This window comes from Phallusia mammillata, chromosome 3, assembly GCF_965637545.1.
Source record: "Phallusia mammillata chromosome 3, kaPhaMamm4.hap1.1, whole genome shotgun sequence".
Taxonomy (NCBI): domain Eukaryota; kingdom Metazoa; phylum Chordata; class Ascidiacea; order Phlebobranchia; family Ascidiidae; genus Phallusia; species Phallusia mammillata.
The window spans coordinates 10,284,030-10,356,118 of NC_137254.1; the positions used below are offsets into that span (position 1 = coordinate 10,284,030).

General features: G+C 38.1%; 5 protein-coding genes, 1 long non-coding RNA gene and 1 pseudogene across 7 annotated transcripts; 3 read left to right on the forward strand and 4 right to left on the reverse strand.

Annotated features, from left to right (window-relative positions):
* Positions 1 to 6,018: 6,018 nt before the first annotated feature.
* On the forward strand, positions 6,019 to 7,326 carry LOC145219467 (uncharacterized protein F54H12.2-like). Its single transcript, XM_080086833.1, has one exon. The coding sequence runs from the start codon at positions 6,019 to 6,021 to the stop codon at positions 7,324 to 7,326; it is 1,308 nt and encodes a 435-aa protein (XP_079942959.1).
* Positions 7,327 to 8,996: 1,670 nt separating this feature from the next.
* On the reverse strand, positions 8,997 to 12,755 carry LOC145219468 (uncharacterized). The gene is made up of 2 exons (XM_080086834.1): positions 10,151 to 12,755; positions 8,997 to 9,886 (listed from the first exon to the last, which is right to left on the reverse strand). The coding sequence occupies exons 1-2, from the start codon at positions 12,753 to 12,755 to the stop codon at positions 8,997 to 8,999; spliced, it is 3,495 nt and encodes a 1,164-aa protein (XP_079942960.1).
* A 9,651-nt stretch (positions 12,756 to 22,406) lies between these two features.
* LOC145218312 (uncharacterized) lies at positions 22,407 to 26,836 on the forward strand. Its single transcript, XM_080085721.1, has 6 exons — positions 22,407 to 22,640; positions 23,086 to 23,174; positions 23,782 to 23,838; positions 24,915 to 24,959; positions 25,148 to 25,202; positions 25,281 to 26,836. Exons 1-6 carry the CDS (start codon positions 22,568 to 22,570, stop codon positions 25,409 to 25,411), a joined length of 450 nt encoding a protein of 149 aa, XP_079941847.1. The 5' UTR covers positions 22,407 to 22,567; the 3' UTR covers positions 25,412 to 26,836.
* A 23,740-nt stretch (positions 26,837 to 50,576) lies between these two features.
* LOC145218305 (uncharacterized) lies at positions 50,577 to 52,739 on the reverse strand. The gene is made up of 2 exons (XM_080085717.1): positions 52,421 to 52,739; positions 50,577 to 52,245 (listed from the first exon to the last, which is right to left on the reverse strand). Exons 1-2 carry the CDS (start codon positions 52,475 to 52,477, stop codon positions 51,184 to 51,186), a joined length of 1,119 nt encoding a protein of 372 aa, XP_079941843.1. The 5' UTR covers positions 52,478 to 52,739; the 3' UTR covers positions 50,577 to 51,183.
* Positions 52,740 to 56,695: 3,956 nt separating this feature from the next.
* LOC145218310 (uncharacterized) lies at positions 56,696 to 57,335 on the reverse strand. The gene has a single exon (XM_080085720.1). The coding sequence runs from the start codon at positions 57,333 to 57,335 to the stop codon at positions 56,715 to 56,717; it is 621 nt and encodes a 206-aa protein (XP_079941846.1). The 3' UTR covers positions 56,696 to 56,714.
* Positions 57,336 to 61,114: 3,779 nt separating this feature from the next.
* Positions 61,115 to 63,001, reverse strand: LOC145218308 (uncharacterized; annotated as a pseudogene). The gene is made up of 2 exons (XR_013857565.1): positions 62,778 to 63,001; positions 61,115 to 62,602 (listed from the first exon to the last, which is right to left on the reverse strand). The product of XR_013857565.1 is annotated as an uncharacterized LOC145218308 (transcript).
* A 5,818-nt stretch (positions 63,002 to 68,819) lies between these two features.
* Positions 68,820 to 69,835, forward strand: LOC145218314 (uncharacterized). Its single transcript, XR_013857567.1, has 2 exons — positions 68,820 to 69,095; positions 69,336 to 69,835. It is a non-coding gene; the product is annotated as an uncharacterized LOC145218314 (long non-coding RNA).
* The last annotated feature ends 2,254 nt before the right edge of the window (positions 69,836 to 72,089 follow it).

Sequence of the window (72,089 nt, forward strand, 5' to 3'; positions counted from 1 at the left end):
CCCCTAAGCTGACATGTGTAGCATACGAGGCAGGTAACGGCGCTTGTGATTCAACTGTCGGCGGATTCTCCAATGAGCCCGTGTAGCTCATTTGGCAGAGCGCGAGTCCCGGTAAGACTACTGTTCGAATCCCACCGCAGGCTGGATTTTTCTAGCCTACGTCTTGCCATATGGTTGTGAATGCATGGTGACCGGTTGATTCGGTTTAACGCCTTCAATGATCTGACGTATTATGATTTCAGATACTAAATATTTTTCTTTTCATGATTGTTTTCGGTAACAACTGTACAACGGATTAAAAAGTCTTTCGTAACAATCACCAAAGCAATGCCCTTTTTAGTTTCTAGTTTTATGGGAGCTAGCTAATCTGGCCATGCGTCGAATTGCTTCCTGTAGTACGAGAACGTGGAAAAGTTGTAAGTCGCAGCTGCACAACCGAATAATGTCTAAGTTATGGATGTTTGTAGTCCAGTTAAGGTTTGCAGTAGCGAGGGAAAGCTAGTGTGTACATAAGTTAGATTTGGAAGGACGTATTCGTTTGTCTGTCACGCTAACAACACACCGTCAAATCATTTTACCAGTGGTCGGTTGTGTTGTGTTAAATTTGGCTATTATGGGCGTTACGTATTTGCAGTTTGAAACAAACAAGCTACGAGGAAGTATTACCTGGTTCGAGTTTCCACAAAGTGGACTGAGTGCTCGGAAACACCGATATATAGCATTTATTGCCCATAACGATTGTTTTGACTAGAAGGATGACTTTAGTTTACTTTTACTACCAGCTAAATCGCTTTAACAGTTGCGTGTATTTAGTTTTAATTTATTGCACTTCGGATGTAATCTTGAGGGATTGAAAAGTTTAAGACCCATTTCCCTTAAGCGCAATGACCAGGGCCACTATGCCCAGTTTGTACCAATATAAATGAAAAGAAATCGTTGCACAGCTGACAGGCATATTGCGAAGCCAGTTAATTTCGGTTAGTTTAAATCCATACAAGAGTATTAGGATTGCAAATAGTCAAACTCATGATTTCATTAGAAAGTATTACAAAACCTAAAGTTGTAACTTTAATATTCTATTCACGTAGCATTCTTGTTGTTTCATTGTGTTGTTTGTGTAAAAATATTTGCAATAAGTGGACATTTAAAAACCCACACGTTGACACACACCAATGAGAAACCTCATCGATGTGATGTTTGTGAAAAAATGACACACAACAAAAAAAACATGTCAGTGTGTTGTTTGTGAAAAACGCTTCAGCGAAAGAGGACATTTGAAAAGACACATGTTCACACACACCAAAGAAAAGCCTCATTCATGTGATTATTATGACAAAGGATTTGCTCAACGTGAACATTTAAAAAGACACATGGCGACACACACCAAAGAAAAACCTCATCGACGTAATGTTTGTAAAAAACGATTTCGTCAAGTTGGGGCTTTAATAAGACACATGGCGACACACACCAAAGGAAAACCTCATCGATGTGATAGTAGTAGTGGGTCAAGTGGCCGCGGTGCGGCGTCTTTTTTGAGGCGGAATCAATGTGTTTTTGAGAAGAGGAGGCGGTAGCTTTTTTTGGGGGGTGTATAGAGGAGGTGGGTCTTTACACACGTACAAACACCCCCTCCTCATGTACTTTCCCTATGTTTTTAAGTAGGCGTAGCCTTCCTCTCAACGGTCGGGTGTTGGGGTATAAATTTCATTGAATGGGGTTGCTTTGTTTCATTTTTCTTGACTATGGAATTTCTTCATCCATTTACTTGCGTTGTGGCCGGTCCAACCAGTTGCGGTAAAACGTATTTTGTTGCTCGTTTGATAAAGGAAAAGCAAGTCTCTCCCCCACCCGATCGAGTTGTTTGGTGTTATGGAGAGTGGCAAGCAGCGTATGAGGGTATAAGTGGTGTGGATTTTGTAAAGGGCTTGGCCACGGATTTGAATCCCGACGAACGAACGCTGCTGGTCATTGATGATTTGATGAGCGAGTGTGACAAAAGTGTAACAAACCTATTTACCAAGGGAAGTCACCACAAAAATGTCAGTGTCATCTACATTGTCCAAAACCTTTTTGATAAAGGCAAAGAGCACCGCACAATAAGCTTGAACGCTCATTACTTGGTGGTATTTAAAAATCCGAGAGACTCTTCGCAAATCATTCACCTGGCAAAGCAAGTGTATCCCGGGCGCTCGCGTGTTGTGCAAGAAGCATATAGTGACGCTACATCCAAGCCACACGGTTATTTGTTACTTGACTTCAAGCAGTCAACCCCGGATAAGTTTCGGCTGCGGAGCAACGTCTTTCGCGGTGAGACACCGTTTATCTACTTCCCCAAGTGAAAATGTCCAAACGCCTCCGCAGACAAGCTTCTTTGCTGACAACTCTCTGCACCGCTAAGCCTAGACTTGTGCGGACGATTATAAAAGGAGCGGACCACGACTTAATAAATTCCATTTGTGAATGCTGTCACAATGTTTTAAAGGGGAACGTAAACCTCTCTCCGAGTGAGCGTGGAAAACTTAAGCGTTACAAAAACGGTCTTCGGGAACTTGGAAAGAAGTCTACCAGTCTAAAGAGAAAACGCAAAATAATTCAACGTGGTGGATTTTTGTCTGCGTTATTGGGGCCTTTGATCGGGACTGTGATTCCGGCAATTGCTGGACTGTTCACTGGAGGAAAGTGAAAATAAAATAAAAAACACATAACAAATTTCAATGGAAAACGTTCAAAAACTCGCTTTGGTTGATCCACGAGTATTAAAATCCCTTCAACAAAAAACTCCTACCCAATCCACGCCTATTGAAAATGCAATGAGTGATTTGGATAAAGTAATGAACGGAATAGTGAAAGAACCAGGGGATTTGGAAAGCAAAGTGAAGTTGTACAACCAAGCTCTGCAACGATACCGCTTTTACAACAGCGAACTTATCAACAAACCAATGGAAATTTCTATTGTCGAAAAGGAAAAACCCGGCAGTGAAGAATCAAATCTGGAGGAAAAGCGAAAACAGGAGATAGTTGCCCACATCATCGCCTCTACGCCCAAGACATTCAAACGGAAAGCCGAGCGTGTAATGGGATTGATACGAGATAATCCTAATATCGACTTTCAAGCGACTGGCCAGCTAGTATTGAAAGGTCAAACGATCGAAAATAGCAACATTGAAGACTTGGTGCACGATATTATACGCAAGAGAAAAAAGACGGGCGGCCCCATCGGGTGGGATCAGTTTATGTTGGCTTTGACAGAAGCCAATGCTCCTAAGACATTGGTCGGTGATAAAAGGGAGGGACAGGGCATCTTCCAGGTGCCAGTCGCTTCACCTCGCAAACGTAGCACACGTCTTGCAAAACGATGGGTCGCTCTGTAGACTTTGCGGGGGCATACTTTACTCCGTCCAGTGTAGGAAGCCTTGGTGGTGTAGATCGACTTCGGCGGGCAACTCATTGCAAGCAGTCAACAGCGCGGGAATGGTTGCAAAAACAGGACACCTACACCCTCCATAAACCCATTCGAAAAAACTTTCTACGTTCTCGGGTTGTGGTCGGTGGGATCGACAGCCAGTGGCAGGCCGATTTGGTCGAAGTTATTAAACTGAGTCGATTTAATCGTGGTTTTAAGTATCTGCTTACCGTCATTGATGTATTTTCAAAATTCGCTTGGGTTGTACCAATAAAAAACAAAACCGGAAAAAGCCTTGTTCAGGCCTTCGAACGTATACTCTCAGAAAGTGGGCGCTGCCCGCAAAAACTTCAAACAGACCGTGGAAAAGAATTTGTAAACACACTCTTTCAAAAATGTTTGTCCAAACATCACATACAGTTTTTTACAACTTTTAACGATGAAACGAAGGCGTCTATTGTGGAGCGGTTTAATCGAACTTTAAAGGAGCGAATTTGGCGATATCTTACTAAAACATCGGGGTCGTCGTACATTGACATTCTCGATGATGTTGTGGCCAGTTACAATAAGAGCTACCACCGCAGCATAGGAACTTCCCCAGCGTCTGTAACACAACTGAATCAAGAAGAAATTTGGCAAAGATTGTACGGTGACCTCCTCCCCCCGCAGGTGTGTAAGTTTACCGTAGGTGCGCCAGTTCGAATTGTCACCACCAGAACCAAATTCCAAAAGAGCTATCTCCCAAAATGGTCAGGCGAAGTGTTTTACGTGAAATCGCGAAGGTGCGGTTCGATTCCGACCTATACTTTGAGAGACTACAATGGTGAATCGATCAAGGGCACCTTCTATGAAGCAGAGATGCAGCTAGTTCAGAAATGCACCTATCAAATCGAAAAGGTGTTAAAAAGGCGAAAAAGGCGGGGTGTTAGCCAAGTGCTTATAAAGTGGTTAAATTATTCAGATGAGTTTAATTCGTGGATCAATGCAGGCGACATCGTCGCACACACCGGCTGATCAACCGGAGAGAAACGACTGGACTTGTTGTGGAAAGTTGTTGCCTCGTGCCGAGGTTGTTTTTCTGTCCCAGGTTTTTGTTATTCTCATCGTCGTGATCACCAGTCTTGTCAACTTGACAATAGGTCACCCGAATCCCAATCTCTGGACCGCCTTGCTTGCCAGTGGAGTTGGATACCTTTTGCCCGCTCCTCGCCTAAGACGCGAGCGACATGTTTTATATCACCCTGCCGAGCAAAAGCAGTGCTCGTTTTTTTCCAGAAAACACGGTCACTAATTACGTTACGCAGCTTCCCCAACTCATTACATTGGATCCGGGTCAGTGGGAAGTAGCTCTCACTGACTTCCACTTTCCCACAACATGGAAAAACGTTCAGCCAGGAGAGGGTTGGTGCAGAGTAACTAGGAATGGAGTTGAAAAAACCGTAACTTTGCCGAGCGGGTATTACGAGTCGGGGGAACATGTTGTGGACCCCCTAAACGACCTTCTCAGCAAAGAAACATGGATTCCTCCAAACATACCAACAAATACTCTTGGGGTAGTGGAGGCCCCGGTAAACAGTCCGAATGTGGCTACTATGCAGGAAGCTATACGCTCTAATCGAGTAAGAGCAAGTAGGGGGAAAAGGTCAAGGAGTCCACTCCCTCAAGGAACTAAACCTCTCCGAAGCAAAGCGTGGAAATTGAAGGAGATGACGGGAGGTAGTCAAAAGACAACGCCTAATGAGTTAAAAGCTTTCACCTTTGATCGGCTTACGCAACAGACCACGATCAGTCTCGACAAACGAGAGGAGATGGTCATTTCTGAGCGTTTGGGACGGGTTTTGGGGTTTGATCAGACACTGTTTGCTCCTGGATTTCACTTCAGTACAGGCGTGTGTGATGTAAATGACGGCTTTACGGCATTATACGTTTATACGGACATTATTCATCCAAGGGTTGTCGGAGATGTTTTAGTGCCTCTCTTGGACACGATTCCAACACCAAGCCGAAAGGGTAAAACACACTCTAAACGCTTTTCCCATCCCTCATATCATCCCGTCCGTCTGCGTTCCTTTGCTACAATAGAAATTGATATAAAGGATGATGTGGGGCGCTCTGTACCATTTGAGAGTGGACGCGTGATAGTGACACTTCACTTTCGCAAGCGACCTTTTCAAGTCTAAAATGCGACGCCACTGTACCGGACCTTATTGTGTTGAAGCGGACATAAAGGACTATGAGCAATACTACTTGGCGCAGGTTGGGAATGGGCTTCCTGTGTTTGCTGGATCTGTTTCACAGAGGGGACATGGTCTCGGCAGTATTTTTTCTAGCATCGGAAGGGCTGTTCTTCCTCTTTTAAAATCAGGAGCACGCCATGTAGGAAAACAAGCCCTAAAATCGGGGATGCAATTCGCCGGAGACGTTATCGGTGGACAAAGTCCTCGCGCCGCGGCTATAAAAAGATCAAGAGAAGCGGGACAGGCCTTATTACGTTCTGCGCATCAAGGGTTTGCACAGCCTCCAGGAGAACCTGCGGTTAAGCGTCGTCGGCAAACCAAGAAACGTGTTGCTAAAGGCCACAAAAAGAGAAAGAAACAGCGTGACATATTTGCATGATGGGAACCCTTATCAACCAGAACTCGGGAAAGTGTCTGAAGAGTGAACTTGATTTGTTTAGTCTGAAACCGACTCAAATTAGCATTGAACACTCGCAGTGGGTAGAGTATTTACCGTTATCGACATTGACAAATGCAGGACCTGTGGAATTTTCCATTTCGGGTACCGGCGATGACTACATTGACTTGGCCAACACGCTGCTTATGTGCACAGCACGCATAACAAACGCCGATGGGAGCGCCATCGCTAATGACGCCGTTGTGGCACCTGTTAATTACTGGCTTCATGCATTGTGGGGGCAGGTGGATTTGGCTTTAAACAACAAGACGATAACTCCCTCTTCCAACACCTACCCATACCGCGCTTACATGGAGACTCTCTTATCCTTTGGAAACTCTGCAAAAGAGTCTCAACTCACAGCTGGACTCTGGAAGCGGGATACTGGCGGTCAGCTCGACTCCATCACCAACGCCAATTCGGGTTTCTCTACACGCAAGCGACTAGCGAGAGAAAGTCGACGGATTGAGATGATGGGCAAACTTCATCTTGACATGATGTTTCAGCATCGCTACTTGTTAAATGGAGTTGATTTGAAAGTGCGACTTTCTCGCAGCAAAGATGCGTTTTGCATCATGGCAGCCCATGATTCCGAATACCGCGTTAATTTATGTGACGTGAGACTGTATGTTCGTAAGGTTCATCCTAGTGCACCGGTTTTAATGGGTCACATTAAAGCACTGGAACGCGGTACCGCCAAATACCCAATTACTCGTGGTGAGGTAAAGATTTTCTCTGTTCCCCAAGGTGATCTCTCAACCACACAGGAAACATTTATTCGTGGTCAAATCCCTAAGCGCGTCGTTATCGGCTTTGTCGACAATGACGCTTTCAATGGGGCCTACAACAAAAACCCATTTCATTTTAAGCATTTGAACGTAAACTATCTTGCATTGTACCACGATGGAAAAATGGTGCCAGGAAAAGCGCTCCAACCAGACTTTGAAAATAAACGCTACGTTCGAAGTTTTCTTTCCTTGTTTACTGGCACCGGAACTTACTTCGAAAATGAAGGAAACGGAATTAGTTTAAATGATTATGGAGGGGGTTTTACGCTTTATTGCTTCGACCTCACACCAGACCAGAGCGACTTGGCAAGTTTTGACCTCGTTCGTCATGGAAACATTCGTCTCGAGGCACATTTTGCTGAAGCTCTACCCAACTCTATAAATATCGTTTTGTACAGCGAATTTGACAATTTGCTTGAGATCGACAAACACAGAAACGTGCTCTTTGATTTTGCGGCGTGATGGATGAGAATGAAATCAGCGCCCTAATGCATAATGATGAAGTGGGGCGGTACGTTTTTCGCGGTGTGTACTCCCGTGATGAGCTCAGTGATCTGGATCACCCCTACCCAAAGGCCTATATTGTGAACACCGATCCTAGCTTCAGGGCGGGGGAACACTGGCTGGCTGTATATTTTGATAAAGAAGGACGGGGCGAATACTACGACTCTTTCGGAAGACAAGCTTTTCATGTCGAACTCATTAAGTTTTTAAGTAACAATTCTACAACATGGCGTTCGAATCGACTAATGGTGCAGAGCCCTTTCTCTTCTGCATGTGGCGCACATTGCATTTTTTACCTGCTACACCGGATGCGTGGCATTGCCATGTCGGACATTGTACGTGTGTTTTCTGACGATTGGCTATTTAACGATCATCTTGTTAAAAATTTTGTCGCTGAATTGTAACATCATCTCATTTAAAATACAACAAACAAACAATCTTCCATCCAGTTTATTTTCACTGTACAGCACATTACACAACATAGCGTAATCAAATAAACCTCCCTTCCCCCCCTTTTTTTTTTTCCAAAGTTTTCTCCCTGTGGGAGAAAACCAGGGGAAAAAAATAGGGTTGAGAGAGAGAGAGAGAGAGAGAGAGAGAGAGAGAGAGAGAGAATATTAGGTGCTTTCATCAGAGTCGGCAAGTGTTATGACACCTTGCGGGGACAGTTTAGATGGTGCCGTGCTTTCAAAGAGGGATTCTATAGTGGACAGCTGTTCCCGGACCATGGTGTCAATCAACCCCAGCTTTGCCTGATAGAATTCGTAGTGTTCGGCATTCTCAATTATCGGTCGTAGATAGGCTTCAGGAGCAAATACCGTTTTGAATTTAAAGTTTATTATAATATTATCCACTGCAACATCTTCGGTCATGGACTTAATGCGATTGGCAATAAGACACTTGTCGTCCTCATCACAAGTGGCCCAGTACACGATCTGCATTCGACAGTAACCATCTTCTTCGGGTTTTGAATACACTAACACGTATGGCGACTCGGGAAATAGCACTGAAGCTAGCTCACACAGCTCTTCATCCCCAAAGAACTGTCCTCTGCCGAATTTAACTGACAAAGTACCGCATCGCAGTCTAGTTTGCGTGGTCGACTTGCTTCGCTTGCGTCGAAGTTCTGCAAACATTTCTCTTGTTTTTTCAGCTCTCATCTCGCAGTCCAGTGGGCAAGACTCTAAGCTGGGACGTTTTCTTGTCGATGGCATTGTTGAAGTAGTTTCTTTTGCTTTGTAGTGTGGGTGAAACGGTTTATCTTTCGGGTTTTTATAGCATTAGAGATGAAAAGAAAGAAGTTAAAACAGGAAACATGACGTGTTTAGAGGAGGTATCATGATCCATGGAAGAGGTGGAGGAGGATGAGAAGGGGAGATGAGGCGGAGGGGGAAAAAATAAGTAGAATGTTGTCTGTGAGAGTGTATGAATTAGTGGCACCCAATGGTTTGGGGTTGTGAGAGAACTCCGATTGATTAAAGGGAGGGGGTTGTAAAGGTTCTGTTTGCACTCGGCCTTAGATTAAAAAAACAAACTCTTTTCACTCCAACACCACTCTTTTATTACATGGAATAAAAGGCGAAACACAAACAAACATAGACACAAAAAGCAAAGTAAACAGTCGTGAATTAAATGTCCAGTGGCTCTGTTGAAATACCATCGGGTAAGACTTTACGTTTTGGATAAAAATAACTGATACCATCGCGGGTTTGGTTGTATGTGTAAACTCTTTGATTCACACTTCGAAAGCCCGTGTTCACTCCACGGCCATTTACCTTTGTTTTTAGAACATCGAGGTAAGTTTGGAGGGACAGGGGGTTTTGTGCCTTGCGGATCCCTTTACACACTTGCTTATCGGTGGGGCCAGAGCAATAATAGGTTTTAGAGGTCAGAGCAACAATAGCATCCCCACTCCACTCGATTTTAAACAGACCTGGCGTGCGAAGGTCAAAGCGGTGGCGTTCACGACAACACACATCCTGTACAAAAGGCAATTGGGCAACACGACACTCAACAAAAAGAGACTGATGGCGATCACAGGCTTCAGCAGGAAACCAGAGGTGAAAGTTATTGTAAAAATCTCGCCGAAGTTCAGGGCGAATAACAGCGTCGAGCGAAGAAGCAGAAAGCGCCATGTACAACGAGTCCGTGTCTGTTTGCACTAATTGAAAATCGGAGCGGTCTACATAGCGGTCAATACATTCATAATAAAATTCAAGCATACGGAGTTTGGCATATTGATATACAAAAAATCCACATTGAATAGGGAGATTGTGAACAACTTTGGCTTTCCTTGACTGAACCTCGAAAAGGTCCTCATCAAGTTCTGCCAATGACTCAAATGTGGTTTTGTTAATTGATTTCATAGCTTTTTCACCATTGCAATAAGTGATATTTCTGTGGAGGAGCTTATTACACAATAATTTCCCATAACTCGCATTTCCGACAAGTTTCATGGAGTCGCCAATAATCTTTTTATCGGGGTGAACGTCACCCAGTCGACGAGCTGCGGAAACATCTTTACCGAATGAAGCAAAACAAGCATTTGGTTCATAACAAATTACACAGTAAATATGGGTTACAACAAGTTCGTGTTTTAAATACCATTGTAAGAGGGGGGTGGCGAGTAAAATTTTGTCACCTTTCATGCTTCCAATCAGGCATTGGCGTTCAGTTTTTAAAATATCATGTTTTTCTGCATAGGCACGCATGAATTCACCTATGTCCTGACGTGACACCTTTGTGTTTTTAAATATGGGGCTCATTTCTTCAAAAAATTTACGTTTATGGGGAGGAACAGAAATGTCACATTCCACCAACCCAAACACTTGACCCGTTTTTACAGCTTTAAGTACATTTTCAAAATTTCTTATGCGAGGAATTTCAGTCTGTGGTTTGGGTTGTTTCGCCAAAAATGCACGCACCCTGATGTCGTCCCTGCGTAGCACAAGAAATTCACATTCCCATATTTCGACCACAGTATAGCCCAAGCCCTGGAGGTAAGCGGTATTTTGAGCTGTCTTATTACGTTTTTCCGCGGCGTCATCCAGGTTCTTAAACCGAAACTGTACCCTACATTTGTCACAGCCATGAAAAAAACAACCATGGAATTGGTACACAGTGTTTGTTTCTTTGCTAAAACCATCCACTGGCAGGTTGCGTTGCCCAAGACGCACTTCACCCTTGTTAAATTGGTGTTGAATAAAGACCCCATCCGACTCAGCCCGCCAGTTCAACCAAGACCTAGCCATGTGGCCAAACTGCATGGTTGTGTCTAAATCAAACAAGCGGCTGGAGGGATTAAATGTTAAGACAGTGTAGTATGATGTTGGCATGAGTTGCGAAATCGAATTTAAGTAAAGCGCGTTTGCGTCGAAGCCTAAAACTGATTTGCACAACTTAGCGGATCGACCATAATGTGCAGGACGAATCGTGGTGATACCCTTCTCGTGATATCGATGAAACACTATGGAGGGCCCGCCGACGATGTTGTCCCGAATAAGTCGATGAAGAGCCTGATGACGTTGACCAAATAAGGAAAAATGTATGTCCCGACTCACCCCGTTCATGAGATAACGAAGAGTGAGTCCGGGGACGGACAAAGCCTCCTTAAATGGATCGACACCGAGACCTTGGTAGAAGCTACACTGTTTTGAAAGAGCTTCCAAAAACGGCACTACATCTCGGTTGTTATACCAGACTAAAAAGTCGCGCATTGTTTTCATCCTCTCCCGTGCCCATGCATCTAAGCAGATCTGGTATTCTAATTCGGAAATAGTACGACGTGTGAGGGAGCTGTAAAAAGCTGAAATTGGTGGAAGCGCAGTTTCATTAAGTTTTTCAAGACTGTCCATATATTCGTATGGAAAAAAACCCTTCTGAGCAGAACAATTGAAAGCGCGCAAAAATGTGGCATATGAGTGGTTCGGAGCCAAGTAGTTACACATGTCGAGAAATTTAAAAGCGGTGGTTTGGACGCACATGAAGTTATTGTTCTTTTTAACTACGAAAGTAATTTCCCCCTTATCCAACAGAGCTGGAATAAACCACCGCTTGGTCATGTTGATGTCATACTTTCCCCCATTAAAACTAATCACAGGTAGGACAGTAAGGTATTTGATAACATCACACTTCAGTATTGTTAATGGGTGCTTTGAGATGTCATCACATGTTTCGAGTTTACACGATTCTTCGAGTAGTGCATCGAGGCTTTCAAAAATTGAACGAAATCGAGAGGTCATAATTTCATGAGCGGCGGATTGGATTTCGTAAAGTGTAGAAACAAAGTTGTTAAGCAACGCCTGCGGGTCACCCGTTGTAACGAAACACTTCGGTTCGGTGAAACCGGGGACATTGGAACATACAGACACACTTAAAGGGAGGTGTTCCGCCGTCCAACGGGTTTTCTCAGCGTTTGGGGGTAGGTTTTCATTGCAAAAGTATGATTCAAAGTCAAATGTTGCGTAAAATGGGTAATGTCTCAAGATAGTTGGGACAAGTATCCCTACTTTCTCGAGCCGTTCAATAATTGTTGGTGGGTTAGCGAAGATACCTCCCCTGAACGACTCACGTGTTACACCTTCGCACGTGCGTTGGTGACGTGTGCACTGCCAAAGGCTATTAAACACTTTCTCACACGTGCGACAACTAAAACTAGATGAAAACTTCTCCACACTGGTTATGAGGCTGAAGTGTTTTTTGTGCAAATGGAGATTAAGGGTTCGGTCATCTCTGACTTCACGCCTTCGCACACTTCTCCAAACTACTTTGCACTTTATTGTGTCTTGACCCCCCATTAATTTAAACACGTTGATGTTAATGCCAAACAACTTTTCAACAATGTGGAGATCGTTAAGTGACACACCCCTAAATTTAGCCACGTTCCCACCCACCAACTCAACATACCTTTGACAAAGCTCTGATGCAACGCGTGTTATATCAACTACACTGGGATCAAGAAACAGGCCCAAGCACCGAAACAAACACAAGTTATCAACAATAAAGGCACCGGTTGGGGTTTTGTTAAGGGGTACTATCCCCGGGTTGGAGGTGACATATATCGGGAGTTCCCCACCTTGACCAATCAGTGCACCGTTAACAAAAAATACAACAATCAGTAAATTTGTTATTTGAAAAACGGTCCATGAGCTGTTTTCACGTTGGGCTTGTGCCCATGCGAGGATATCCCGTTCTATCAGCTCACCTAGAAATGCCAGCAACTCGTCACGACTTCGCACTAAAACGGGTACATCAAATACATTAAAGTTGTTGTGCGAAGCGTGAAAGTAGCGCTCTTCATTGTTAAGGTTTCGCAATATGAATCCAAAACTTGCAGTAATTCGGATTGCACCTGGCCAAGCTTCCAAAATTTCATCGGCGATATCCATCAAGGAAAGCATAAGCGGGAGACGGTAATTAAATGTTCCACTTACTTTCCTGATCTGATGAAAAGAGCGAATGGCGGTCCAATTTTCAGATATCAGTCCACTTGGGGGCGGCAGGAAATTGTCGGTCACCACAAGGTTGTAGGGGCTTCTGCCCCTTCTTCTTACACCCCGTCCTGACTGACAGCGCCTGTTGAACAAGACAAACAAAAAAAAAAAAAATTTAATACCAAGTATAGGTAGCAAAGCCTTATATTTATATATACATATGTATATATGTAATGTTTTCTATATATATATATATATATATATATATATATATATATATATATATAAGTAAGATAGGTGTGTAAACTTACCTACCCCCGAAGTGTCCTCCCCTCGATGTCGACGCTTGTTGATCGCTTGTATGACGAGCATCACTTGTCGTCGGTGGATCTCGGGCGCAAGTATGTTTGTTTCCCTGTTTATTCCTAAAACATTTTCATAGAAAGATTAAACATCTCATACCAACCCAGAACTAAAATTCGTTCAAAACTTACGATCTGTGACATGAAGGGCACAGAACTCCGTTTAAATCATATTCTATCCCCCATTCATACATTGCTATTTCAGTTCCTGGAGACAGTGGGTAACTTGATTGCCTAAAAATTAATCAGTTCAGTTAGCGACTGTTTAACACTACCAGCGTCTGCTTTAAATGTGGGAATAAAAAACACCTGCTAAAAGTATTAATATTCTAGCTAGACGCTTCGTTCCATAGAAATTAGCAGCTAGCGCATCCGTGGGATGCATTTGGACCGGAAAACGCAGGCGTAGAAAAATTTCATCCTAGGGATGCATATGGATTGTTTTACATAAATTGGTTTTGCATCCGTGGGATGCACAACGAACGCAATGGGTTATCAGCGGCTAGCGCATCCGTGGGGTGCATTTGGACTGGAAAATGCAGGCGTAGAAAAAACTTCACCCTAGGGATGCATATGGATTGTTTTACATAAATTGCTTTTTGCATCCGTGGGATGCACAATGAACGCAATGGGTTATCAGCGGCTAGCGCATCCGTGGGATGCATTTGGACCGGAAAACGCAGGCGTAGAAAAAACTTCATCCTAGGGATGCATATGGATTGTTTTACATAAATTGGTTTTGCATCCGTGGGATGCACAACGAACGCAATGGGTTAAATATTCTATGTTGTACGATTGTTAACAATATAAAACAGAAGGAGCCTCCTTTTCCCACTTATACGTTTAAAGAGACTTACTTTTTATCCGTTGTGGCTGCATTTGAAACGTTGCCAGAAGCGCTCGGTTGCGTTACATCAAACTGCATAATGGTAGGTGGCGCTGCAGACCTTCCTTCTAACCTATAAACATACGAAATGGTTTAAGCCATTACCGCTTGCAGCTATTCCAACTAAATTGGTTTATATTGTCCAACACAAGTTTATCAAGCGTCGTACACAGCCGACCACAAACTATTAAACTCTTACTAAACTTACGTTTCTCCCTGTTGAGGCTGAACAAAGCCACTTTCCACTGCATTTGAACCGTTACCAGAAGCGCTCGGTCGTGTTACATCAAATTGCATATTGTTAGGTGGCGCTGCAGAGAACGCTTCTAACCTAAAAATACACGTAATGGTTTAAGCCATCACCGCTTGCAGCTATTCCAACTAAATTGGTTTATATTGTCCAACACAAGTTTATCAAGCGTCGTACACAGCCGACCACAAACTATTAAACTCTTACTAAACTTACGGTTCTCCCTGTTGAGGCTGAACAAAGCCACTTTCCACTGCATTTGAACCGTTACCAGAAGCGCTCGGTCGTGTTACATCAAATTGCATATTGTTAGGTGGCGCTGCAGAGAACGCTTCTAACCTAAAAATACACGTAATGGTTTAAGCCATTACCGCTTGCAGCTATTCCAACTAAATTGGTTTATATTGTCCAACACAAGTTTATCAAGCGTCGTACACAGCCGACCACAAACTATTAAACTCTTACTAAACTTACGTTTCTCCCTGTTGAGGCTGAACAAAGCCACTTTCCACTGCATTTGAACCGTTACCAGAAGCGCTCGGTCGTGTTACATCAAATTGCATATTGTTAGGTGGCGCTGCAGAGAACGCTTCTAACCTAAAAATACACGTAATGGTTTAAGCCATTACCGCTTGCAGCTATTCCAACTAAATTGGTTTATATTGTCCAACACAAGTTTATCAAGCGTCGTACACAGCCGACCACAAACTATTAAACTCTTACTAAACTTACGTTTCTCCCTGTTGAGGCTGAACAAAGCCACTTTCCACTGCATTTGAACCGTTACCAGAAGCGCTCGGTCGTGTTACATCAAATTGCATATTGTTAGGTGGCGCTGCAGAGAACGCTTCTAACCTAAAAATACACGTAATGGTTTAAGCCATTACCGCTTGCAGCTATTCCAACTAAATTGGTTTATATTGTCCAACACAAGTTTATCAAGCGTCGTACACAGCCGACCACAAACTATTAAACTCTTACTAAACTTACGTTTCTCCCTGTTGAGGCTGAACAAAGCCACTTTCCACTGCATTTGAACCGTTACCAGAAGCGCTCGGTCGTGTTACATCAAATTGCATATTGTTAGGTGGCGCTGCAGAGAACGCTTCTAACCTAAAAATACACGTAATGGTTTAAGCCATTACCGCTTGCAGCTATTCCAACTAAATTGGTTTATATTGTCCAACACAAGTTTATCAAGCGTCGTACACAGCCGACCACAAACTATTAAACTCTTACTAAACTTACGTTTCTCCCTGTTGAGGCTGAACAAAGCCACTTTCCACTGCATTTGAACCGTTACCAGAAGCGCTCGGTCGTGTTACATCAAATTGCATATTGTTAGGTGGCGCTGCAGAGAACGCTTCTAACCTAAAAATACACGTAATGGTTTTAGCATTACCACTCGCAGCTATTCCAACCAAATTGATTTACATTGTCCAACACAAGTTTATCAATCATCATACACAGTCGACCACAGACTATTAAACCCTTACTAAACTTACGTTTCCCCCCGTTGAGGTTGACCACTTTCCAATTCAGCAGTTGTCACCATGAGGTTTTCAAAATCCTCATACGTCCATATTAAACTTTCGGGGTTCAACTGTTGGAGGTTTGCACCATTTCCATCGTTATGTTGGAGATTTCCAGTCAAAAGATTTTGGACAAACGCGTCTTCTGAGTCGGTTATTGGGGTTATTTCGCTATAAATATATGTTAGATTGGTAAACTAAACTGAGAGTATAGAAAGTTAAGGCAGGGTGCCTTCGATCCCCAGAAGAAAAAAATAAAATAATAGTTTATTGTCAAAACTCATGTTGACTTACCAATTGAATGGTTCCGAAGTTAATGCCGGTGGAAGTGTGCTTGACGAATGACTCACTTCGGGAATAGCGCCACTAGATGACGTCATCCTTGGCTCGGGGTTTAAATTGAGCTTAGGAAGTTTTACTTGATTTTTTTCGCTCTTCTGGGCGTTGGCAGTTAAATGGCTTTTAAGAACCGCCTCTGATTCCATTACCTCTATAACATTGCTACAAATATATGTGTAATATTAAAAATAACCAAATGCAATGTCTAATATTAGTCAACCTACGTGTTAAGATCACGCGTTCTACGACCTTTTGGCATTTTAGCAGGAGTTTGGAAGTCAATCAAGTCACGTTCTTCACTGTAAAAAATATTAAGTTGTTATTTTTTATTTTATAATAATTTTTTCCCGGCATCCATAGGATGCAGGGTTTAAGTGTCAGTGTACAAACCTTCGCTCTCGGTTCGAGGAAAAACATTCTTTACGTTTTTTCGGTTCCGGTAGAGAAATATCTATCAAACTATTCGCGGCTCCAGGCGACGATGTAAGGTCGACACAGTCCTTGTTTGCGCACAGGTCGGTGTTGTTTTTTCTGAAAAATTATATGTTTAATAATAAATAAACCTTGTGCCTTAAAACAAACCTACGCTGTTAATAAAGCCCAACATTTTATTGTTTTTTTCAATAAATGAAAAAAAAAAAAAATTGTCTAGAAACCGATCAGATTTATTTATACTCTGCTTCGGTCCAAATAAAGTTTAAACAAGCAAACAAAACCGTAACAAAATTTATTTTAAGTAATTATTTTTGTCAGATGGCACACTTTTAAATTTGGATTGGTCATAATAGCAATCACACATAATCTAAACCTAGTTAACACACCCCTTCGACTCACGTTTTGAGTGTTTCTTTCAAAAGTTTGCAAGCGCTGGCCTTATGACGCCGTAAGTTGCATTTTCTGGTGAACCTAAATAGAAACCTAAATAATCACAAACGATTCTAACATATAACATTATTAAAAACCCACCGTTTTCCACATAAACAAACAATCATTTGCCCACACGTTTTTGTGTGATTGTTAAAACGTTCCTTCTTAAAAAATTTACCTCCACAAATACTACAGACAAACTTTGCCATACTTTCAATTCAAGTAGTTCAATATTGTTGCACAAAACTCAGTTGGTTAGTACCAAAAAATGGCGCCATGGCATAAACTTCAGGGCTTTTATAACCCCTAAACGCTAATACTTAAAAAAAATCTATTGAATCGTTGTTCGGAAACGGTCAAACTGGTGATTGCTTAATCGGGTTTGAGGACTCGCCGTTAGCCTGTCGCAACCAGGAAGGGATTGACAGCTAGCAAGCAATTTGACTCCGTGAAGGGGGGGGGGGGGGGTAAAAAGGACGTGGGCCGACAGCTAGCACGCAATTTAAAACAGCCAAGCTGGCGATTGCTGGTTCGGGTTTGAGGACTTAACTTTAGCCTGTGGCGGGAAAACATTGCGACACACACACATGTGCTTTCGCGAGAGAAATAGCACAGAAGACGAGAAAAAGGCTTCGTTTGAGGACTTAACTTTAGCCTGTGGATTGCGACACACATGTGCTTTCACGAGAGAAATCCCATAAAAGTCGCGAAAAAGGCTTGGTTTGAGGACTTAACTTTAGAGAGAAATCCCATAAAAGTCGCGAAAAAGGCTTGGTTTGAGGACTTAACTTTAGCCTGTGGATTGCGACACACATGTGCTTTCGCGAGAGAAATAGCACACAAGACGAGAAAAAGGCTTCGTTTGAGGACTTAACAAAACATGTTAAGACCTCCGCAAAACCTGTAAAATAGTTAATTCCCCCCCCAAAACCTGTAAAATAGTTAATTCCGCCTCAAAAAAGACGCCGCACCGCGGCCACTTGACCCACTACTTGTGATGTTTGTGAAAAAAGATCTACCCGAAGTGATAACTTAAAAACGCACATGTTCACACACACCAAAGAAAAGCCTCATTCATGTGATTATTATGATAAAGGATTTGCTCAACGTGAACATTTAAAAATACACGTGGTGACACACACCAAAGAAAAACATCATCGACGTAATGTTTGTAAAAAACGATTTCGTCAAGTTGGGGCTTTAAAAAGACACATGGCGACACACACCAAAGGAAAACCTCATCGATGTGATGTTTGTGAAAAAAGATCTACCCGAAGTGATAACTTAAAAACGCACATGTTAACACACACCAAAGAAAAACCTCATCGATGTGATATTTGTGAAAAACGCTTCACCACAAGTGTGAGTTTAAAAAGACACAGTACGACACACAGAAAAGAAATACTCCATAAATGTAATACAAGTACAGGGTTTAACAGAAGTGAGATTTTGAAATAAACTCATTATGATACACACTCTAGTATAACCAAACTGATGTAAGATTTCGAATTATGTGTGTTGCCTTGCACCAAAGGGATATTTTCTTTGTGTGTTTTGTTAAAAAATTTTTTTAGCACGAATGGACATTTCAAAGCACGCTTGTGTGCTCTTTAAAAATGTTTAACGCATTTGGATTATTGGTAATATTTACATTTAGATTTTTATTGGAAATTAACAATACAACACATCCGGTAAATTGAAAATGGCTTGATGCATTTCTTATGGCTTGTCAGTGGGTTTCGAGATTACTTTATTCAAAAGCTTGCCAAATCGACATTTAAGGTAACTTTTATGTAGTGTCGCTAAATTACATTGCAGATCATCATGTCCCGGACAACACAAAGACCATAATAAAACTGTGCACTGACAAGACTTTGTTTAGTTACTTGCAATGAAAAATGTTCAATTTGTTGCAACACTGACAAATACAATGTAAGTCGTAATTTGTGTAGTGCAAACAAATGTTGTTTCACAGGTTCATGTTTCTTTTTAAGGCAGATTTAATGCTTTTTATGAACTCCAATCTATGGACGTAAAATGTATACTCTGCGTCCACCAGTCCACCAAACAGCGAGCTCGGTGTTTATATACTTTACGTTTTGAGTATGAGTATTTCAGAATAAAGTATTGCTGAAACTTAAAAGAAGTGTAAATGTTTCTTATGTAACTTTTTCCACCCTTGGTTTTTGAATGCTGCTCGAGTATAAATGTTAAGATTCGAATAGAAACTTACTACCATTGTATTTTTTATATATCTTCAATAATGCTAGTGGTAGTAGGGTATAGGTCATTAACAATGACTCTAACAACGACGACTTGCCTTACCGATGCGTTTATTAAATATTATAATGCTTTCGTGTCGATCCAGTGACCAATTACAATGAGGCACCAGTTTGTCAGAAATCTTTACGTAAAATTTTCAAACAAGACTTTAATGAAACCAAATCATTGCATCTAAATCGTTTGTGAACAAAGGTACAAAGCCTAATATGCTATTGTTTTGTAATATTGTGTACATGTCGCTTTAAACTGTACATTGTGTAAAAAAGGGCCTTGGCCCAATTGGCTCGATGCTTTTACAACAATCCTAAACTTTTTAATTTTAAGCAACCAATATAAACACTAGAGGGGCGATAACAGCAACACTTTGAAATTGTTTACAATTTTGACAGTTTCAATTAATAACAGTTTTTCGCTCATGTGGATGTAGTCAGCATGAGCTTAATAATAAAATGTTTCGCTAAAACCACATGCATTGATGCAACCGAGGCGCTTTGTAAATAATAGGTGGCCGTTAATTTATGTGAAAATAAGAAGAAAGCATTTACGAAAAAGACGCTCTTATAAAAGCCGGCAAACGATTATTTTAGTTTAAGCAGTACATTGTATAACCGTAGTGTTAGAAACAAGAATGGAAGAAAATGTTAGCCAGGAGGTTAAAATCAAAAGATATTATGGACACATAAATTGACACCCCGAAACTTTGGACATGGACGCCACAGCAAGAGATCAAGGGGAAGGCAAAGACAGCAATATATAAAGCATATTAAACATGTAATGAATAACACATCATTTGTGGAGCTAATTCGATGCTGGTCGAACAGACAGAACTGGGAAGAAATATGTGACAACGTCTAACCGCTAATTAGATGACACGCTTATATACTGTATATATATAGTGCGGCTTACTTTAAATAGTTCGGCCACAAGTATTGGCCCACAAATAAGTCTTAGTTTGAACCACGGCTCTAATCGTATATGTCATGTGGAATTCAAAAGAAAACGGAACCGTAAAAATTTTTAGTTAAATATGATTGTGGCAATCAGGACTATGTTTTGGCAAAACAACAGAACACAATTTTCGTTTCAACGATCAAATTACGTCGCGTACACACACACGCACGCACGCACGCACGCACGCGTTACGTTAACATGTGGTGAATCATTTGTGTCTTCCTGCGCTGTGCGTCAGTTCAGTTCTTGTGCTTACAATGCATGAAGCATTTTGTGTGAGATCTTACAGTTTAGGCTTCTTTGCAGCCTTATGTTTTACTCGATTTGATTTTCCTAATCGAGAGTTTAGGTCCGAAATTTGATTGTGTTTTTAAATTTTGTACAAAAACTTATTTCGACTTTTTCTTTATGTTGTGCCTAAACTGTAAGATCGATTTTCTTTATGTTGTGCCACAGATCAGCGTTTTTCGACCTAAGGCGTTTTACGGAAACCGCAAAACCTCAGATGTGTGTCCGTGCGGAGCATGTTTTTTCTGTCCGGTTTTGCGCTTGACTGATTTCGGGCGCTCAATTCTTGTAGAAATGAGCGAGCGATCGCCTGCTGAGCGTTTTTCTGCTTATCACGCAGCTTGAACCTGCGAAAAACGATTCGTATTTTGTCGTTGTGTGCGGGTTTCTGATTTAAAAAGTTGGTTTATTTGGCACAAATAAATTAAGCTCGTTATCTGCCTTAAATTTATGGAGTTATAACATTGGTAAAATGGCATATTGTGTTTTTTGTGTGTTTGAATATTGTAGTTGAGTGCATTTAAAATGTATAATTTACACCGCAAACGAAACCAGCCCCCTAACTGAGGTAGAAAATAAATGTTACATGTTAAAAACATTTTAATCATATCTTTGAATGGCCGGGCCTTTTGTTATTAGGCCAAATAGTGTTGCTCTAATTCAGCGGTTCTCAAACTTTTTAAAAAAATTTGCCTGGTGGACCCTTTGCAATTATTTTGTTATGTCGCGGACCTATAAAAATCAAAGAATGCTCTAGTCTAGGAAAATGCAAAAACCAGTAGGGGAGACCGGTTTTTTTTTACATATTATAAATGACACTTAGTTCTGATTTGCCAAAGTATGTAAATACTTTATTACTTGCTATCGTAGATGCAGACCAAACTACAATTACGACAGATGTTGCACAATTAGGGCCGAATTAAACTCGTCAATAAATCGAGTACCTTAATTTTACCTTAATATAAATCGAATCAAAACGCACATCGTACTTATAATTTTCCTAAACAAAGATTAGCATGCTATTTATTGTTCTATACTTTTTTGCTTTTAACAGGTTTTGTTTCACCAAGCAAGTCTTTAGTACCATGCAAAATGTGTCGCATTCAATAAAGTACTTCTTGAACAGTTAGGAAATTAATTTATATTTTGTTCTTTACTACATTAATAACAAGTCATGTAGCTTTTCAAAGTTCTCTATTATGGCAAAAGACAGTGAAGTTTTTTGTTTGTTATAGCAACAGAGAGTATCTATTTTGGAATTAATACGAATTCTTTTCTATATTTGCACAAAATGTAAAATGCGATTTTTAACACCTTAACACATTAGTACTGATGTGCAAGTTGGACCACGTAACTACACGTCGCCATCAAATCCGAAAATATTATTAGTTCATGTAAAGGAATTTTCGGTTTTTTTTCCTTCCATTCACGCATTTCCACTGGTCGAAATATCACTATTCTTCACACCTGTCTAATATTAATACGGAACTTATTGTTATGTGTCACATGTCAGTACTAGTTCGTTTGCTGTTACTTACTCAACAAATAACCCCTAGTATTACTTGCTGGGTTCTTGATGCTGAAAAACTTTGTGGGAAGAATATATTGTCGTAATAATGAAGTTGTGCTTACCGCTTAATTCAGAAGAAAAGAAACGCAACTGAAGCTCCCATTGCTTGTGCGAAACCATTTCATAGAGAACGATAGGACATAGTGTTTTAACCCGTCACAAAATTGGTTTGTAGAATTTGTATTTCCGTTTGTTCGACATCTGACAATTTTTAATGTGTGAAAGACTTAGACAAGGGTAAGACAGCATTTGTGTTGAAAGTGATTGGTGAAGTGAGGACAACGCAAGTTCATTATTTGTTGTGTATTTGACCATGACGACAACTACGCACTGTCCCAACTGTATCAATGGCACAGTTTCACACACATACGTGCGCAATTTTATCTGATGGTCTGTTTAACAGTTATTAAATATCATCAAATATATTATAGCCTAAATTATGGGTGCGTGCCTTTCAAAACGATCGAAAATAGGGAAAGCATCAGAAAATATGAAACAACCATCCAAACAAGGTAAGTTAGTTTGGTCCTAACTTGGAATTAGATCAATTTTTAGTACCAAAAACTTAATGAGCACAAGGCAGGTGCGTCAACATTTTCGCTATCTTGGTGGCGAATTATAAAGCTAATAAATGATGTGTGAGGAAATTTTATCAGCACTTCTATTTTAATTCCGTGATTTTGTGTGTGTCTATTTGAATAGCACCACATCTCTGGATGTTGTAATTAATTTTATATTTTAAGCAGTATCCTGTAAAACAAAACACAAACTTATATACTAATTTATAAATAAATAATTAATTAATTAAATAAGATGCCTTAGAAAACTGACAAATTATAATATGTAGGAATTTTTATGCAAATGAAAAGTGTCAATACAGTAACTAAAGACTTTGTGTTAAGTTAAACGCGCTTTGAATAAGAAATTATGTAAATATGTATTTTTTATCTAATTTAGCGGAGAAGGAAATGATGGCGAAACCATTAAAACCAGAAAAAAGAAAACCATCTGTAAATACTTCAAGTTTTAGTCCCGAAACTTTTCAAGTAAGTAATCGGAGAAACAAAGAAAATTGTTGTTTTATTGAGTACAACCGCAATACATTAGCAAACAATTATAATTGATGGATTTTTGACATATCTCTTTGAAAATCGTTTGGTGACAAAAACCAAAAATAAACAGTCATGTTATCTGATTGATTGTATTATCTAAAAAATAGGAAAAATCTTCATCTAATTTGTATGGTGCTTTTCTTTCTTAAAATATCAAGACCAAACAGCAAAATTACATATTGCAACGATTTTCTTTGTATTAATTTAACAGACAATCACTTAATGTGTCAAAAATGCAAACAAATCCAGCACATTTTCCATTTACACTGCTGAAATGTCATCCCACAAATAGATATGAAGCATAGAATCCCAGTTTACATGGCTATATATCATTATCGCAAATCTTTTGCAAATAATGAGAGGGGACTTTGGAACTAATTATTATTATTTTGATGATGATTTTTTTGGAATTTTAGGGATATACATTGGCCTATAAACCTATTTTGTAGTATTTGTCACTTTGTAACAAAATAGATCAGGTAATGGATAGAAAAATATATTAAAATGATGCCCTAAAACCATGTTTTGTTTCTTTCACTAGCAAACTCAAATGGAACGAAGAAGACACTATATGAGAAATACCCGTGTTCGCTCACGGGTAAGTAAAAAATTAACATTTGTGAGAAATAATGCAACAGTGGGAAACAATGCAACAGATGTAAGATAAACTTGAGTCAAAAATCGTTTTTGCTTTTCTCTTTCGGCGTTACTCTGTGCATCTCCAAATAATGGCTATACATTTGTTGACAATCATGCGTTTTTCAATGAGAATCTTCAACAACATCAATAATGAATTAAAAACTTTTTTAAACCAGTTGAAACTGAGAATACAAACAACACGAGATAAAGTAATACATTACCTAAAAAATATTGTATTATGCACAAAATAATCAGTTTTTTTATTTTAAAACATTATAGAACTTAAACAATTATTTTTTTTATTCTTCCAAGCACATTTAGTGCAATCCCCTAAAAAAATGGAAAGAAAAACAATGATGTGATCAATATTTTTTGTGAAATTTGGCACTGCAATGAAAGCGGTTTATTGAAAGTTATTGAAAATAATCCTACATTTATAGCAGGATTTTAAAGTTTAAAGCAACCGTAAATATTTCGTGCATGATTGCACATTCAACTTTGATAATATTTTTTTGGCAGTAAACACTTTTAATTTTTATTATTGGGTTTGAAGTTTGAACCCAAGAAGCTCCTGAGGCCACATTGCCTTTTTTATAATGTTTGTATACATGAGGCAGGCGCCCCTGACCATTCTGTTAAATCCTGTCTCCATTATAACGGGTTAGTTACCTCTTCTTCCATAATACACCACTTTGTTCAAAGTTTAAGTGGCGTATTTTTGTTACTAACGGTGTAACTTGTGCATAACAATACCACGCAAATCTGAGACCGTATGCAAGGAATTTAGGTCCCGATTTTAATAATTTACCGAGTCAGCAACACTTTTAATTGGCACAAGTGAGACAAATCGAGATCCGAATCCTGCCAGTTCACAACGCTGAACCGGCTATGAACCCACTAAATACATTGCCAACCTTTCATCAAACAATAACTAGTTAATAAACCACAACATCCATTTCAAAATATTGCATTTATGATACATTAAAAAAATCACAACTTCGAAATAACTGCTAATAACCCTGAGATTGTTTAAAGAGTCGTGAATTCGACATACCAACATCATCAAGCTCGTCAAAAGAGGTAACAACGTCATGAATCAAAACATTTTGCAAAAAGATATCCGTTTTAGTGAAATGACTTTCTTGGGGTTTTCGTTCCGTATTACTGCTAAACAATGCATTACAAACTTGAAAATTAATGTATTCAACAAATTTAAAAAGTGCAGACTAAAACCTATTAAAAATGTCCACTCAAATTTCATTGGTTAGATAAAAATGAAAGTCCGGAATCGGCACAACGAAAACCGACCACCTCCAAACCAAGGTAGGAAATATGATTCAAAAAATGCTATTGAATGTAGTTGAAGGCAACTGATTGTTGGCAATAAATGATTCTTTTCAGGCCTGTTTGCATTTAGAATATTTGACCCTAATGGATCCCTAGCAGAAGAATCAGCACAAATAGATGGTGATGAGGGTCGAAGCCCGCACGACCAGTTGCAACCAGAACAAAGCCAACCTCGTAACAACTGATATTTGCTTCGATGTACATCAACAATAAACATATGTGTTAATCGAGGATGCAACTGGACGTCTGTTGCATTAAAAACCGAAATTACTACAAACACGATTTCAAACCATAACAAAGCATGTTAGTCCCAGCTGTGGTCTCATTAGTGCATGACAATTATTGCTACAACAATTCCGAATATTTTTCAAGGAAATTGTTTCACTTGTCAAGATATGTGCATTCTTGACCATTTAAAGATAATTTCCAATTTTGAAATAGCAACAACAATAAACATTTCGAAAATCCGAATCATTTCTCACACTTACTTTAAGTAGGGCCGAAGACTTCTAAAAAGAGCTGAAAATATTTGAATCTTTATCCCAGCAGGACAAGTTGCATTCAAAGCATCAGAACTAAACAAACCAAAGCCCTGCGTCAAATTTCAATAGACAAGCAAGAACGTTGATATAAAGCATGAAATAGATACATTTTTGTTGACAATAATATGGTACTGTACATAATGTTTTACCAATGCAACGTGTGAAGGCAGTTTCTTGTCGACATTATGTATTAAGTGAACTCGATTGAGCTGAAACCATAAAAACATGTTTACACAAGCATAAACTATACACAACGTAATAATTTTATGTAACTTGGCAGAAACATTGCACTAAATTGAGTCAACACATGTTATAAAGTTTGTTGAATATTTTAAGTATCTTTAGTTTAACCAATAAATTAAGACACTTACCATCACTTCAAGCATAAAGGACGATAAGCATTCCCACCCAGCAAAGAAACAAAACCATCATATGATGAGACATGTTAAGTACGACGTATGTCTGACGTAACACTGATTGAAAACTGCCTACTTCTCACAAAAGAAGAACACTCTGACTGCTGTATGCAAAAAAGCTGAAAATTGTCTACTTGCAACTATGTTCTAATAACACTCAGGTATTATGCTGGACTGGCTCTGCGTCTTACAAAAAAATGAGAGCATGAAAAAGGCAACCAGGTATTGACGACATTAATCTGGTATAAACATGCAGCATTTACTAAATAAGTCAAAATATTCTATTAGTGTTTCACGTTTTCGCCAAGCCTTTCTACATTTGACAAGCTTATTTGTCACTTGTCATTATTGATGCTTTATATCTTTATGGTATTATTTGAGACCTGCCTTTTCGGAAACTTTTTGTATTTGCTTTTGGTTCTTATAGTATTTTTACCTTTTGTTATGTGCTTGTCCTGATGAACGTACATTTTAACACACACGCATATTTTAAAAACAAAGAATTTTTTTGGTTTGGGTTTAAAATCAATGGCTTTTTAACCTATCATACTTCGTGACCCCAAACATGTGCTAAATCGGAGCTTTTGAAAAACAAAAACAGGAAGGTAACGTTTGGATGTGCAAGTTTGAGGTCTATTCTGCTCCTTACTTTTGCTGTTGTATCGGACCTTGGACTTTTAATTCAAAATACATCGGACTTTGGACTTTTAATTTTAAAACTTGCATGTAATTGTTGTGACGTAGCCACGGTCAAACCCGTTTATAACTCGCCTTTTTTCTACACAAAAGCTTGACCACCTATTTAAACCTGTTTTTCTTATTACTGGACCGGTCAATTACTGCTTAAGGCTATCGTTGTATCGCTTCTAACGTGTTAACAGTAACCCACGTATTACTCGGCCTCCAGCCATGTTATATATGACACTTCTGTAAAGCGATTTAAAGAATAATTACGGTTTAGAACACAGTTAATCTTTTCGGGCGAACGTTTTACAGCTAAACCCGTATAACGACATTTGACCTGAACTCTATAAAGACGACGTGTTTCAAACTAAAAATCAGTTACCTACAGTTACCATAAGAATGCACAAGTTATCATAAGAGTGACTAGAGTACGCATTAGAATTGATGTCTCACAGTTGATTCGTGCGCGGTGACTTTTGTGTTGCGTGTTTAGCCGCAAGAGGCGCTCTCGTGGTATGCCTTATTCAAATATAATGTGGGAACGTTAAGCTAGTTTTGCGTCTTGTTGTTCGTTTCGGTAGTGATAGTTTGTTTGTTTATTAGAGTCAGATACACGGAGTGTTTAATTGTCTACCCACTGGGTCAGTACACTGTCATTAATGCGGTTACATTCAAACCCTTTCTATCCACTTACAGTGTCCATGTAAATATCAGTTAGTATACCCGTCAGCACATTGTCTTCCGATTTTATAATTTGCACCAAAACACTATGTTTACGCCGGTGGTAATTTAGGATGCTTTCAATTGGGTTGGTCCATTTTGAAACACCTTTAACAAATTAAAATGGTTTAACTTTTACTGTCCAAAATGGAGATTGGAGATATTGAAGTTTGCAGGTGTATTTTGCTTTCTTTTTTTTATAGTTGTTATTAGTGATAATCTACATTCCCACAACACCCAAACAATATCCTAGTGTACTCATGATCACCCCTTAGCAGCGGCTAAGTTCAGATTTTATTGTTCAACTTTCAGTAAATTGCGTTAATATGTTGTAAACATTACACCGATCAACAAACAAAATTTTATGTAGGTGGTAACTTTTGATGCTACAAATTGCTTTGGTTAAAACCCCTTGAACGAAACAACAAATGGGATTTTTATTTGATTGGATTAAAAGAAAATTTACGTCCAGTCGTTGCGGGTCTTTTTTATTCCCACACCCTTGCTTGATTGGTCGTTTTGAAAGACACAAAAGCCATAGCCCAGCACCACATATCGGAGTGAATACAAATTCGACATAACACGCATCATGGACTTCTGTAGTATATTAAGCCATCGGACAAAAGGCATTACATTTCCCAGAAGAAGCAACGTATTCAAAACTACTCTTTAGCGCCACCAATGGTGTTGTCGTGTTTCTTGCTGCCAAATTTTATCTGATACTTTTGAGTGAACCATTTTTCGAGCGTTCTCTTATATTTCAATATATATTACCTCACGAGTGTCAATTCCAAATTTCATTCTTGATAAATTCGTTTCTCTTATTTGGAAATATAAATACTAAATAGCACAAACATGGGTCGGCAGTCGGCACTAAACTAAATGCTGTTGAAACAATAGCAATAGTTACTGTTACGGCATAAACGTCGTTGGTTCGAATCCCACCGCACAGCGGCTTGATTGCTTACTGTAATGTATATACGAGTGTGCAACCATCCTGTAATACATGAACGTTTAAAACTGCTGGATCAAAACGCCCAACATAACAGACAGATATCAATATCGTAGCTGTATATTCGTTTTATTTGTATTTTCTTTCCACGTGACTGCTTTCGAAAATTGTTTATTTGTCTTGTTCAAAAGGAACTTAAATTCTGCGCTTGCCTAAAAACCTAATTTATTTTAGATTATTTCTTGCTTTGTACAGACGTCACCAGCAAGTTGGGCTTTCAGCACGTCGATGCTGCAAGGTGTTGGTTGAGCACCAGTCTCGAAAATGTCGTGGAACGAATCCCATATTTTTCTGGCTTAAGCATTGCTGCATAAGAATGGGACCGACTTGATTATGTGTAACCCTGTTAGTAGGCCTGTCGCACTGTGGTTTATGACCACGTGTCAGAGATGTAAGATGGCCCAAAATGGGGTCTAAACCTAGGTTAAATTCAACTAAAACCCAAAGAATCAACCTGAAAACAGACCCTCGAAATTTACTAAATATTAAGTCACGAAACTTACATTTATCAAAATGAAATAACATCACGACTTTGGCCAAGTGTGTAGTCAGGTTCTATTCAAATCCGTTTCATTCCCATGAAGCCCGAAGCTAATTAACCCCGTCTATTTCAAATGGAGATCGAACCCAACCTGAAATTTGTCCAACCCCTTTAGGAAAGTCCAACTTGACTAAAGTTTCTGATACTTCTGCCGCTATCGTATGTTTTGCATAAACGCTTCAGTGCTTTTCTCAAAAAAATATGTTTCGCATTTCTTACCAAGAGAATAAATTCGTCGTCGACGTGCCTGTCACTGCAATTAACCGTTTTTGTTCTTTTCAATCGGAAAAGTTGTTGGAACCAAACACCGTATTGAAGGGTCACGCAATCGCCAGAAGTGGGAGCTAGAGATCTAAAAGCATCATTTATAAACTGAATCGTTTTATGGCTGGCGAAAGCAACTCAAACCATTACAAAGGTTTTCGTTAAATAGGCTGTCAGTATATTGTAATCATGTGCATTCAAACATTCATGTCAAGCTATTTGTTAAATACGCACCAGAAAACATTACCATGAAACATACTTTTGAATGAAAACTGTGTCACACAAAGTCAATATGAGTGTGCCTTAAAGGGTTCGATTTATGGCAACAAAAACACTTTGTTACGGAATTCCTTAATAGTGTATAATGTTAAAAAAGAAAAAAATATCTGACATATAAAAGTATGTAGTAACTAAAATAGTTACTTAGCTTCTGGTTTGATGTACTGACCGAACTTTACCAGTGGTAAGTGTAGCTCCTTGGTACGAAATATTTAAGCAGAGGACATGAGATGGTCCAGTACAACCAGTTATTAGGTCAGTATTTCTTAACCTTTTCAGCGCTTGTACCCCCTGAGCTTTGTCTACAATTGCCGACGGAAGTAAATAAAATTGTAACAACAGGAATTAAATTCAATGCATTTATAACTTGCGTGATGAATGCATGCATTAAAACAGTATTGTAAGTATTAAAAAAACAATCCGTAATAGACATTTAACGAAGTTACTTGTTACGCATTCTGTACAAATATGCCTAAATAGCATATAATTTCACACTGCGTGTCGTACCCCCTGCTTTGGTGCTTCGTACCCCCAAGGGCCCCTGGGTAAGATCCCTTGTTTTAGGTGGTTAAATGCCCCTACACTAGATAACTCCCTAGCTGTTTCAGTTCCACATTTTAACAATAGCTGTGAATTTTATTGCTTTTAATCTTTTCTCATTTTACAAAATTTTGGAAGTTGTTCACAAGTAAGTAAAATCACTCACTTATATTACTGTTATATCCAGATTAGCATAATGTATGGAAAGCACGCAATAAAAAAAGATTATAAGACCACATAGGTAACATTTTAAACAAGGGGTTTAAACTAAAGCAAAAAATACAAATAAAAAACACAACATCAAACAAGTACATTTTTACTAAATTACATATAGACCGCCAATAAACGTACAAAATGTTCACATTAGTTAAAGACATCGGTCACCTTAATGGCGTTGGACCAGCATTTTTCAACGCAATGAAATTTAAATTCTTGGGCTATGGTAGTTAATACCGTGAAAAAAGTATTTTCATATATAATTTTCAGTAAAACAAGTATAATTATTTTTTTCAGTATTTTGCGGAACAAACTTTTTTAAAGCGCGCAGCACTGAATAAATAACACTGTTTGAAGAGGATATAAAAATTCCCATATTGATAAATGTCAAATAGGTTTTAGCCAAAGGGCATTGTATTGTTGCCAATATGTGAACAACACAATAAATGAACCTGTTTAGCACGTCACGCCATGGTGCAATGAACGTAATGTAAATAATTTTCTGATAACAAGACAGACAAACGTCTACAGACGGAGTGCTAGCATAGCGTGATTATACACGGATGGCTAATCGTAACATCATTGATTCCGGTGAAAAAAATGGTTAAAAGATGACAGAGATGCATAAACAATATGTTCGTTAAAATACGATGAGTCATCCTGCTGCTGATGTGTATGTGTCTGGCCTAATATACAACACAAATAATGAAACTCTAAATCAGGGGTCACCAAACTTTTTACACTGCGGGCCGGATAAGTTTAAAATTGATTCGCGCGGGCCGCATAGTTTACATGCCCCAGCAATTTTTATAGGGGCGCCAAGAGATGGTCTTTCCACAATCCCATTCAAAATCTGGTAATGCGACTGTTAAACTGTACAGCTGGTCTCATCATACGAGCAATGCTTGCATATTACGTCACAACTAACAAAATAAGGCAATTGTTTGCACACAATTAACACTTGTAGTCCAATTTGTGACGTAACAAACCGGCTTTGGATCAATCTTAAGCGTTGTAATCCTATGAAACTAGGTAATATCAATTCGCGACAGGAAAACTTTCGTAAGGAGTAGATTAATTTTTGAATGTTACAAAGTTATCAATACGATTTGGCAAACCAAAAAATGTGGTCGCGGGCCGGATGAAATGACATCGAGGGCCGGATCCGGCCCGCGGGCCGTAGTTTGGTGACCCCTGCTCTAAATGATTAGCTTTGAACATGTGCAAGCAAAGGCATAACACTGGTAATTGCAATAAAACACAACGCGGAAAGTTTACATCAAACAAATATAAAAAACTTAAAATGTCTCTTACACAAGTGCGTTCCACTGGCATATTATACTTGTAGAGAAAGAACAAAATGTTTCTTCTCCAAAACTGTGCTGTTGAATAGCCTATTTTGACACAAAGAATAACAATATTAAAAAACTCAGACGCTGCGAAATGGGTTAGGTTTAGTTTTGCTAATTACATTCATAATAGTTAATTATAGAATCAATGGGGTTTAGATAACGAAAAGTCACCAACAGCAAGCATAATTGACATGCTTAAAAACCTTAGAACAAATGAATTATAGCCGCCCTGAATTGATGCAAACAGTTGTCAGGTTTAAACTTGCTTACACCAACGTTGCATGGCCATAACAAGATCAATACATCAAATAAAACACTAAATGAATACTCCCATTATAGTCACGACTTGAACAAAGTCAATGTGTTTTTAAATAATTGCACCTTGTTCCCATTTAACGTAGGTGCGATGAGCCAATGTCTGCGCTGTCTCGTTGCTGTTCATTGGAGCAAGTATTACACGGTAGAATTTTCTGTCTGGTGACGCGGTTTATGACGCAGTACAGCAGGAAGACGACGATTCCCTGCGATCCGTTCACCAGACTGTTGATGTACATAAACACCTCGTTCGCAATATCGTTCCCAATTCCTGCAAAAGTGCCAGATAATCAAAATTTTAAAGGAGTTGTAATAAGATAAGGGTGGGATGAGATATCTGCTTCGCTGTAAAGAGTACTGCAAAATTTTGTAACGTTTTGAACTACTACTAAACTATGCAAAACACTGCGTATTGCAGATCAATATTGGGTAAAGTGGCATTGAACCAACACCACTTTAGTTTCATTGAGATTCCTGTTCCTGATTCAAGTGATTCATGTACAGTTGTGGCCCCCTATAATGTTTTGTGAGACATTGCTTTTAGTCCGTCTCTTTCAATAAGCTTGGTTTCATTTGCCAAAAAGTCAAATGTTTTGCAACCAACTGCACTGATGAGACCTACATGTTAAACAGTGTGTACTGTCTGCAGCTAAACTGTTGGGTATAAATAATTATTGTTTTTGTGAATACAACGCACCTGTGAAGAATGCCAAACACCAAGTGCCTCCAAGCATTATAAGCAGCAGAAAGAATGACTTTGCTGCTCTTAGCGCATTCTCTACTCTTGGATTTCTGTTCTGCATCCTTCTTGTGTTGTACATCACGTGAGTGGTCTTCACGATGATCATGATGTTTGTGAAGAGTATGAGAGCAAGAGGAGCGAAGACCGAAGCGTAGAAGATCGGCGTACCGGGAGCCAACCAGCATCTGTTATATTTAGGGATCGAAGAAGTTTGGTTTTCCAAATCGTTACAGTGCTCATAAAACGGTTGGGGGTTCATGTAAATATCGTGGGAAAACCCCATCCCAGCAGCAACACCCACTATAAGAGCTGGGACGACCCAACCAACGGCCATGAAAACCTTAACACGCTGTTGGGGATCCTGTGCCTCAAATGCATATGGATGGGAGATGGCCATCAACAGACGAGCTCCTTCGATAAGGAACCACATTCCTGCAAAAGAAATCTAGGTTATGACTCCGATTTTAACTGTTTTTCGTTTAAAGCCTGCATGCTTACCAACACACAGCAAGAGGTAATGCACGGTCACAGTGAAAATCATGCATGAGATCTCATGTGAAACCGCGAGTTCATGTGATATGTTGACCACGTGAAAAAGCAGGAGAGCCACTGACAAACTGATTTGAACGGGAGTCCGATCGTCGTTTCGCTGATGTATGCAGAGTATGACTATGGTGGCAATGAGAAATGCTATAGATGCTGCCTCTGTTGTGTAAGATGTTATCTGAAAATACAACCACAAGTTTTAAGTAAAACTAGTTCTACACTAAACCAGTATATTTGTGTACCTTGACACCTTTAGGTATTGCAATGGTTTCCACAGCCAGAAGCACGGTAAAAATAGTGAGGTGATTGCACATGCAAGTGACGTCACCTGTTACGTCATCAATGCTTGTGACGCAGCCCACGTCAGAGTACTTCTTCGATAGCCGGTCGACGAAAAGACATATATGTTCCAGTTTTCTAATCATCAGATTGGTTGAATTTTCTGTTTCTTCTTCAACTTGCTGGCAGACCGATTTAGACGACGCTGGGGTTACGACAAGGTTTGCGCTTCCTTGTAGTTGATCGTTACCCGCTGTGTCATTGGATGAACGCAGGAAGCTATCGGCGTCCCAGCCATTTATTACACTAAAGGTTGTGTTTTCTGCAGCTATGTACCGGGTTACAGCGAGAGAACTCGGGTTAATACGTTTTTCCTCTGCTGTTTTCGTTTCGTTTATGTTATAGACAAACACAGTAGCAACGATTCGACTATCGTTATTAGTTTGGAGTGTGAAGTCGATGTGAGATGATCCCAGTTTAAGTATGGAGTTGTATGCCTCATCCGCTATTTTTATAACTGCTATATGAAGTTCAGCATTTCCAAGGTTGTAGGTTGTGCCTTTGGTTTCGGGGTGAATTTGTGCCACTTCTTCGATCTTGTTTTCAATTTCATCGACTCGACCTGTTTGCAATGGTAACGCGTCTGCAAAACACGACTATGCGTTTATAGCTAAATAACACGAATAATTTACATGATCAACTGGTAAAACCTATCGCATTTTATCATGTGCCCATTTTGCAAAAAAAAATCTTATTTGATATCAACTTTTAAGCTATAAAACGAAATTTTCACGAGGCTTGTCTTGGGACAAAGTTTCCTTTTATATTACTTAAAAAAGGTAGTAAATCATGGTAAATCTACTCAAAAATATTTGTTTGTAAGTAGACGAAACGTCACCTAAAAATTAACGGTTTAATTGTCTGGATTAGGGGTATATTGTTAAAAGAAATATAATCCACTCTAAAATGCAAGAAAACTTTCATTTTCATTTTTCATCAAATTGCAACAGTTTTCGGCTCATGCAATTCTTCACAGATTTTGGGAAATTGACTGCAACATTTTTGATGCACATTACAGGCGGTAGCATCTTACAACCGCATATTGCCTTCCAACTACCATACAATACATGACTATTTGGGGTTAAAAAATAGCCTGAGCCACTTACATTTTGGAACTGAACACGTGAAGTTTATCTCGACATATTTGTCTGTATTAGGACATGGATCCGGGCCATTGAATCCATGGTCTTTGGGAAACTTTGGGATGGAGCAGTAAGGTTTGTTTTGACACAAACTCATGATCTTTGAAACTCCCTGAGATCCATTGCAGCTTGTATGTACTGCCGGACCTCCACAAATTCTTAAACAAAACACAAACTTAAACAAACGAATTTCTGTCATAAGCAGAACTTATACAACAACATTTACCCCATAGTGCAAATTCGTTTTTTACGTATTTATGCACACTTTTTTCTAAGGACATGTAAAAGACCTAAAAATTACCTAAAAAGATTTTTTCAGGAGGAAAGAACTGCACCAAAACGGAAAGAAGCGTTTTTCAGAAAGCAAGTTGTGTTTCTGATTATTAGTATCATCTACACCTAAACTAAATTTTGCAAACACACAAACAAACCCAAAACTAAACGAAACGTGACCAGGCAAGGGGATAAGGAGTAGTGGTCGATCATTGTGAGTTTAATCTGTTGTTGTTTTGAGGTAGATAGGATGGACGTTGTTTTGATATAGCTATGGTTTAAAATTCCTAACAATCCTGAACCTCTGCTCTTCTTATTAGGTACGTACATATTTGTCGGTCCATACAGCGTGACCGACTCAGACTATCGAAGTATTTTTACTTGGTTAGAAAAACTGGTACAAATTCAAATACAAGATTTAATTACTGCTCGGGAGGTTGGACTCGTCCATAAAGAGCCGATAGAACTTGAATATTCCCACTAGCAGGACAAGTGATCTTCATTGAATCATCTCTGCACACTAAAATCGAAAGAGAAACATAATATGTATCAAAGACAAAACAAATTTTGAATAGGGTAAATTAAAACTTATTTGAATTACTGTTACTCTTATTTCAACTAATTATTTTAGCATAATACTGCCCTAACAGTATGCTACAAAAAAGATAACTGCAGCAGTATATTACTGTGACGAACTTTTTAGATTATGTGAAACTTAGATTAATAACTTCACGATAGAAAAAGTAAACATACTTAAGAAAAATCAAAAGTAATGAGGACATATAAAAAATACTTTGAATGAATGTTACTTTTTTGTTTTTAACGTTAGTTTTACCGATGCATCGTGTGTAGCTTGTTACTTGCCAACACTCTGTTTCGAGAGGCAGAGAATTTGATGAAGTAGATGGAAGGGGTGTGCCTGTATTCATAGACACCTAAGTTTATTCATGCAAATCAAAAAATATATATTCTACTTTACATTTTAATACAAAATCAAGTCATTACATGATAAACTGCGCACAGTGAACACTGTTTGGAACTGTAACGTTTCATCGGTACAACTGGTGACAAGAGATAAGTCTAGTGAACTAGGACACTCCAGTTTGATGGGAGACTGAACAGCCGTGCCCTACCAACCTGTTCTGTGCCAGAACTAGGCATAAACGACAGGAGAACTGGTTTACACAATCTAAACAACTATTTAGGAATCAAAGTGATTTTGGCTCAGTGTCATCTATAGTCACCAACTGCAGTGAAGTTACCTAATAGGTCGAAACAGTATGCAATCTATGCAGCTCACTATTGAATATTGTTTCATAAACAAAGATAACTGTTAGGCAGCTGCTCTTAACCGGTGTAAATTATAACCCAACGGATAAGTTTGACTTACTTACGAGGTGAATATGTTTTAGAAATTTTTTCACATGGGTTTGAAAAACACCCTTCACGTTTACTTTACTATCAAAATTCCAAAATAGGAGAAAGGGGGTTGCCAAACCTTGGGTTGATACAAACACTGATCTAGAGTTTACACTGTAAACTTAGCTTAATAAACAAATTAAAGCACTTACGTTTGCTGCAAGCTGAAATTGCGACAATCAATCCTGACAAGAACAAATACAAAGCCCTTACTTGAAACATTTTGTATTGACGACAACAACATAAAGCAAAGAAGAACTTTCTAAATTAAATTGCGTATACACTGAATACAAGCTACTTACAACCATGTACTGTAAGCAGCACTATACTGGAATGGTGACACGCAACACAACAGAACAAGCAAATGTATGTAGCGTTGTGTATCAGCCCTTTATAATTACTAGCGCTGTGTCTTAACACAAAGGTAACACGAAAAAGGCATTTACATTTGCTTTTTGTCGCGGATGAGAGTTATCACAAAGCAACAGGTCGACTGATATTAAGACCATTTTTTACAATTACATAAGACAAATTTTAATTTCTACTTACCTCTAAGTATTTTATTTATGTTTCTCGTATTGTTGCACTATTATAGATTTTACGTTATCAGTTTTTTACTCATTTTTATACATATGCATCGGCTTACTTGTCTGAGTCTGAATTTGTGTTACTTTTTGTTCTATTGTAACGAAACACTATAAGTGTAAACTTTTATGTGATTATATTTGCAGGGAAATTTAACCAATCCAACAGGTGATTTGTGAAAGTAAGCTTTTATTTTTTGTTTTCAGCGATTGATTTTATTTTTTTGTGTTTAACTACACATATTTTAGGGTGACCGGAAAACTGATATAAATTTGTCATAGAAGCGAAAGCGTAGATTTGTGGCGAATTTTAATCACGTTCTGTTTATGACGCATCTTTTGATTATTTTACCTTCACACACGTATTTTCACTTATTCTTTCACGTTACTTTGTTATATTCGTTCGGATTATTACACACCTTCATGCACATAACATTCTTTACAGTTTATTATCCTGTGTTTCACTATTGTTTAGTCTGTATAATCGTTGTTATGTTTCGTCACTCATTTATTCACTTAATTGTTTTGTTTAATCGTTGTTATGTTTCGCCACTCATTTCTTCACCTAATTGTTTTGTTTATTCGTTGTCATGTTCCGCCACTCATTTCTTCACTTAAATGTTTTGCGCATTATTCTCACCACACAGTACATCTTCACTGGTTCTCGTTACACATGATGCTTTTTCTGTGTTTTATACGTTCGCCTCATATGTGCCGTATGCGTGTTCACCCTTGTTGGTTCTGCGATACCCGGATGTGCCTCTGGGAATCACGTGATTTGTTAATCAACGTGATTGGTGTGGTGAAACGTGTTTGAGAAGAAAGCATGGTCAGTCTTCCTCTGGGCGCCGTGCGAGTAACACCGTGTTGTTTTATGTCGTGTATTGCTGGCGTTGACTTGTAGTGAAACTTGTCGAATTCGGAGTTGTTTTATGTACGTGAAGGCTTTTTATCGTTGTATTTAAACAAGGCGCCCATTAGTGAAACCAGTTTGTGGTCTCTCTTTGGCTTAGTGGTGAGCCGTTATTGCAGGGTTCGGGCCGTTTCCGAATTAGGGAGGCAGTTTTGGTTTTAAAGATACAGAATTAGGCTTAAGGGGTTGATTGGAGTTTAATATCGCCACTGGAAAGATCTCTTAACCGAATTCCCAAAGCTGCCGAAATAATTCCGTAACAGATTACAGCGTTTTTTTTTCAAAAAAATAGACCAATATTTTGGCTTGTCATCCAATAGCACTCAAACAGTCAAATTGCGTATCAAACATTGCTCTATAATATAGAGTCTATATAACCGCTAACGGCGTTACAATTTTTTCTGCAGCTGAAAAACCTAACATCAAACATTTTGAGAACTGTATGTTATGTATTGTATTTAAATCGTAGTGTATATCTAAGTCAGGGTTACCAGACGTCCTCAACTTCCCGGACATGTCCGGAAATTGGGTGTAAAAGCTGTGTCCGGAAATAAATGTCCTTTAGGTAGATTTCACAGTTCTTTTTGTTGGGTTAAAAAAGGTACACATTATAATTGTCGCCTATGTTGCTTTTGATGTGCGACGCATCCTGCGAGTACATTTATGCCAAACAACGCGTTCTAATATTTTATCAACAATAGCACTGTTTGTTTGTTTGTTTGTTGTAAAATGCATTGTAACGCAACTCTGGTGTCGCTAAAGATAGGTATTAAAACCGTCCGGAATTTCGTAAAAGCTTTGGATTTGCAACTATCGTTGAAAAGGTATGATCGTCATTTGCAAAAATCTGGAAAACCTAATGAGTATATTCTCAGCGATGTGTTCAAAAATACACAAAATGTTATTCATTGATGCTGAATGAAGTCTTTATGGTCAATCCATTTTGTGGCATAAAGCAAAGCCGTGACCAACATTAGGCAATGTTTTCCTGGTTGGGTAACTTTTGATCACTCCATTTTTGATCACCCGAAACTTTATCAAAAAACTATTGATGATTACGACATTTTTATCACCCTACTTCCGTAATCATCAATATGACAAAGTTTCGGTTGAGAAAACGTCGTGGCATCTTTTTTCGAACTGTCGCTTTGAAATATACCTCAAACTCATTTCAGGGCAGTTAAGATGGAGGAAAATTCATACCTTGGATTAGTCCTGAAACGTTTATGCAGACCAGCGATTACGTCACACTCATTTCTAAATCATATTACACCAGGCCTATTGAAAGCATTATACCGAATTCTTCCAGGTTTGAGCTTGAACAATATGTTATATGGGCTTAGCATAAAAAATACAATCTAGAAAAGATGATAGCATGTGTCAAAACCAGTCTGATACCACCGCACAATGAGATATCTCGAAAACTAAAAATAACACAATTCTAAAAGTTTACCACAATATCCTACGCTTTTTGAGCTTTTCAGCACATAACTTCAAAAAAGAAAATTCAGTGTGAAAAACCACTAAATCTGTCGCTATATTTTATTGTTTTATGAAAACAAATGCATTTCGCTATAAAAAGCATCATCAGTGTCTAAAAACAAACTAAAAAGCGGGATAAAAGCAAAAAATTCAAAAAACACACACCCCCAGATCAACCGCAAAAAGTCTTTCCTCTGTCTTACAGGACTGCAAATGCGGACCGGCAAGTATGGCGCTGATAAAAACCACGAAAAAAAGGCGAGGAAACGATAAGGGCGCAAAACGAAAAAAACAAACACGATTGTAGCAACAAAGCGATTACAGTTACCGAACAGCCGGAAGGACCATCGCTTGAACATTTATTTGTTTTCACAAACGTCCAATTTTTCTGTCCGAGGTTCCTCTACAAAAACCACATTATAACATTGTGCAATGTCTAACTTTTTTTGGAAAAGTCGGAAATGTTTATTGTGGTAGTGCTGAAGAAGGGCCGCGCGGTCACCCCCTGCACTTATGTCGGACGTCCGCCAAACAGCTCGATGTGAATTCCATCGGGTCGAAAACTTATTTTTTGTTTGGCCAACATATTGTTCGTCACACACCAAACACGTGGCACATATAAACTAATTTAAGCGTTTTTGTAGCTATATATTTGTAGTTTTTTGAAGACCGGTCCGCGGTAAATTTTGTTTTAAAACCGGTCCGCAGTGCAAAAAAGGTTGCCTTCCCCTGTTTTAGTTAATAGTTATTGATATGAACATAATGACGTCATCGCATCAACGTCATACTTACACAAATTGTTCTATGAAGAGTGCTTACTTCGATTTTTCGTCTCCATATGTGCAAGCGCTAATTGTACTCGCAGATAATTAAAATACTCCTCCCGTAGGCTAGATACTCGAATAAAAGGGCATCAACTTTATTTGAACCCTGTTTTTGGACAAAATGCTACGTAAACAGGATGTTGATTTTGGATACCGTTGGATAGGTTGGATGCCCTTTCAAATCTTTAACGGGGTTCTGCAGGCATGCTATGGAAATCCCTAAATGATTAATTTCACACAAATAGCTTTGATAATAATCAATGGTTACAAAAAGCCTTCATTGTTAGGCCTAATTGTCATTTTAATAATAGTTAATTGACAGAAAACAAAATCAGACTCTCAACATTTTATCCAAAGATTTGAGTTCGTTTATTGAACTAACTTTCAGATAGAACATCTATTAACACCTCACAGCAGCCCCACATTTAGCTAATGTTCGTTAGGTGACGAAAAGAGCACAAACGCCTACTTAAAAAAAATAGATCTCAAAAAATGCTGACAGTTAGGGCTGGAAATATCAACAAAAATATAAAAAATTAGCTAATATAATTTTTATTTAAATAAGAATTACAAGTAAAACACCTAATTTAAAAAAAAAACTTACTTCAACACTACCCCTCTTAAGCAGCAAAATTAATTATTCTTCTCTTTGCGCAAACTATCGCCTATTTAAATGTGGGGCCCATTGTGTTATTATTTTATCGCGGGGTTCGAACCCAGGACTCTCCCGGGGACGAATCCCGAACAGGTTTTTTATGTCTGTGTATGGGTCAGGCGCGCCGGACCATTCGGCCAAGTTCCTGCCCTCATTGTATTACTTGCTTTACTCTTTCAGATCGTCTTTGAAAACAACGCTCTAGCGGTTTAAAATTATCAGACAGAAGATCGCTTGGTACCTTTATTTGTTTTTGTTTACGACCTCATATCATATGCACTTAAAAGTTCCCATAAAGTAGATGAAAAAACACACACACACTGGGATCATCGGTTCTCAAGCGTTCATGTAGTATACCTATTTGTATATCATAGTACGCCAGGCCAATTGAAGGCGTTATACCGAAATAAGTCAGACTCTCGATATTCCATATTATGCCTCTTTAAATGGCCTTGCCGTATTAGAATGCTTGGGAGACCGGCTTGATTCGCTATAACGCCTTTAATGTGCCTGGCGTAACTTCACCTAATCAAATTATAACGTTTTGTTGCTAAATAAATGCAATATTAATTGTACATTAAAAATGGGCAGAAACACATTTGTTAATATTTGTTTATGAAAACTTTTGCAATTAAGGTTAAATCTTACAGAATAGTGGCCTAACAAAATCTTTAACAGAAACCAAAAGGATATACAAAATCCAGATGTAGAAATACACAAATCTGAAATCTCAGCAATTTCATTTTTTATACAATACAATGTTTGCTCGTAATTTGCGTTTATATTATGACATTACAAATTTATCATCTTTATGGATTTACAAATTTAAAAACTTTACATATATTGTCAGTCAGGCTTTTTTAACACTGCACATTTTTAAGATTGTGTAAGCATTTGTTTAACACAACATTTGGCACAATGATTCGTTTAACGTTAATTATAGCATTCATAGCGTCGATTTGTACTGGGCAGTTGTAGTATAGCAATGTCCTTTAGGCCAACTTTGTATGCACTCGGTATTCAAATTGAACATCCTGTTGATGCAAGTTTGTGCATTTTTAGCTCTACAAATCGGGTTCGTATTAAGTTGATCTCCAATACGTATGAAAGGCTACAGGAAGAATATGTAAATAATGTGTGCATAAAATTAGCGCTTACAATATAAAAGAGTCGTATTTGACCCAACAACAAGGTTTAAGTCTTGCTGTGTAGTCGGTTTTAACTAACAGCACAGAAATTTAGTTGAGCAGCGAAAATTTTACATAACTACCTCTTTTACTTTGATGCATGTAATTTTTCCCGAAACTTTTCAGGAACACACCTAACGCTATGTCGTTTCCTTGAGCTTAGTTCACATAATCCTCTTTTTCGAAAATAGATAATTATATGAAATAGTAAGTTTATATGTTATATTAGTAAGAGAAACCGTTAGAAAAATAGTGTTCATTTGTGGTCTACTGCATATTTGCTATGTGGAAACACTCGCTCTATCACACAGCTAATAATAACAGTTGATATACAAACTAATGTTTGCAGATTTGCAAATGAATACACGTTCTTGTATTGATAACATGACTGATAAAATATTAAATACGATATCAGGACAATTAATTGCTGAAAAGCCATTAAATTCGATTTTTTGATTCTACTTTGTTTCGGGTCAAGTGACTCGATGGCCAATGTTTGGCTCTCACTGACCCGGTCGCCCAGTTACTACGTTCGTTTTATTTTAGTTATGCAATTGTTTAAACTTCAAAGCGTGATAAATAAAACATTGAATTAAAAATTCTATGTTAAATAACAAAGCCCTATTTCGCCTAAGAATAAAATAAATCTATTTAAATCTATCACGTATGCTGCGTTACGTCATCGTTTCGGGTTACATATTAGGAATGTCACGTCACGAGTTACATATTAGGAACTGGCACATGACCCTAAAGCAGCAAATATTTTGGCCGTTGAGAACAATATGTGTTTCGTAGTTTCAGAGTTGTGTTTCTATGCTGCAACATACGTTGGCCGCAATTAACTGATACTTAAAAATAAGTTGTTTTATACGAGCAATGTAATTAAAAAAAATGTTTTTTATCATAATTATTTTGATTTAATCGGAGCCTTGTTTATACATAGAGATCGTAAAGATGTTGAGGTTATTGTTTATGTTGATTTTTATTGGATGCGTGCAAGGTGAATGTCAGGGTGAAGATCTAAGTCTAGCTCCTAAACCTTATACAAGTAAGTTTGTCTTAATAGTATTGTAAAAGCTTTGTGTACAGTGTGTGGTATACTATATCATAAGTCACGACAGACTCTGTATAAGCGATGGAGACTATAACACACCAAGTTTAGTAAGCATTTCATCCACTGTAAATATCTGTTACTATAGTTTTAAGCATATTCAGTACTTTTTTAATAACAAAAATAGCATATGAAACAAATGTGCAAGTATAATATTATTTATAATCGGTGGATGGGCATAGAATTATGAAAGTTTACAGTCTATTTTTAGTATTGTATTAAATTGATATGCGGTTTTGCCGTAAATGTTTTTCCTTCCATATTAATGCCTATCACCCACACTTTTTTAAATACGGCATGTAGGGTCCGACTTCCGAATTTTACTACGCTTTTTTAAGTGTTAAAATGCCATGAAAGTCACGCATGCAAATTTTAAGCAGAAATATCGCATGGAAATGTAGCCTAGTACGACCTCCATATGGTAATTGTGAACTTAGAAAAGATGAGCACAGGAGGTTCATATTCAAATTATGTAACAGAAAAAGAAACTTATAAATCACACATTTAAAGATGGAACATGTACGTAGCTACTTATTTCATTGAAGTTACTTCGATAAACTATAAATGAAATATTTGTGTTTAAAAGCTTGTGTGGGTATAAATGTCAGTTTTTTCCTGACTTGTAAATCATGCTACGTCAGGCTCACAAAACGTGCCATATCGAATCAGCCGATCACCGGCAAATCTACGAACACTATACCTCGTGGCAAACCTACATTTGGCCAATTTTTGATAGATGGCGTAGAGAGCATTTGTGCCAAATAAAACGACATATCTATAAAAATGCTCACGGTTAGGGTCATTAAGGTCGGGGTATGGTATTAACATTCAAAATTTAATAATATAACTTAATTTTTCATGTGAAATTTTCAAAAATTTGCATCCTAACCGAATTCCTTTTTAGCTGCGAAATAAATATTTCAGGTCTTTGCGCCACCTATTAGAAATTAGTCAAATGTGGATCTGCCGTGAGGTATGATGTTATGGGTCCCACCTCAGTCACCAAGCATTCCCACATATGCCAAAGTATAAGTTCTTCCTAACTAACAAGTTCTTCCTGACTAATAAAATTCCTTTGTAATTTAGCGTTAATTGGTGTTTTCTCTTTAATTACGATTCCAATTGAATAAGACTGTTTGAAACATTTCTGCCCCTGACAACCAAATAAATCATTAATGTAGTCAACGAAGAGTAGCATTCACATGACCTTTTAAGAACTCACACGAACCCCACATTCGGCTTCGACGAATTACAATTGAGACTGAGCCTGTGTAGCTTAGTTGGTAAAGCGCGAACCACAGAAACGCTCTTGTAGAAAGTTCTAATCCCTTTTTTGCCACATGGGAATGCTTGATGACCGCTTGATTTGGTATAACGACTTCGATAGGCCGGGGTACTATAATTTGTATTTGGATAAGGCTCGAATGTTAAGAAATAAACAACAAATATACCTTACTATGGATAAAATTTAGTCGTTTTACGAAATGGTTAAAACACAATCAACTTCATAAAGGCGCCTTACTTGCAATGCTTGATTTGTGCCCGTTTGCCGTAGACGAAGTCGAGTATGTGTATATTTTATGCCATAACGCCAACATTTTTTTTAAATTGCTTGTTACAACTAAAACTCTTCGCATTTTTATGTTCAGAACCTGAAAATCTTTCGGTGTGCGAGAAACCGTACCGTGGTCCCAACTGTGCCTGCCCTGCTCCCATGTTCGAATGTGCTTGTCACAAGTTTGGTGTGTGCGGTGACAAACCAGGATGCATTGAGATGAAGAAGGTAAACAACTGGGGCAACGACTGTGGGGATTATAGTGACGAATTCGGTGATTATTGTCCTTCCGGTTTTCAGTGCCACTGTTTTAACACTACTTGCAATGGTGTGGTTGGTTGTGTACATTATCCGTGCAATGGCTTGGTTGATTGCCCTGATGGGAGCGATGAAGTTAATTGCAGTTGCCCAGCTGATGAGTTTGAATGTGACTGTTTGAAAACAAACAACTGTTCAGGCCAAGGTAAATGCTTAGGCGACTTTTGGCTTTGTAATGGGCGGAATGATTGTAGTGATTGGAGTGATGAAGTGAACTGCTCTTGCTCAGCTGAAACCTTCGAATGCGCTTGCTACAAAACCAGCAACTGCACTGTTGAAAATGCTTGTCAGGACACACAAATTGTTTGCAATGGGCAAAATGATTGCGGAGACTGGAGTGACGAAATTAACTGCAATTGCCCACCTCATACGTTTGAATGTCCTTGTTACAAATCGAAAAACTGCACATCAAGTGTTGGTTGCATTAGGATGGACGAACAATGCAATGGGCAGAATAACTGCGGTGACTGGAGCGATGAAATTAATTGCACTTGCCCAGCTAACTACTTTGAATGTTCTTGTTTCAAAACGAACAACTGTACTACTCGAAATGGATGCATTAACAAAAACGAACGGTGTAATGGAAAGAATAATTGTGGAGATTGGAGTGATGAGGTTAACTGCACATGTCCTGTTCATCAGTTCCAATGCTCCTGTGTTTCTTCGAAACAATGCAATATTAGTTCGGAAGGAAGTTGTATTGACCGATCTGAGATTTGCAATGGAAATCGTGACTGTTTTGACGACAGTGACGAGACACATTACGCATGTAACTGCTCTGGAGTTTATGCAAGATGTCCATGTGATCCTGGTCGCAAACATTGCCCATCAACAGGAAGATGCATACCGTTTAAATGGTTAGGTGACAACATTACTGATTGCTCTGATAAGAGTGACGAACTTTGTTTATTTTCCAACTTTACATGTGAGTCTTGTACAATGTTTGCCACAACTTGTGAGAGTGAACAACTTGCCAAGTATCTTGTACATTCCGCAGTTCCAGCAAAGTGCTCTGCAGTAATTCAACCATTCTGTGTTGACAGCAACAGGTGCAAAGCCGAAAAAGCAATTTGTGTCTCAACAACATGTGAAACGGCTCCAAATTTTTGCTGGGATTTGTTTTTGTGTGAAAATCGGCAAATCGTAACCATCGATGACTTTTGTAATTCTGTAAGTAATTGTAGTGACAACAGCGACGAAATTAAGAGAGGAATTGGATTTAAATGCTCTGGATCATCGAGACAAGGTGTTTGTGTTTTACCTCAGGCAAACATCTACGATTCGTTTGCTCAATGTTCTGACAAATCAGATATTTGCTTTATAAACGGACAGTTTAGGTGCTTTCAATGTTTGGACAAAAAACTTATTATATCACCCAAGCAAGTTTGTGATGGCATAGTAGATTGCTTTGATATGTCAGACGAATGTTTATGTCCAGATCAAAGCCTGTGTGACGAAATAAAAAGTGCTTGCCAATTTAATCATACAGCAGGTGCCAATAGCACCTTCTGCTCAGACCACAAAAAATACTACTTTTACGAGAAAAACTCGGAACAGCCTCGTTGTTTAACAGATAACGCAAATTGCCACAAAGTTAGTCGTACAGGACGATGTACTGGAATAGTTCGTGATGGTATGTGGTTACGTGGTGAAGTAGGTTGTCCAAATATGTTTGATTGCTTCGCGAAACAAGAAATTAACATACATTTAAATCAAGTGTGCGATGGAAAAGTCGATTGCGACGACGGCTCAGACGAATTTACAGAACGTTGTCATAGTTCCCGATTTTACTGCAAAAACAAAGCTAAGATTTCCATTGACAGAAAGACTGTTTGTGACGGAATTATCGATTGTGACAATGAATCTGATGAAGAAAAATGCAGTTGTGAAAAAGTAAGGTTTTATTGCACAAACAAACAGCCTTTGTCAGTGGAATGGAAACTGGTACAAAATGGAATTCAGGATTGTTCGGACGGAAGTGATGAATGTGTGAACTTGGCCTGGGACGCGTTTGCAGATGTCAATGAAATGATTGCCAATCCAGTATATAAAGCAATTTTCTGGATAACATCTGTGTTAGCTATGGTAGGAAATACGTTTGTTTTTGTTGCAACCGCTCACAGCTTATGGAAAGCAGACAGAAAGCAAAACGTGTTTATCAACACCAGTGTTTTTATACTGAACCTTAGTCTCTCTGATTTCCTCATGGGCGTTTACCTGTTTGCAATTATTTTACAAGCAACTCAATTTTCTGGGTCGTATTGTTTGCACGATAAAGAATGGAGATCAAGTCGTTTTTGTTCAGGACTTGGAGCACTTGCAATTGTGTCCTCTGAAGCATCAGCATTTACTATGACAGCAATGACCACTTTTCGCCTTGTATCAGCCTTTAAACCATTCATTATTCGAAGTGTAGGGGTCAGTAAAATTGTAGTTGCTGAACTGATTTGCTGGATTACATCTATTGCCTTGGCAACAATACCGTTACTTGAATCCACTTCCGGATACTTTACAACTGATGTTTGGTTTCCGAACAACATTTTTGGAACCGATTTTGTTTCCCGAGAAAGCATGACACTTCTGGCGAAAAGAATTGCCAAAGTCAAACCACAGAATTGGTTCTCCGTTAAACAAACCATCTCTGAGGCATTTTCTCTTAATCCACCCAAGGGAGAATTTGGATATTATGGAGAAACAAGTGTCTGCATGCCACGCTTGTTTGCCACAACCAGTGAATTCGCTTGGGAATATTCAACACTTCTTATTACGACTAACTTCCTCATGTTCATCTACATGGTGATTGCATATGTTCTTATCTACAAACAAAGCAATCGCATGAAAGGATCCAGAATCACTGATGTAAGCTCCAAGATGCAGAAGAGGATCTCGAGGTTGATCGTAACCGACTTCTGCTGCTGGATTCCAGTTTGTGTCATGGGATATTTGAGTGTTGGAGGAATCAAGATGCCACCAGATGCTTATGTGTTGAGCGCTTGTCTGTTACTTCCAATCAACAGCGCTCTTAATCCCTTGCTATACTCCAAAGCAATAGAAGATCATTTTATCAAAGTCAAGAAATGGGTGGCTGGAAAATGTGCATCTCTGCAGGCATTTGCAGGTCGTTCATCGGAATTAGCTGTGAGATACAACCCCGATGCAGAGGACAGTGATTGAGATTGTTGAGTAGCATGGCAATATGAATTGTAATGCAAACATACTAACTTGCTGATAAACCGGACCATTTTGTGTATTTCTTGTTTACGACTAATTTTAAGAGAACCAAATTCCAAACAAAGTAAAAATCGACTTTTACTATTGAAGTTGTTGGTCTTTTGTGTTAGATATTGTTAAATTTGTTGTTTCTGTATTGTAAATTATAATGATATATTTGTGTTGCAAAATGAAGCTGATTAAAGTAAATTGTGACTCTAGCGTACAATATTAAGAGTGGCTAGTCGCATTGCTATTAGATATTGACAATTTTGTTTTGTATTTTTGCCTACTCAGATTTGTTTTTGTCAAAATCATGCTAATTTAGGAAACTTATATTTTGAGTTAAATGTTGTTAAATTTGTTGTTTCACTATGTGTTCTCTCTCTTCGATCCATTTGTTTTAAAAAATATGCTATTTGAGTCAAATTTCAAGACTAAAGTACGCTTTAAGCTTGTCTTGTGTGTTTAAATTGTTAAAATGTGTGTTTCTGTATCGTTTTACTCGCATAAATTTTGTAAATAATAAGCCAAATTTCGATTATGCAGGATCATTAGAAAAGTGGCCAGTACGTTTTGTTAGATATAGGCCTACGCAGCAAAAAAAATACAGTGAAAGTTTAACTATTTTTTTGCAGCGGGACTTAGTGGAACATTTTTTTTGAGAATGTTGGTCGTCATCGGAAACGTCGATTCGAAATTCCGGCACTGTCTTTTTTTGGCATATTGTTTGATGGGATTTCTATTTGATCCATGATAAAAAATCGTTGTCACATTTGCTACATTCATATTTGCCGTAGTCAAAAAGTCGCTGCTTTTTTATTTCCGATTGTAGCTGGTACCTTTCGACTAGTTGTACCAGCGTAACAACAGCCCAAGCGTTGTTCGCTCAAGCCACCGTCACGGTGTCTTCCCTACGGCCTATTCATTAACTCTTGATAACCAGGGGCTTATTAAAATGGCCTGGGGGCACAAAACATTTCCATCCTGTGTCCACACATCAATTAGCAATTATAAGGACTTTACTCCGTCTCACGCATTTGAACACTTGGAGTAGGATTGGATAATCTGCAAGTCACGTCCGCTCTTACTTATGACGTCAATGCGAATGTTAGGTCTTTTACGTTACAACCACAGGTTGAAAACCACTGCCCAAAAGGAATCAAAACGCCACGTGATTTGTTACGGTGAGCGTACATACAATCTCGTTATCTTGACACAAAACAATCGTATAACCGTACTGAATTCATGGAACAAATCTGGACACACTAGGTTTGGTGTCGTAACATTAGCAATGCTAAGTATGATGTCTGGCACACAGTAATATGCAGTTTAATATTTCATCTCCATCCCTTTGTGTGTACAGCAGTGTAGCATTTCATTAGTGCAGACCTTCCTACGCTGCATAATCTAGCGGCCAAAACAGTTTTATTTTAATGATCGCTAAGTGACGTATAGCAGCTGTTTTCAAATATCTATAGACTTTCAATCTAAATAAGGGCGGCCTGAAATTGGCAGAATGGTTCAGCGTGTCGGACCTACATTTAGACATAAAAAATGCTCGATGGGGATTCATCTCCGGCAGCGTCCTGGGTTCAAACCCTGTGAAAAATCTAAATATCGGGTAAGCTCCAAACCATAACTTAAAAATGACACTAAAGCTTTCTGAGTTAAAAACAAGGCACAATGGTAGCATCTTTACATTACTGCATATGCCTTGAGAAATTAACATTTTTTGTCTCGTTTGTCGGTTGACTGCTTTCAAAGACAAAATACACTCCACGTGGTTTTCACACTAAGCCAGATTAGGTCACTCCGGTTTGTCGCGTAACAAGTAACAAAGCCATGTCTTACCAATTCTGTTTTTTTACATATCATTTATTTGCATCACGCTTTTATAAAAATACAGCAAAATCTTTGCAAAACCAAATTCTTGACAGGTTGCTTGACCTTTGTAGTGTAAATTTAAAGGCTTCCCCGGTTAAAAGGCTTTGACTCATTGACGACTTAAGCGTTGGATTTTAGTCATTCGGATTTTCAACGTTTCGCAGCTATTCCCGACTTGGTGATTGTTTGTTATAACTTGATCGCTATGTTTTGTTTCTTACCATGCAAACCAACTCAACTCGATTCATTCTTCTTTCTTCCTTTGAAAGTAAACTCGCATAATACGATGAAAAATCCTTTATTGTACAATACCTAAACAGTTGCCGTTTTGAAATAAATTTTATGCTGTAGATTTACTTAGTGTTTCTGCACAGTTAAAGTTGTTTAATACAGTTCAAACCCAAAATCCACTTTAAGCGAATAACGACAAGAAATTGTTATGCATTTGCATTAATCAAATCATTTTGCAAGACTGCCCAACAATATTTGAGACGTGGTAATGCAAAAATCAAAAAAAGGAAAACTTTTTGCACAATTATCACACCACCACATATATTCAAATGTCCACTGATGCTAAACAATTTTAAAACACATCTTTCCTTGATTGAGTTGCTGGTTGGCGCAAGCCAATACAAACATTATAATATCTGTAAAGTCCTTTAATGGGGGTCAGCATGCGGGTTTTCAAAAGTCCACTTTGTGCAAGGCGTTTTTTAGCAAACACAAACATCAAATTAATGGCATTTGTACTAGTACGTGTCAAAATGTTGATTTTGAATGTTCCACTTTGCTCAAAGATGACATCAACTTGGTTTCTCGCTGTTGTGAACATGTTCAATCCAGTTAAAACTTTTTTCACATACATCACATTATTTCTTACCAGTGTGAGTCAAAATGTGTTTTTCAAATGTGCATTTTGGCAAAAGCGTTTATCACAGACTACACAATGATAAGGTTTCTCACCAGTGTGAAGCAACATGTGTGTTTCCAAATGTTCAATCAGGTTAAATCTTTTTTCACAAACACTACATCGATGACGTTTGGTACCAGTGTGAGTCAACATGTGTCTTTTCAAAGTTCCATTTTGATGAAAGCGTTGATTACAAATAACACAGTGATAAGGTTTCTCGTTGGTGTGAGTCAACATGTGTGTTTTTAAATTTTCACTTCGGGTAATTCTTTTTTCACAAACATTACATTCAACAGGTTTTGCATCCGTGTGAGTCAACATGTGCCTTTTCAAAGCTCCATTACGGTTAGAGCGTTTATCCCAAACATTACATCTGTTAGGTTTATCACTGGTGTGAATAAACATGTGTACATTCAAATTTCCTCTTTGAGCAAATCCTTTTTCACAAACATTACATCGATGAGGTTTATCTTTGGTGTGAGTCAACATATGAGTTTTTAAGTGTCCAGATTTCGCAAATGTCTTTTCACAAACTTCACATCGATGAGGGTTTTCATTAGTATGATTCAACAAGTGTCCCTTTAAAGATGCTGCCCATTTAAATCTTCTCTCGCAAACATCACAGCTATGGGGTTTCTCATTAGTGTGAATCAACATGTGTCTTTTCAAACTTCCCTTTTGGCGAAACTTTTTTTCACAAATTTCACATCCATGAGGTTTATTTTTGGTGTGAGTCAACATATGAGTTTTTAAGTGTCCAGATTTCGCAAATGTCTTTTCACAAACTTCACATCGATGAGGGTTTTCATTAGTATGATTCAACAAGTGTCCCTTCAAAGATGCTGCCCATTTAAATCTTTTCTCGCAAACATCACAGCTATGGGGTTTCTCATTAGTGTGAATCAACATGTGTCTTTTCAAACTTCCCTTTCGGCTAAACATTTTTTCACAAACATCACATCGATAGAGTTTTTTATTTACCATATTGTTTTGATTTTTTTTATCATGGAGCAGCTTGCTAGAGGAATCGAAACGACAATCCTGAAAAATATTTTAAAAGTTATTTTTAAACATCTGTTTAACTGCATTTAGCAGCATATTTCTAAAAATTCTTGTTTATTATAAGAGTTTTAGGCCACAAAGGATAATATATAAGACACATAATATATCGCAACGTTAATTGATAATTCAAAATCGTATCTGAAGTATCGCTTACTCTGAAACCTGTCCAATCTATGTAAGCGAGTATTGCTCTTTCATTATTTTTTATCATAAATTATCGACTTCCGGCAAATTTTGTTGTAAGTAATCGATGTTTTGGCATCCAGAAAAAGGCGTCTTTTATGGTACGTCGATACGTAGCTTACTTGGTATCAAAATTGACAAAAATTGCAATACTTTACATTATAACCCAGTATTGCTCATCCAGCAGTTTTATTATAAATGATCGACGTTTCGACTCCCTATACATGACACCTTCATCAGGATAATGGCATATCATGCTAGACAAGTTTCTTATAAAGCAACAAATTGCAACCTTCTACACATATACAACAGCGATAACGGCTGCAAACTTGCATCAACGTAGTGATAAAACAAGCTCAGTGGTGTGAAGGCAGTCGATAATTTATAGGCATTAGAACGATGTTATCACTACATTGGTGCGCGTTTGCAGCCGTTATCGCTGTTTTGTATGTGAGGTCATTAGATTCCAACAAATAGTTAAAAGCAATAGACGCTCAATTCAACTTTGGCATAGGAAGAGTCATAAAATACTTCTTGCCTACATAGCAAAAGTATACACACGTATTTATTCAAATTAAACAACGAGTTTATAAGTACCAACTTTTTGTGTCCAAATATTTGTGGAAATCTCTCCATTTTTGATATTATTTATGCGTCGCTTGTTTCCTTGGTAAAGTGCCCTTACCTTTCTCGACAATTAACTAACATAACAGTTAAAATACTTAGCCCGACGCTATTTTATTCTTGGTGCAAAGATGGCAGCACAAGACATGGTGCGAAATAAACATCAACAAGAACGTAAAATATACGAATCAATCGCAGTTGCAATATTTTGACAGTTTTAGAAATATATTGGGGAATAAAGTCTCCAACAGAAAATGCGATTCATTTCCAATGCCTCTCGCAGCGGTTTTCAAACATTTTAGGCATGCGGCGCATTAAATTACTGAAATTTCCTTTAGTGGCACACTTCGTAGGTAAACATAACAAAAGCGGTTCAAATAATGTTATTTTAACTTCATTAAAAAAAAATAAAAAATATGAGCTTTGAAACATTGCCATGCACATCAGTATTTCGGCATAAAGACCTTAAACACCAGGGACGGTTTGCACTTAAAAAAGAAAATATTTCGCGGCACAATTGGAAATCTCTCACGGCACACAATGTGAGAATCACTGGCCTATCGGCTTGTTGCAGTTACAATACCCATTGAATCCTATTATATTTCGGCACAATACAGTTACAAACCATCGGCACAATACAGTTACAATACCTTTTTTTTCTATTACTGAACCAAAATAGAAATGACTGTCACAACGTTAAGGCTTTGTTCCCCATAACTGTACTGTTTCAAATGTAATCTTTGCCCTTTCCACCGCTGATAGCAAAGGTTAATGAAATGTGGATTTCTAAAATCCCTTACAAGTCCAAGGACCTTCCTGGGGTACCTTATGATTTATGTATTAGAATCCAAGTACCTCTCTGGGAGGTCATCGGTTTGCGACGGCGATTACAAATCCAAACACCTCTCAAGGAGGTATAAGTTGCGCCAGCGTGGCTACCGCGGAGCAACGGGGAGGCGCAACGGCGCGGAGCAACTCAAGCGTCGCAAAGGGTAAATGTTGCTGAATTGTATGCTACAAAAACCTGGGTATTGCTTTGAGCTGTATCATACGCTTCAAAATTACAAACGGTAACTTTTATGTGCAATATCATTATTTACTTTTGTTGATAAACTTCATGTTTTTTGTTTGGTGTATGGTTTTGGTTGATTTTAGAATTGATGCAACAAGTTTGGTTTGGTGAAAAATAAGGCTGTTTTGGTATTGGCTGCATAGAAAAGAGCCATATTTGAAATGTCTGTAAAAAAATAAATCATTTGAATTTAGGAATAAAAAAACGTTCAAGATCTTATTTTGTATGTTTTGATTTAAGCGGGCTGGACATCGAGTCAGAGCTTTATATCCGGGACGTAATGCAAGCTTATGCGTAGCGTTCTGGTATAGCATTTGTTTACACATATTTTTCAATGTATCTACTGCTTCCAGTGCATGTTCGTATTCATTTAAATATACATTTCCATTTTCAAGGGAGAATATATCTTTCATCACTGTGAACATCATGGATTCAGACGTTGCCCGTCCACTGAGAATAAAAATGCGACAAACAAACAGTAACACCGGATGCACCTCACGTTGTTCGAACCTAGGAAGCTTCTTTGTATGTGTCACGACTAGGTGTTTGATGTATTTGTTTTCTGTGTGTTGCATCCTGTTTGAAGCCGGATTTTTTTGTTTTATTTCGTATTGGCGTGTGAAGCCTGAATGCGGGGTGTTTTTAATAAGTCCTCCATCCAGCTGCCTATTTAATGCCGGTCCGTTGAATCTTTGTTTGATTCATTTGTGTCAATAATGAAATCAATCGCCTCAAAATCGTATTGTTGTTTGAAGCCGGAAAAATTCAGTTTGTTTGTTTCAATTCATTTTTTGGCGGGCGGGTGAAACCAGAATGCGGGATGTTCTTAATAACCCCAGCTGCCTATTTAATGCCGACCCGTGGAATCATTTGATTGATTTATTCGACGTGAGAAGTTAGTAACTTAATTCAGTTCAACCAATCAGATACCACAATGCCGTTAAAGTTTCTTGCTCATAAAAACACAAATAGCGAGGCAGGATGCAACCTTGTGAACACAAACTTGGCAAAATTAAATAAATATAAATTGCTTGCTCACGTTTACAAGTTTTTGTTTTATCTAAACACGCTACGCTATAGCAGTGGATCTCAACCAATCCACGTGATTTATTGCGGTGAGCATACATACAATCTCTACATTTCTAGTGCTCCATGAAGCAAACTAAGGCCCAGCACACTATCAAATGAAGGACTTGGGACATTGGATTTGACACAGTAAGTGGTTGTCAGTTGCCATGATACGGTTGTCATTCTCAACTGTATCTATTATTTTAGCAGATGGTAATTTGTTATTTTTTTAGGCATGTTTAAAAATATGGTAGCTCATCTCTAGTGTGATCCTGGTTTTGTAAAACATTATGATTGGCTTTCATTTCTTCTGGCCTAACTCAAGCATTTTTGTGTAAACTCCTACTTGTCAAATTAAATGTTGCATACACTTTATCTTTTATTTTTTGTTGTAGTTCAACATCTGGAAAACTGAACAGAAGCAGAAAAAAAACATCAGAATCATTCCAAAGGTATTTAAGATTACCTTGGATAACATGGAAGAAAGTAATTGATTGTGGAAGAATAGTGTGGGTGAACTGAGCTCACTGAAGTGTCAGCCAAATCATTGATGCATACAAAATGCTTCTTGTCTCACTTGCAGGGAACATTTTATTTTAAGATATTCACCACACACTTCAGTTTTACATGAATCAAATCGAAATAAGATTTGATTTAAAAAAATAAATAAAAAATATTTGATAAATTTTCAAATAATTAAAAATTTCAAATAATCAAATAATTGTTTGTTTGATAACAACCCTATATTGTAGCAAAAAATGCATACTGTTTTGTCCTATAAAGCAAGTTGATCACAAGGCGTGGACCGTATAGGTTAAAGTGGCCAAGATTAAGTTATTCTAATTTGTTATGATCAAACTAAAAAGCCATGCTTACCAAATGTGTTTTATATTTGCTTGTCATGTATTGGCACCAGGGTTATATAGGAATACAACAAAACATTTCCGAAGTCAAAGACTTAAAAACATACTTGTTGATGATCTTTCAGCGTAAGTTTACCCTGTGTTGAACAGCTTTGACCCATGATCTAAATAAGCTCTGGATTTGGGTCGTTCTAACTTTGTCTGTTGCGTTTCATCGTGGCGCATCTATTTCCGGTTTGGGACTGTTCAAGTGCAATTATGTTGCAATGTTTTCGTCCACCAATCGAAATATAGTCAACTCAACTGTCCAGGTGCGTACACTCGTTCTTCTCAAAAAGTAAACTTCTACAATACCTATTTGATGTGGTTTTCAAAACTTTATTTAGTATGCATTTGCATTGATCGAATCACTTTGCTAACAATGCTGCCCCTCAATAATAAAGACAACATCAGCTAATGTAAAAATCCAACAATGCAAACCTATTAGGTATAAACAGAACGCTACAATATGCATTCATATGTTAACTGATGCTACCTAATATGCACAACAAATCGCGTTACTTGTTGGTGTAGGCAAATGCAAACATAAAAATATCTGTAGAGTGGCTGAAACGCAACTTCTACTTTCAAGCATAACATCAGTGGTGTTTTTCTCCAGTGTGAGTCAACATGTGTCTTTTCAATGTTCCACGTTGACGAAACCGTTCACCACAAACAACACAGAAACAAGGTTTTTCATTGGTGTGAATCAACATGTGTGTTTTTAAATCTCCACTTCGGGTAAATCTTTTCTCACAAGTATCACATCGATGTGGTTTCTTATTAGTGTGAATCAACATGTGTAGTTTTAAACTGTCACGCTGAAGAAATTTGTTTTTACAAACATTGCACTGATGAGGTTTTTCATTTGAGTGAACCAACATATGTTTTTTTAAGTAACCAAACCGGGCAAACCTTTTTTCGCAAACATTACATCGATGAGGTTTATCTCTGGTGTGAGTCAACATGTGTGCTTTTAAACCAGCCCCCTGCTTAAATCCTTTCTCACAAACATCACATCGATACGGTTTTTCATCAGTATGACACAACATGTGGTGTTTTAAATCATCACCATGGCGAAATCTTTTTCCACAGATATCACACCGATGGGGCTTTTCATTCGTATGAGTCAACATGTGTCTGTGCAAGGTTTTAATTTGGGTAAAGTTCTTTTCACAAACATTACATCGATGGGGTTTTTCATTGGTATGAATCAACATGTGTGTTTTCAAACTTCCACTTTGCCTGAATTTTTTTTTCACAAACATCACATCGATGGAGATTTGTTTTTGTCATATTGCTTTATTTTTGGGGGGAGGGGGTCGGAGCAGGTTGCGAAAGGCACAAAAACATCAATTTGAAAAACGTTTCAAAAGATTATTTTTATTACTTTTTGCAACATGTTTGTAACTAAGTTTAGCAGCAAATTTCTGACAAAAACTTGTTTTTAACAGGTGCAACATTTTCACAAAACGATCTTACCTGAGGCGATTAATTATCACAGGAGCAATTTATAGTTCAAAAGCTTATCTGTGATATTAAATTACGTAAAACCTGGCCATTCTACATAAGTGTGTATTGTGTTTACAGCAACTTTTATTTAAATAATCCACGTTTTAGCGTCCATATGGAGGCGTCCTGCATGGCACGCGAAAAAGACGATTACTTCTGATAAAAAAAAGTGCTGTAGGAACAGCTTGTTTACTGTTTATTCTATGTTGAGGCTCAGTAGACTGCAAAGTGTAATACAACATTTGTCTACAGTTTTGAAAACATAGACACTCCACTATCTGCATTCCTAATTCTCGGCGAAAGGCCTAAGCTAACCGGCATCAACGAATATGATTCAACATAACATACCACAGGTGAAATATCTAGGTTGTAACAAACACAAACAAAATCGTCCTACCGAATCTATTTAACATACACTAGCTTTAACTCGCTACTGAAAAACTGCCTCAACTAAGCTACTGAGCCTAGCTGTTATGCGTAAACGTAGAAATAGTAATCAGTTGTGCAGCTGCGACCTCCGCCTGTTCCAGTGTTACAGGAAGCTATTGACAAGTTTGACATTAAAACAGTGTGGGACCAGTTAAATGTTGCTTAGCTAGGCGTGGCATAGTTTTTTAACAGAAAACGAGGACATTGTTTTTTTCTGGAAAGATGACAGCATAAGGTACAGTACCAATATAACAACAAGATACGTATGAGGTACGATACTACGCCTTCTCATTTGTTCGAAATATAATAAAAATAAATCGGATAGTTTTTACAAATTTAAGGAAAAAATCTTTACCGCCTCCAATGGAAGCATGTGGTTCATGTCCAATGTCTATCAACTTCTTGCAAAAAAAGGTACAATGCAATTATACCAGCCCTTGATTCCTATTGCTTTTTCCAAAATCGAAAATTGTACAAACTTCAACGTTTCAAATTCATAATAAAGAAATTTTTGAAGTAGTATGTATTTGGAACACTTTACTGTGTAACGTTTATTATTGGTTTAGCAGGGTTTAAAAAATGCTTTGTCACGTTGTTGTCGCTTTGTGTTGCCTAAAATAACTATTTATTACAGCTCAAGCGAATTGTACACATTAATGGCCAGACATTTATAGGCAACAATTGTCGGACTGGACATCGGGACAGAGCCTTAAATCCGGGACTGCCTCAGCTACGGACTTACATAATTTACAAATTGTGCCCTATGGTATACTGCGAAGTTTGTTTTATTGTTATGTTTACCAAGAAAAATATGTTAAACTCAACTGAGCAGATACATTGGCGCTGTTGTGTACATACATATATCTACTAGTGCTGGTTTAATAATTTACAACGACTTTTTTGTAGCTGTTCGTTTAAATTAAATTTTGTGTTTAACCAATTCAGGGAGGTTATGGGCAGGTGAAGCTGTTTAAAAGACTGTAGCTTTATTACGACTAAATGTCTTGTAAGCAGTTCTCCAATGGTGGCGGTTTTCTTGCCCAATTAGGCTGGTTTTGAAGGTCGAGTGTCGGTTTACTATCACTACTTGCAGGTTGCGTGTTAATAGCTGTTTTGCCAAAAAAATTACATGGATTTTTACATGCATGTGTCTTTGCAGGCACTGATTCTCAAAAAACATTGGCTTAGTTTGTGTTAGTTTTGCGGTTGCGGTTTTTGGACCAGTTTTGACGGGCATGGTTGCGCATTTCAGAATTTGTCCTGGCAACACCACATAAACATCTATGATTCCAATGCCCCTATTTAACGATCTAAGCAAGCCCGATGGTCAAAAAATAAAATGTTATGTATTCAGGCGCCCTACTACGCTTACACTATATCTGACCTCTGTTTTGTTTATCTGCCTGATACCATTGTTAACTTAGACACAAACTTGTTCACTGAATCGGATATTCCTTTCATCACATGTTTCACTTTATCGAGTAATTCAGTTAATCGCATATTTCACCTAATCAGTAGGGCAAGTTTTTGTTGCACTCAAATCGTAAGAAAGTTGCACTTAATTTTAACATAAGTTGCAGTAAAAATACCAAGAGTCAATCAGCACTGCACTATAAAAACAAGTGTCCTAACTGACAACTAGCACTCTAGCCTCATTCAATCAGTTTCGGAAGCATTATTGCGCAACAATCTCTCTTCAGTCTTCACTCACGCACGAGAAATAAAAAGGCGAACGGAGAGGGTCACAGCTCCCATACTATACTATTACTGCGCCCCGAAAAGCTGAAGTCATACCTCCACTTCCTATTTAGTTCGGGCACTGTCGTGCTTGGCTGGAGTTGTTAAACTTCTGTCTTGCAAGCCAACTGTTGCGTTTTACATTTTTTTACATTCATGTTGTTACATTTTGCCCAATACTTGATAAAAGTTGCAGTAAAAAGTTGCATGAAAAATAGAAAAAAGTTGCAACATAAAATTCCTACAAACAGCTTATAACTTCATACAACATAAATTCTAAGTATTTAGGAAGCTGCCGGAAGCTGTAAAAAAATGTTGCAGAAGTTGCAAAAACTTGCCCTACTAATCAGATAATTTATTTAACCGGATGATTCAACTAATCATATATTTCACTTTTTCGCTTATTGCACTTTGTCGCAAAATTCACTTCATGGCATATTTCACTTATTAGCATATGAGGAATAATTGATTTTTTTTTAATTTAATGTACAAACTTCTGAAGACAAAAACGGCATCATCAGCTGATTTTAGAGAATAATTCGACATTTGGACTTGCGGGTAACCCTGGGATTGAAAAGCACTAGAGCAGGTTAAGAGATCCAGGTCTTTCTTCGCGCCGACCACAGTCACTTTAAAAGCTGTTTTTACCGGGACAAAGTTCTTTAAGCTTGAACATCGCAGAAAAACAATATTTCTGAAACGTTTCGTTGGATAGCTTCACTTACGCATTCAGCGGCATCGCGTTATTGTCAACAATCGAATTCATGTCAGCGTCCAGCTTGCTCAAAGCGCTCTTCACAGGCGTGGACTTTGTCGGTGTTGCGTAATGCAACATGGTGCCATTTCCTAATCATGGTGTTATAATAACACAGACAATGAACAATTTCCGTCATGCCTCAAATTGCAGGCGAACGGAAGAAGGATGTGATTTGGCTCGGTTTGCTCGAATGGGACAGGAACGTTTAGGCTTGCGTTGTTAAAAGAAACAAACCATGGATTTCAAAAACTAATAACTGGCGCATTCTTTGTCGGAACTATCGTAACTTTATTCGCATGTATTCTCTTTCTGTAATGTAAAGTTAGAAGCGCATGACGCAAGCTGACAACCGGATCTAAAGACCGCGCCCAGCTGCGTCAGATATATATAGGCCTCGCCCAACTGCGTCGAATAGATGAGTTTATGTTAGATGATATGTTTTATGATTATGTTTTGGACTTTGTAAATCTTTGTTATTGTATAATCTTACATTGCATCTATTAAAAACAGAAGGTGGTGTGAAAAGGTTGTCTTCTTTCTTCCTTTAAAAGTAAACTCGCATAATACGATGAAAAATCCTTTATTGTACAATACCTAAACAGTTGCCGTTTTGAAACAAATTTTATGCTGTAGATTTACTTAGTGTTTCTGCACAGTTAAAGTTGTTTAATACAGTTCAAACACAAAATCCACTACAGTTCAAATCCAAATAAACGAATAACGACAAGAAATTGTTATGCATTTGCATTAATCAAATCATTTTGCAAGACTGCCCAACAATATTTGAGAAGTGGTAATGCAAAATTAAAAAAAGGAAAACTTTTTGCACAATTATCACACCACCACATATATTCAAATGTCCACTGATGCTAAACAATTTTTTAACACATCTTGCCTTGATTGAGTTGCTGGTTGGCGCAAGCCAATACAAACATAATAATATCTGTAAAGTCCTTTGATGGGGGTCAGCATGCGGGTTTTCAAAAGTCCACTTTGTGCAAGGCGTTTTATAGCAAAAAACGCCTTGATATTAGTCAAGGTATGTCTGTTCACAGAAACGAAATTTCTTTACACAAACATCAAATTAATGGCATTTGTTACTAGCACGTGTCAAAATGTTGATTTTGAATGTTCCACTTTGCACAAAGATGACATCAACTTGGTTTCTCGCTGTTGTGAACATGTTCAATGCAGTTAAACCTTTTTTCACACATATCACACCATTTCTTATCAGTGTGAGCCAAAATGTGTTTTTTCAAATGTGCATTTTGGCAAAAGCGTTTACCACAGACTACACAACGATAAGGTTTCTCACCAGTGTGAATCAACATGTGTTTTTTCAAATGTTCAATCCGGTTAAATCTTTTTTCACAAACACTACATCGATGGGGTTTGGTACCAGTGTGAGTCAACATGTGTCTTTTCAAAGTTCCATTTTGTTGAAAGCGTTGATTACAAATAACACAGTGATAAGGTTTCTCGTTGGTGTGAGTCAACATGTGTGTTTTTAAATTTTCACTTCGGGTAAATCTTTTTTCACAAACATTACATTCAACAGGTTTTGCACCCGTGTGAGTCAACATGTGCCTTTTTAAAGCTCCATTACGGTTAGAGCGTTTATCACAATCATTAGATCTGTTAGATTTATCACTGGTGTGAATTAACATGTGTACATTCAAATTTCCTCTTTGAGCAAATCCTTTTTCACAAACATTACATCGATGAGGTTTATCTTTGGTGTGAGTCAACATATGAGTTTTTAAGTCTCCAGATTTCGCAAATGTCTTTTCACAAACATCACATCGATGAGGGTTTTCATTAGTATGATTCAACAAGTGTCCCTTCAAAGATGCTGCCTATTTAAATCTTTTCTCGCAAACATCACAGCTATGGGGTTTCTCATTAGTGTGAATCAACATGTGTCTTTTCAAACTTCCCTTTCGGCTAAACATTTTTTCACAAACATCACATCGATAGAGTTTTTTATTTACCATATTGTTTTGATTTTTTTTTATCACGGAGCAGCTTGCTAGAGGAATCGAAACGACAATCCTGAAAAATATTTTAAAAGCTATTTTTAAACATCTGTTTAACTGCATTGAGCAGCATATTTCTACAATTTCTTGTTGATTATAAGAGTTTTAGGCCACAAAGGATAATATCTAAGGCATATAATATATCACAGCGTTAATTGATAATTCAAAATCGTATCTGAAATTTTGCGTACTCTGAAACCTGTCCAATCTATGTAAGCGAGTATTGCTCTTTCATTATTTTTTATCATAAATTATCGACTTCCGGCAAATTTTGTTGTAAGTAATCGATGTTTTGGCATCCAGAAAAAGGCGTCTTTTATGGTACGTCGATACGTAGCTTACTTGGTATCAAAATTGACAAAAATTGCAATACTTTACATTATAACCGAGTATTGCTTATCCAGCAGTTTTATTATAAATGATCGACGTTTCGACTCCCTGACACCTTCATCAGGATAATGACATATCTTGCTAGACAAGTTTCTTATAAAGCAACAAATTGCAACCTTCTACACATATACAACAGCGATAACGGCTGCAAACTTGCATCAACGTAGTGATAAAACAAGCTCAGTGGTGTGAAGGCAGGCGATAATTTATAGGAATTAGAACGATGTTATCACTACGTTGGTGCGCGTTTGCAGCCGTTATCGCTGTTTTGTATGTGAGGTCATTAGATTCCAACAAATAGTTAAAAGCAATAGACGCTCAATTCAACTTTGGCATAGGAAGAGTCATAAAATACTTCTTGCCTACATAGCAAAAGTATACACACGTATTTATTCAAATTAAACAATGAGTTTATAAGCACCAACTTTTTGTGTCCAAATATTTGTGGAAATCTCTCCATTTTTGATATTATTTGTGCGTCGCTTGTTTCATTGGTAAAGTGCCCTTACCATTTTCGACAATGAACTAACATAACAGTTAAAATACTTAGTCCGACGCTATTTTAATCTTGGTGCAAAGATGGCAGCACAAGATATGGTGCGAAATAAACATCAATAAGAACGTAAAATATACGATGCTACGCCTTCGCATTTGGAACGTAAATTAATTAAATAATGAATGTTCAGTTATGAAGGTAAGAAGAACTTTGAAATCAATCGCAATTGCAATATTTTGACAGTTTTAGAAATATATTGGGGAATAAAGTCTCCAACAGAAAATGCGATTCATTTCCAATGCCTCTCGCAGCGGTTTTCAAACATTTTAGGCATGCGGCGCATTAAATTACTGAAATTTCCTTTAGTGGCACACTTCGTAGGTAAACATAACAAAAGCGGTTCAAATAGTGTTATTTTAACTTCATTGTATTGCTTTTATTAACAGAAAAAAATATGAGCTTTGAAACATTGCCATGCACATCAGTATTTCGGCATAAAGACCTTAAACACCAGGGACGGTTTGCACTTAAAAAAGAAAATATTTCGCGGCACAATTGGAAATCTCTCACGGCACACAATGTGAGAATCACTGGCCTATCGGCTTGTTGCAGTTACAATACCCATTGATTCCTATTATATTTCGGCACAATACAGTTACAATACCTATTTTTTTTCTATTACTAAACCAAAATAGAAATGACTGTCACAACGTTAAGGCTTTGTTCCCCATAACTGTACTGTTTCAAATGTAATCTTTGCCCTTTTCACCGCTGATAGCAAAGGTTAATGAAATGTGGATTTCTAAAATTCATTACAGGTCCAAAGACCTCCCTGGGAGGACGACGACGGCGATTACAAGTCCAAACACCTCTCAAGGAGGTGTAAGTTGCGCCAGCGTGGCTACCGCGGAGCAACGGGGAGGCGCAACGGCGCGGAGCAACTCAAGCGTCGCAAAGGAGTAAATGTTGCTGAATTCTATGCAACAAAAACCTGGGTATTGCTTTGAGCTGTATCATACGCTTCAAAATTACAAACGGTAACTTTTATGTGCAATATCGTTATTTACTTTTGTTGATAAACTTCATGTTTTTTGTTTGGTGTATGGTTTTGGTTGATTTTAGAATTGATGCAACAAGTTTGGTTTGGTGAAAAATAGGGTTGTTGCGGTATTGGCTACATAGAAAAGAGCCATATTTGAAATGTCTGTAAAAAAATAAATCATTTGAATTTAGGAATAAAACGTTCAAGATCTTGTTTTGTATGTATTGTGCTATTCGAAAAAGCAAAAAAAAAGAATTTGGATCTTTGTGACATTTTTTGGGGGAAAAATTGGACCACAAAGGGTGTGATTCAACAATACTTCCTAAGAAAATTAGTAAAATATCAATAATATGCTACACGTCGATAACATAAACGTGTATCAATAAAAAGGACTGGGAATTGGCAACTAACAAAAATCCTGGATATTTTCTTTAAGCGGGCTGGACATCGAGTCAGAGCTTTATATCCGGGACGTAATGCAAGCTTATGCGTAGCGTTTCTGGTATAGCATTTGTTTACACAAATTTTTCAATGTATCTACTGCTTCCAGTGTATGTTCGTATTCATTGAAATATACTCGTGATTAAAACTTAAAGCTCGAATCACCCAGTCCGTTGCTTGGTGAGTGAAGACTAACAATCCTCATAGCAATAGATGTAAGTTCCGACAAATCACTTAGTCGTTCACCCTTTGGTTTTAAAGATATATATATTTCGCTATTACAGCATCGTCAGTATCTACGAACAAGCAGAAAGATTTATAACAAATTCATGAAAACAGTATGCATAAAAGACCTACTAATAAAAGTGTAAAATGGAATGTTAAAAAACGTTACTCAAGCTGCAGCGGCAACCAACGCACCGAGTGAACCACTACCGCATCAAACAAGCGAACAGACAAGAAAAAGAAAAAATACATTACAGGTGCGCGGCCGGAGGGAGGAAACAAGGCAACTTGTATATTATCGTCCGATAAAAATCCACAGGCAGAGAAAACACGCTGGTTGACGAGATAAGGCGATATAAACACAAACAAACTGGAGTGGAAGGCGAAGGACGTTATTTTACTCTAGGAAGAACCATTTTTTGGATGTTTATGCTTGCACCACTTTTGTTTAGCCATTTGTCCTCGTAAATGTCCAATAAATGAACCGGTGGTTTTTGTACGAACTGCACAAAAAAACATAGAGCGATGTCTAAATGTTCTTCAAATATGTCGCTGTGTGCGATAGCGTAGTGATGCGCCAAAGCCGTTTTATCGTCGTTTGCGTTGTGTTGATGAGTCTTCCATACCGACCTGTGGCTATTCCAACGGATGGAAAATCGGTTTTTCGTCTGGCCGACATACTGCGCATTGCAATTTCGGCATGTTGCCACATAAATGCCGAAATCCCTACATGTTAGATGGGACGCTAATGTGAACACCCCATTTGGTGTAGTGAGGCTGTCGGATGCGTCCACCATAGACATGTGGTTACCGAAGTGGCCACACAATGCACAATGGCCGCATGGAAAAGAACCCGGCAGTGATGAAATGTTGGTCAAAAACTGCTTTGCGCGATAGTTCTGTATCTTGTGAGGATCCAAGACAGAGTCGGTGGCTTTCTGTAGGAAATCATCACATTCGGTTGCAGCAATCGTTCTTTTTCACTAGCCCTCAGTAGATGAGGAAAACTAGTCGCCCAAACGTCCCTTTGAGCCCCAAACATTGTGGACGGGTTTGTCGGAAATCTTTCTGTCCATTTTCCTGCTTTACCAATGATGTCGTGGACCATGTTTTTTGGGAAATTTGACAATATGGCCTTTTGCTGAAGGTGTCGCAGACCCTTTGAGTAATCTTCGTCTCTTTCATTAAGCCGACGCATCCTTTTCGCCTCACCATGCAGAATCGACTTAAAAACTGATATTGGATGGTGAGACCTTCCGTCCAGAAAACGGCGGTTAACAGCAGTTTTCTTTACGTGATTTTTTGTTACAAACTGGAACACGTCATAATTGCAGATGACGTGTTCCACGTATAGAAAAGAAATGTGCCCCTTCTTCTGATCGGTAGCAATTAGCTGAAATGTCAATGCAAGACCAGATTCAGCAAATGATTTTCTTAAGCCGTCATTTATCTGTTCAGCTTTCTTTTTACCCAGACATATGTACGCCATGTCATCAATAAAACGAGCAAAAATCTCCGTCTTTTCGACGAACCGCCTGGACTATAATAAAGTGAACCGCCATATTTTCCAGAGATACACTGTGGTTATCACCCGTGGCAATCCCAGACCGCTGGGCATAAAACCGACCTTCGTGACACACAATCACATTTTCCATAGTTAAAACCGTGAGGTCAACCAGGTTCTTCATTGCAGTAGATGAAAACGTGGAGTGGCTTTGTAAGGCGTCCGTCAAGGCAGTGTATATCAGTGAGCGGCGTAAATTTGTGTACAGTGATGTCACGTCGGCCGTAATGATGCATAGCTCCGTTTCTCTCATTTTCTCTGCAATAAATTCCAAAATTGCAAAAAACAATAAATTTTCTCTGCGTTGTTAGAAAAATGTTTAGCCGTTTATTCTTTTATGCATACTGTTTTCATGACTTTTTTGTGAATCTTTCTGCTTGTTCGTAGATACTGACGATGCTGTAATAGCGAAATATATATATCTTTAAAACCAAAGGGTGAACGACTAAGTGATTTGTCGGAACTTACATCATTGAAATATATATTTCCATTTTCAACGGAGAGTGTATCTTTCATCACTGTGAACATCACGGATTCAAACGTTGTCCGTCCCCTGAGGATAAAAATGAAACAAACAAACAGTAACACCGGATGCACCTCACGTTGTTCGAACCTAGGAAGCTTCTTTGTATGTGTCACGACTAGGTGTTTGATGTATTTGTTTTCTGTGTTGCATCCTGTTTGAAGCCGGATTTTTTTGTTTTATTTCGTATTGGCGTGTGATACCTGAATGCGGGGTGTTTTTAATAAGTCCTCCATCCAGCTGCCTACTTAATGCCGGTCCGTTGAATCTTTGTTTGATTTATTTGTGTCAATAATAAAATCAATCGCCTCAAAATCGTATTGTTGTTTGAAGCCGGAAAAAAAACAGTTTGTTTGTTTCAATTCATTTTTTGGCGGGCGGGTGAAACCAGAATGCGGGATGTTCTTAATAACCCCAGCTGCCTATTTAATGCCGACCCGTGGAATCATTTGATTGATTTATTCGACGTGAGAAGTTAGTAACTTAATTCAGTTCAACCAATCAGATACCACAATGCCGTTAAAGTTTCTTGCTTATAAAACCACAAATAGCGAGGCAGGATGCAACCTTGTGAACACAAACTTGGCAAAATTAAATAAATATAAATTGCTTGCTCACGTTTACAAGTTTTTGTTTTATCTAAACACGCTACGCTATAGCAGTGGATCTCAACCAATCCACGTGATTTATTGCGGTGAGCGTACATACAATCTTTACGTTATTTTACATAAAAGCATTCTTATAACCGTACTGATTTCATAAAGCGAAAACATCTGGACACACTTTATTTGGTATCGTAACATTATCAATGGTTAGTACGATGTCTAGCACACAGCAATATGCAGTTTAATATCCCCCCACTCCCCCATTCCTTTCTTGTGTACAGCAGCGTAGTTTTTCATTACTGCAGAGTCTGCATCCATGTTCTGATAACAAAAAATCATGATTTTGTCTGCAGTACAGACCTTTCCAACGTTGGACCATCTAGCGGTCACAAACTCTCAATTTTAAAGACCACAAGTATCGTATAGCAACTGCTTTCGTATCTATTGCGTTTTAATCTAAATAAAGTACTTGGTCTTATTATATAAAGCGCCAGACGAAAAATTAAAATAGTCAATACAATTTTCTGTGTTTAAAGCAGTGGTTCTCAATCTTTTATGAATCGCGTACCACCTGGCTACTTTCAAAGCTAAAACAAACTCCACGAATTTTTTATGCAAAGTAGAGCAGCAAAATATGGAGACAGTTTTCACCTAATTTTTGACGACCGCTGGTGACAAGATAATGGCCATATTAGCTAGTGTGTGTTGATGATAACTTATCATGTAGTGGCTTGCACCCGATCCGTCAGCAAGTTCTCGATTATAAGCGCTTGTGGTACGCAAAAATCCCCGTTTCTCATCGGGCGGTGTTAGAATTTTAGAACATGTATTATAACACAGCCCGATTTTATCGGCAAGGTCGAAAAGCATTAAATTTATTTTTTATTGAAACATATTGTATTTTCTGTGGAAATAATCGCAGGTGAATTGGGTTTTACATGAAATTGGCAGTTAAATGTGAAATGTTAAGACAAAAGCAAACGCATTTTAGGCAGTGAAATAGCAGCAGTGCCAGATTCTCCTCGATTGTAAACTGTAAAATACAAAATGGGTCAAGGTTGTTGTATCTAATAGGCATCTATGTTCTAATAACAAATGGAGTAATGAAAAGTGACAGTTCAGGGTGGGGGAAGCATTTCTAGCTCTCCATGAAGCAAACTAAGGCCCAGAACACTATCTAATGAAGGACTTGGGACATTGGATTTAAAAAGCAATGATACACAGTAAGTGGTTGTCAGTTGCCATGATACGGTTGTCATTCTCAACTGTTTCTATTATTTTAGTAGATGGCAATTTGTTATTTTTTAGGCATGTTTAAAAAATGGTAGCTCATCTCTAGTGTGATCCTGGTTTGGTAAAACATTGGCTTTCATTTCTACTGGCCTAACTCAAGCATTTTTGTGTAAACTCCTACTTGTCAAATTAAATGTTGCATACACTTTATCTTTTATTTTTTGTTGTAGTTCAACATCTGGAAAACTGAACAGAAGCAGAAAAAACAGCAGAATCATTCCAAAGGTATTTTAAGATTGCCTTGGATAACATGGAAGAAAGTAATTGATTGTGGAAGAATAGTGTGGGTGAAATGACCTCACTGAAGTGTCAGCCAAATCATTGATGCATACAAAATGCTTCTTGCCTCACTTGCAAGGAACATTTTATTTAAGATATTCACCACACACTTCAGTTTTACATGAATCAAATCGAAATAAGCGTGTTTTTTGCCGCTGTACTACCCGAAGACAGGATTATTTAACAATTCTTGTACCCAATTTAAAGAAAACTTGTTATGTTAGATGTGTTCAATTATTTGTTGGTGTTGTCGTACCGAATAACTTGTTGTATTGGTTAGATGTGTTTGAACATTTGTATTAATGCTATCTTATCTGCTTGACATAATCATAGCGTCGTTAAAAAAGCATCTCTTGGGTAAATATTTAATACATTTTCACCTTGTTGTAGACTCCTTTAGTAAAAGTAGTTCACCAGACAGGAATGAAAAACTTTTATTTTTGACCAGTAATCTCTATGATAGCTTGTTTGCAAGGATCGTTTAATACAACCTCATCTTTCACATAACAGTTTTCCCCAAAATACTAGTTTGTCCAACGGCACTTAAGGCCATACCACATCACTTGAACATGTTTGTCAGTTATACTTGGCACTGATAGTATCCTAGTACAAGCCGCCCCTGACGGATACGAACAGTACCTACACCCATAGGCGCCGAGTGGGCGGTGGCGCCGCCACTTTAGGTTTGTAAAGCACGGTGGCGGCCACCGTGGATATTTTGATTTGTTGGCAGCGGTATAGTACGAAACATCGTAAAATCTGCAGAAAATAGGGGATAATTTTGATTTTAAACAAGCATGCTGGCATAAAAGCAACAAAACGTGTCGAAACTGCAACCTGTTTTGGCTAGCGCTTTGTTTATGACGCCAAACACACAATTGTTAGCAGTGAATGTAAGGCCATTGTTGTGTACAATGCGATTAACTGCCATAAATGGTTTAGTTTAGGAGGTGATACAAGAGCAACAACTTGACCAAACATTTTGTAAACGTTGCTAAACCAATAGTAACGTTAAAGCAAAGTGTTTCAAATGAACATTAGTTAAAAAATATTTTTTTTGAAGAATTTGACGAACGTTGCATTCTATTGAAAGTTTATTGTGCTTTGAGTTGGAGCTCGTGTGGCTGCACGCATTAGTGACGTCATAATTTACGTCCGCCACCTTGCATTTTTGCAAAACTCGGCGCCTATGCCTACACCTCGTGGGCCGTTGCGTCAAAACGCAGTCTGGTAATAAAAGGGAGTAAATCGGTCAGTTGAAGACGGCATAAAAGTTCACTAACTTGATTTCTTGATTTAGATTATTGAAACCAGTATTTTACGTTGATTTGTATTTTAAGTTTAAAGGCCTTGAGATTTTTTGCATAAACAGCACGCTACCACATATATCCAAATGTTATGCTAAATAATTTGTAAAACACATGGCATAGATAGAGTTACTCTTTGGCGCAAAGCAATATGAACATAACAATATCTGCAGAGTTTCTTTAATGTGCTTTATCATGATGGTGTGTAAACATCCACCTCTGAGCAAACGTTTTTCAGTAAAGCACCGCTTGGTGTGTCAAGGTGGACTGTTTACTACAAAACTCAATTTCAATGTTCCATTTTGGGCACTTCTTCTTTTCCAAATATTCCATGTCCACTTCAAGTAAATCTCTCCTCACAAACATCGCATCAATGTGATTTATCACCATTGTGATAAAACATGTCTTTTCAAATGTGCACGTGTGCAAAAGTGATTAGCATCAACGACTCAGTGATGAGTTTTTTTGTGGTGTGAGTCAAAAAGAGTTGTTTCAACACTCTATCGCAGCGAAATGTTTTTTTAACATCACATCGATCAGAGGTCTTATTTTTTGTGAGTCAACACATGTCTTTTCAATGTTCCACTTTGGGTAAATCTTTTCTCACAAATATCACACCGATGTGGTTTCTCATTAGTGTGAATCAACATGTGTATTTTCAAACACTTACCTCGGCTAAATCTTTTTTCACATACATTACATTGAGCAGGTTCTTTATTTTTGTGAGCCCACATGTGCTTTTTCAAATTCTCCAACTGGGCAAATCTTTTTTCACAAACATAACATCGATGAGGTTTTTCACCAGTGTGTGTCAACATGTGTCTTTTCAAACTTCCATTTTGGGCAAAGCTTCTGTTACAAACAACGCATTGATAAGGTTTATCTTTGGTGTGAGTCAACATGTGTCTGTTCAAAGTAGCAACTTGACGAAATTGTATTTCACAAAGGTCGCATCTATAAGGTTTCTCATTAGTGTGAATCAACATGTGTCTTTTCAAAGCTCCTGTCCATTTAAAGCTTGTTCCACAAGCATCACACCGATAGGGCTTTTGATCGGTGTGAATCAAAATATGTCTGTTCAAAGTTCCAATTTGAGTAAAGATTTTTTCACAAATATCACACCGATGGGATTTCTCACTTGTCATATTTTTTTTTATCATTAAGTCATAGAGCAAATCGCAAAAGAGATCAAGGCGACAATCTTCGAAAATATATTTAAAAGTTAGTTTTGATTAATGTATGCAACGTCTGTGTAACTGACAAAAACTTACGATGTTTTTAAGAAGTTATGACACGAAAGCATTTGTTTTTTTATTCAAAATTGTAATTATGATATGA

What these genes read in the sequence shown, in the direction of transcription:
- LOC145218312 (XM_080085721.1), top strand. Translation starts at nt 22,568, where the DNA reads ATGGGTGCGTGCCTTTCAAAACGATCGAAAATAGGGAAAGCATCAGAA. An exon ending in GAAACAACCATCCAAACAAG is followed by an intron (nt 22,641 to 23,085) that starts GTAAGTTAGTTT and finishes TATCTAATTTAG; the next exon opens with CGGAGAAGGAAATGATGGCG. An exon ending in TTAGTCCCGAAACTTTTCAA is followed by an intron (nt 23,175 to 23,781) that starts GTAAGTAATCGG and finishes TTCTTTCACTAG; the next exon opens with CAAACTCAAATGGAACGAAG.
- LOC145219468 (XM_080086834.1), bottom strand. Translation starts at nt 12,755, where the DNA reads ATGGATATCGCCGATGAAATTTTGGAAGCTTGGCCAGGTGCAATCCGA. An exon ending in TTCTGTTCCTCCCCATAAAC is followed by an intron (nt 9,887 to 10,150) that starts GTAAATTTTTTG and finishes CATTCGGTAAAG; the next exon opens with ATGTTTCCGCAGCTCGTCGA.
- LOC145219467 (XM_080086833.1), top strand. Translation starts at nt 6,019, where the DNA reads ATGGGAACCCTTATCAACCAGAACTCGGGAAAGTGTCTGAAGAGTGAA.
- LOC145218305 (XM_080085717.1), bottom strand. Translation starts at nt 52,477, where the DNA reads ATGATAAAAAATAATGAAAGAGCAATACTCGCTTACATAGATTGGACA. An exon ending in TAGATTGGACAGGTTTCAGA is followed by an intron (nt 52,246 to 52,420) that starts GTAAGCGATACT and finishes AATATTTTTCAG; the next exon opens with GATTGTCGTTTCGATTCCTC.
- LOC145218310 (XM_080085720.1), bottom strand. Translation starts at nt 57,335, where the DNA reads ATGTTGATTCATACCAATGAAAAACCCCATCGATGTAATGTTTGTGAA.